The sequence below is a fragment of the Elgaria multicarinata genome, chromosome 2 (genome assembly GCF_023053635.1).
Source record: "Elgaria multicarinata webbii isolate HBS135686 ecotype San Diego chromosome 2, rElgMul1.1.pri, whole genome shotgun sequence".
Lineage (NCBI taxonomy): Eukaryota > Metazoa > Chordata > Lepidosauria > Squamata > Anguidae > Elgaria > Elgaria multicarinata.
The window spans coordinates 147916491-147988579 of NC_086172.1; the positions used below are offsets into that span (position 1 = coordinate 147916491).

The 72089-nt window shown below is 45.1% G+C and overlaps 1 protein-coding gene across 1 annotated transcript; it reads right to left on the reverse strand.

Moving 5' to 3' along the window:
- Window positions 1-25343: 25343 nt before the first annotated feature.
- IRF2BPL (interferon regulatory factor 2 binding protein like) lies at window positions 25344-28179 on the reverse strand. Its single transcript, XM_063117893.1, has one exon. The coding sequence runs from the start codon at window positions 27876-27878 to the stop codon at window positions 25689-25691; it is 2190 nt and encodes a 729-aa protein (XP_062973963.1). The 5' UTR covers window positions 27879-28179; the 3' UTR covers window positions 25344-25688.
- Between the last annotated feature and the right edge of the window lie 43910 nt (window positions 28180-72089).

Consider the following 72089-nt stretch of genomic DNA (forward strand, 5'->3'; position numbering starts at 1 on the left):
TGAAGCATTCCAGTTTTGAATTTTCAGTGTCCAAAATTCACATTCGAAAAGTGCATTCAAAGTTTGTTTTAGAAGTTCTCATTCAAAAATGGGAGTGATGAAATTGGAAACGGCGGCAATTTTGAATATTTGCCAATATTGTTTTTAGTTCCAGTTAGCTGGAAGGAAGAGGCCTGCTCCTTTGGCCCTCGCCCCAGCCGGGGACGTCAGAAGGAAGACAGGTGGTCTTTGGGTTGCTGTTTGGGGGCCATCACTTCTCATTTGACTTTGCCGCACAGTGAAACGCCCCAAAGGTCTTTGCTATTAACATGCACTCTAAATCTCCAAGATGTTGCAGCTGTGATTGGATTATTTATGGCTCCCCTCTTACATTACCATCTCGAAAACATCACACAAAGGAGGAACGTAATGTAATCTCCACCTCTCCAGCCATCTCCCTCTAATCTGAAATGGCATTTCCAGGAGCTATTTTCATCGAACCAACGAGTCTAAGAGCTCCATCAGGCGAGCATTTTATTGCATGCTCGTTACTGGGCATTCATGGATTTTTTCAGGTCCCTCTCACTACGCCGTCTGCCTCCCGTGTGCCTCCCACCCCTTCTTGCCTCCTTCGCGCAACAAAAAAACAGTAAGTCCGACTTATTTTTAAAGGCGGAAGATGCCGCTGTCTCCTGCTGTGTGCAGGAGAAGCAGCGGGATCAAAACAGCCTAATGAATGGGCCACGTGCATGTTGTTTACTTCCTCTTTCAAAGAGGATGTAATGAGGGACAAACACGAGGGCAGAGAAGCAAACGTGATTCCCCCCCCCCGTGATGATGCTTTCAGAAACAAACAAACAAAAAAAAGAAAAAAGGAAGGGAGTGGCCTTCGCAATAATCGAGTGTAAATAAGGACCTATAAGGTATGGTTCTAATTCCTAAAATACTTAGAACACAAATTATCTTGTGAGATATTTTTGTTAACTCAATGATCTATATTTAACAGATGTATATTTTTACACCAATCATTATGTCATCAAATCAAGTCAATAGTCCAAATACAATATCAACAGTGCAAAATCAAGGTTCCAATTGCAATGACAAATCAAAATTACAATATCAACAGTACAAAATCAAGCTTCCAATTGCAATAACAAATCAAGACGGTAAATCCGCAAACGTGATTTCGCCCCCACCCCGTGTGATGATGCTCTCAGAAACAAAGGCCTGCCTTTTCTTCTCACTCAGGCAGCGTTCAGCCTTGCATAGTCACAAAGTGATTCTCTCAGATACATACGCTGGCCTCCACTACATACTTCTATATGATTCATATCCCTTTATTCATTCACCCACTTTCATTCCTTCGTGCCTGATGAAGATTGTTATTCCCCTGCTGTTAATAACAGTGAAACAACTATCAATTTGCCATTACCCAGCTGATAGCAGTGAGAAAACGTGGCTGGAGCTTTACAGGCCGCACAGAGGCCACCGGTTGCCCACATGTGCTTGATAATGTGTCCACATCCTTTGCCCAAAATATTTCCTCTCAGTCGCATAGGCATAAATCTGAAATAAACCCATTCATAGTGTAATTATTCAGAAACAAAAATTAACTGTCCTATTCACATGTGCAGCCTCTCCCAAGATGGGGGCCTCCAGATGTGCTCAACTACAACTCCCATCAACTAATGGCCATGAGGGCTGGGGATGATGGGGTTTGTAGTTCAACACATCTGGAGGCCACCTGGTTAGGGAATTTCAAGGCAGTTGTTTAAGGTTGCTCCCTTCCTTCCTTTCCTTCATTATTAATCACCCAAAACTTTAATTATCCAGCCGCTTGCTTTTGACTTTTGACTTTTTTTTTTTGCTTTGTCAATGAAAAATGTTCAGCATTCATTATCAAATTCATTTCCTACTGAGATTTTCTTGGCTCCTTTTCTTCAATGGGTGTGTTTATAGTCATCTTATTCTGTCTACAAAAATAGCCTCTGCCAGATTACCGAATGCATGTTGTGTGTCTCCAAGGAAAAAGAAAAAGAAAGACTTTGTGAATGTGTGTACATGAAATTGCGAATGTGAAACCTTGTGAATGCCATAGGGGAAATGTAGGCAACCTTTTCAGGCTGTGGGCACATTTGGCTATTTGAGAAACTGTCTCAGGCACCATCACAAAATGGCTGCTATGGGAGGCATGGCAAAGGACAAGTAACCTGCCCCAAAAACTGAGTACAAAAGAGGGGGGGCTGACCCCAACACAATAAACAACTTCTTTGAAGCCACAGTTTTCAACACCAACAGAAATTTATTTCTCAGCAATATTGGCTGCTTTTAAGAAAACGTGTTAATTTTAAAAAATATGGGATGGCTTGGGCCCCTTGGCAAATGCAAAGGAAGATGTCCAGGGGCTCATTGGTGCCAATGGGCCTCACGTTGCCTCCCCCTGCCACAAGGCATTAGATTGCAAAACTTCATAGCTGGGGATCTGTTCATGTGTGTACATATAAAATTATGATACATTTAAAAAATATGAAAATGCTCCATAAGATTTATCTTGTTATTTCTTACTTTCATAGCTTGCCTTTCTTCTAAGGAGCTCCTTGCTTCTCTCCCCACCCTCTTTTATTCTCTCAACAGCTTTGGGAAATAGGTGAGATTCAGAGATCACAATTGGCCCAAAGTCAAGTGGGCTCCATAGCTGAGTGGGGATTTGAACCTGAGTCTCCCCAGCCTGACACTCTAACCACTGCAGTGCACTGCCTCTCACATTGTCACTATATCATGCTGGCATCCTGGGTAATCTAATCTCAATGATACCAGGTTTTCTCCCAGCTATGTTTAGTTTACAGATCTCTAATCTACCAAAACCTGCCCTTTATGCTCAGAGGGAGCAGCAGCAGCATTGATCAAGAGGCATTAATCACCACGCTAAGGAAGAGCCAATCCCAGTCAGATAACAGCAACTGCTGCTACATACATAATTATTGAGCACCCACCAATGTGGAAGGTATGGCCTATGCGTCCCATAATGGCCGCAATGCAAGAACATGCACAGCCTTACTCAGCAAACATTCCTTGCCACCAACAGCAGTTTTTTTTCTATTAGGGGAAATAGAGAAGTCCAAAGCAAAGAACTACATTTTTTAAAAAAAAAAGGCAGGGGAGAGAAACAATATCCCCAAAACTGGCAGCGTACTGCCAGAGGCATAGAGGTAGCATTCCTGTTATTTGCCTCTAAAAGAGCAACCTGAATATCCCACATTTGACTGCTATAGACAGAGATCATTCCATCCCTAAAGAAAGCATAAGGAACCTCCACCCCATCCGGGCACCAGCTTCTTCCCCAGACCTAGCAGCTGATTTCAAAGAAGAGTTTTTCTCTGGCAGGGAGAGGGGACAGGGCATGGGGAGGAAACTGCTGAATGATTCAGTCCTGTTTACTTGAGAGTAGAATGCTGCTCATGCTTTCTTCTGAGAAGACATGGAGACCTTTGTCCTGCTTACTTGTGAGTAGAGAAGCAGCTCATGCTTACTTCTGAGTAGGCATGCAGAGGCTTGTCCTGCTTACTTGTGAGTAGAGTAGAGGTGCTGCTCATGCTTACGTGTGAGTAGACATGCAAAGGCTTGGTATTTGGGATGCTCTTTGAAAGTGTTGCTGAGGGGTGTAGCCCTGCCCACTCTGCCTTTGGCTATGCCTACCAATAGAATGCCCCCTCCCCGAGCTTTCCTAGATTGGAATTTGCCCCTTGGACTAAATGTTATTTTCAAAAGCACAAACTGGTGTGGACATGGGTGGGAATATTTGTGCCACTCATCATGGGTGATATGGATAACCTACAACCCTTGTGAAATACATCCCAACCTTATTCCATTAGTACAACGGAAATTGAGGAGGACTGCATTTTTTTTTACATACACAATTATGAGATATCCCTACAACAAATACACTTCCTCAAGATAAAAAGTCAAGGCTCTCCTGCAACCACTGAGTACCAACTTATGCCTTTATCATACCTACTGATCAAAACAAGGTAATATGGAAGGCTTTAAAATATGTCCACACCAGAACATATATGTGTGATCTGCCACTGAAAATAGCACAAAGCGTTCATTAATGCAGACCTCACCATCTCATCATTTCATGGCTTGTTCCCAATTAGCACTCCACTTCCTGTTTCACACGCTTATGCCGCTCAGGCAAAAAAGTTAGTGCCTCATTAAAGAGTTACAAATCTTCCTGTGATTATCCTGCCTCCTTTTCATTACAAGGATTTTTAAAAAACTGAAGCCAGTTTTGGGGCAACCTCACAATTTCCAGTTCATCCCCAGCCACACCCAGTCCCCTTTGAAATCAGCTGAGTTTCCAGTGTTCGTACACCACCCCACAGCCATAAACTAGGAGGGTCAAAACATTACACGGGTGCAACCATTTTGCCATCACAAATCTCAGTAACAACAAAAGCATGAAGAAACTGGACTGCATCAAGTTTATAGTGGGAAAGCAGATTCAAGAGAAATGGACAGAAAATTAATGCCTATAGAACATGTAAACTCATTAACCCAAAATCTATTATGCTAATTTTGATGCATCCTTCTACAACTGTAAACATTTTAGCCAATTATTTTGAAGCTGGAATAAAGCATTCCAAGATTATTATTACTTTTAAAAAGTGTCCCATCGTTATGGCCTGAGCCTGCTTCCTGCATTCAATGCAGTGGGAATGGAGGCAATCAAAAAGCATAATTATTTTCTTGACAACTGGATCGCTTATCATCCGTACAAAGAACAGTCAGAGCCCCACAGTTGTCAATCATAGATGAGACCGGAGACACTCTGGGGAAAGCCGACAGAGTGTCAAGGTGGGGGTGGGGCAGCAACACATCACTAAATAATGTTCTATATATCTGAGTCAGGGAATTGAAGTCAATGAAAACACTGTCAATTGTGAATTGGCACAGGGCTTGAAGTGTTTTCCTTTCTGTTTGACACGTGTTCTCATTAGCATGTTTCTAGCATGGAATGGGGGGCATCCCTTCCTTCAAACAAAGGCTCCTTTATCCTGGAGAAAATTGCTTTAAGGGGAGACACCTTTCACCCTCTCCTGCTGGCATGGAACAAAATGTGTTACTTGCTATCAGATGGCCTTTATGGGGTGGCCTGTGCTTGGGAAACAAATGTGCTGCTTCAATCCAATTTCACAAGACCGGCGCCAAGGCAACAATAAACATAATCTTTATCCCAGTAGGTGCTAATTAATTAGCCTTACTAATGTCCTTAGCATTTGGAATAACTGCAACGCTGGGCAAGTCAGACCTGAACATTTCCACCAGCTGATTCTCCGGCAGTGAAAGAGTAACGTTTTGTGATGTTGCAATAGTCATTTGCTACCTCCTGCTCTAAGCACTTTACCCTGCATCCGCTGTGACTCATTGAGCAGGATTGTGAAAATCCCTGTTACTTCTTAGAGCATCTTTTGCAATGTGTTGAATTCAGGGGAAATACATGTGGGTAAACTGATGGTTTCCCCTTTAAAACAAACAGATAGAAAGGGTTGAGTATGACATGCTCACATGCACCAACACACACACACACACACACAAACTGCTTCCATTTCTTTCTATAAATTTAAAAGGGGAACTTTGTTTTTTTATATATACACATGTACCTTCCTCATAAGTAATGCACTATATGTACTCAGATTTCTGCACCCAAATGGAAATTTTGGTATAAAAAACACCAGAACCCCTCCCTGATGGAAGTGAGGGTTTTTGTTTTTGTTTTTCATATGGCAGTGGTGGGAAATACGTCCCCCTCACCCACCCCAGGTTTTCTTGGACACTATCTAGCCACAAAACACAAACCAGCTAAAAAAAAAAAACCACAACCAGACCTTTAAAAAAACAACACAGACACATTTTAAAATGTGGTCATAGGGGAAATCACAATGGAAGGTAACACAACAAATTATTACAAATCATTAAAAAAAAACACTAATATAAAGGTTATAATAAATAATAATTTTTAAAAATCATGGAGAATGTGAGGTTTACCAGTAATTAAAAAATAATAATTAAGGAGGCCTGTGAAAAAAATATGAGAAAATTCTGACATGTCATTTTTCAATAACTTGAAGGAAGCTCAAGCAAGCGTTCTCGGTAAATCACTGCAGCAATTCATTCTCATATCCTTCATAACAGTAAGGAATAACATTTACACTGAATGCTTTGGAAATGTCCAAAAGAACAGCTTTGTGATGCAAACATTTCTGACATTTGCCGTAACATATAGGCTAAAAATTGCCTGTCGTCAGCCGTCGGCCTTCCTGTCTGTGAACTAGCGACATAAAGCTGCCTTATAGCGAGCAGACCAATTCATTTTGCCCAGCCTCCGCCAGTTGGTTGCCCTCCAGATATAGTGGACTACAACTCCCACTACCCCCAGCCTGCTCCCTAACACATCTTGAGGGGGAGGGGCAGTTGGGACAGGCTGATCTGGCCCAGTTGTGTCTACTCTCCCTGGTGATGGCTTTTCCAGGTCTCAGACAGACATCTTGCCCAGACCATATACTTGACCTCGTTTTAACTAGAGATGCTAGGAATTGAACTTGGAACCTTCTGTGTGCAAAAAGCATTCATGGTACTACTGAGTAATAGCCACTTCCCAATGGAAGGGGATGATGTACACTGTTGAAGGGAACTGGAGATGGAACAGAGACTTGGAGGCTGAGATGTATACATGGGCCATGACAGCTAAAGTGATGTAGAGAGGGAGGGGGCTGGGTTTTATATTCATTTCACATAACATCCTGAAAACGGGGCCTTCTCTGTAGTGGTGCCTACACCCTGAAACACCCTCCTGCTGTGTGCATTGGGAGGCAGAAAGTCTGATGTGTTTTAAAGGCCTCCTGAAGAAGTACTTATTCACACAGGCATTCTCTGGCTTGATGCCCCATTTAACTGTTGTTTTAAATTGTTTCTTTTATTTATTTTGGTTTAGTTATTGGAGATTTAATAAATAAAAATAAATAATATTTAAATGAAAACCTCTTAGAGATTTTATTATATGAAGTAGTTTACAAGTATTATAAATATAATTTAAAATAAGATAATTTAAAAGCAGTAAGCAAAATAGCCCTAGGTCTAGTGATAATGATAATATGTGTCTTTCCTCCAAATAATGATATCTACCTTTAGCTATGTATTTTCATTTATTTATTTGTTTACACTATTTATATATTGCTCCCTATCCAAAGAATTCAGATTAGTGAACAAATAGAATAAAAACAGAATAAAAAGCAGCATTAAAATTACATTTTTAAAAGAATAAAAGTTCAGATAAAACCACAGCCAGCCATTCAGAGAAAGCTTCCTAGAACATTTTCAGGAAGTGCCAGAAGCACTACAACGCTGGTGCCTGCCAAAGGCAGGGAATTCCATAGGAAGGGGGCCACCACACTGAAGGCTCTTTCCCTGGAGGACTCCAATCAGGCCATAGGTCCATATGGAACAACCAGGAACATGCCTTCAGACAACTTCAGTGAGTGGGCAGGTTGGTAAGGGAGAACACATTCTCTCAGGTATCCTGGTCCCAAGTTGTTTAGGGCTTTGTACACTAGTACTAGAACCTTAAACCTGGCCCAGTAGCGAATAGGCAGCCAGTGCTGTTCTCTCAGCAAAGGAGTTGCATGCTGAAAAGGGGCAGCTCCCGACAACAGTTGAACTGTTCTGCATTAGCTCCAATTTCCAGAGCAGCTTTATGGACAGCCCCACATAGAGCACATTGCAGTAATCCAGTTTTGAGATGGTACAGATAATGCCTGTACTTCCATGGCCAAGCTATTCCTCTCCATGAGAGACCATAGCTGGCAAAGTAGGCGAAGCTGGAAAAAGGCACTCTGAGCCGCTGAAGCCACTTGGGCCTTTAGCAACATTGATGAATCTAAGAGTACCCCCAAACTACAAACCTGATCTTTCAAGGGAGTGCAACCCCATCCAGAACAGGCAATGAGCCTATCTCCTGGACTTGGGAACCACTCAACTACAGGGCTTTTGTCTTGCCAGGATTCTGTTTCAGTTTATTGGCCCTCATCCAATTATTCACAATTGGTAGTGCGCAAAAGCTTTCTCATATACATATCTCCATTCACTTGCCCCCACCTCTCACATTCTGGCTTCATTCAAGAAGAGTTCAACTACTGCTCAAACCACTTCAGAGAATTCAGGTGAGAAGCAAAAAAACTGAATAACCAGAAGTTTGCACTTCTAGACACATAAAACTTGCTCCTCACACTGCCCATTAAAAAAAAATTATCTGGCCTCTCAGTGCAAGGGAATGTGAAGCAGGGTTTTGTCACCTAATCTTAAAATTCAAGGAGTTCCAAATGGGAGTTGGCACTCCCTGAGATACCAAAGAGCCGGATCATTCAAGACCTGACAGGGCAAAGCCAGGACCTACAGTAAACAAACAAACAACGAAGGTGTTCCATTATTATTATTATTATTTATTTATTTATTTATTTATTTATATAGCACCATCAATGTACATGGTGCTGTACAGATTACACAGTAAATAGCAAGACCCTGCCGCATAGGCTTACAATCTAATAAAGTTGTAGTAAACAATAAAGAGGGAAGGAGAATGCAAACAGGCACAGGGAAGTGTAAACAGGCACCGGGTAGGGTGAGGCTAACAGTATAGAGTCAGAACAAACTCAATATTTAAAAGCTATAGGGAAAAGAAAAGTTTTTAGCTGAGTTTTAAAAGCTGTGATTGAGCAACATCAGTTATATGGCAGCATTATATACCACTAGGGCCACAGGAGAAATTTGTTCACTTTACATTTTTAATGTGAACTTACCAAATTTTGCATTTTCATACCAATGCATGAACCAAAACTCTGTTATCCTTCGAAATTTGCCCTTCTCCAAATTTTGCAACGAAGCTTGCTACTATGAAAATGTGCACAAAAGTGCATACATTAGGGGAAATCATGTTTACAAATGCAATACATTAGGAAAATTACTTGCAAAAAATGTGTATATGCATATATTGGGAGAAAAGTGCACAAAGTGCTTTTTAAAAATCTCAGCATTCAGGATGAAATTCTCGAAGTTTAAGACAAACTGAGCTGAAGATTAGAAAAAGATGAGAAACTGAAATAAAGAGAATCATCCATCCTATGTACCATTTGCAATGTCTGGGCAGACCCATACAGGGAACTTTATTTATTTATTTATTTATTTATTACATTTCTATACCGCCCAATAGCCAGGGCTCTCTGGGCGGTTCACAAAAATTAAAACCATTCAAAGTATAAAACAACAGTATAAAACCATTACAATAGTCTAGTGGAGGTTGGTGACTCTGATGTCAGTGGGGCTGTGATTCTGCTCTGGGTTTCAGTCAGAACTCTAAAGGAGCTATCCAATGTTGGATAACTTCTTTAAAGTTCTGACTGAAACCTGGAGCAGATCACCATCCCAAATAACAATGCAGCCACCAGCCTACACTGCAATAGTCTAAGCTAGAGGTCAGCAAAAGACTCATAATATCTTTTCCTTTGGCTAAAAACAGCCATGGGGGGAGGGGGAGATTTGGATGAGGGCTGCACTGCTGGGAGTTAAACCTCCCCGCATGTCATTTTCTAAATTGAGATCATACATATATATAAACACACACATACTGAAGCTGTGATTTACTCCGGGGTAATTTTAATCAAAGAAGTAGCATGAGGGGAAAGTTAAATTTCCTCTCCCCTAACAGCAGAGTTTCAATCCAAATCCCCCCTCCCTTTTTAAGGCTACTATTACCTTTTCGTTTTGTTATGCAGAATATTCTGTTCATGGATTTCCCATGCCATGTCTAGTTCAAAAAGAGAAAAGATGGGGGAAGGGCAGAAATGATAGCAGATAGCGAAACACAGCACCTCCATTCTTTAATGAATCAGCACTTCTCAAGAAACCACAGAACAACTATGCTGAGTCATGGGAAACGTATGTCTTCAGATTGTATATGTCTGTCAATGTGACATCATACCCAAACAAGGATTTCCCAACAAAATTAAGTATGTGAGAAGTGGCTGTAGGCAATTCTGTACCATCTATTATTTAGTCACATTTCAACAAGGTGCCACTTAGATCTGATTCATTCATATTTCTCGATTTTTAAAATAATAACAGGCTTACTGATGATGATCTTGGAGTCTGAAAGTCTGCATTGCAATGTGCTCACCACAGTGCGGAAACTGCCCAACTCAGAATCCAGGGAGCATAAACCAAGCCCAATGGCCGGGGGAAGGTGGGGAGCTAACTGGTCAGAGATTTGAGATGCAGAAATCAGCAGGTGAAGTGGCATGGAGATAAACGAGAGCTCTGTTCACCTGTCAACCACCCTGTCCCATCTCCACCACCAACATGCCTCCTGGCTCTTACATTGGGAATGGAACCAGAAGGTACGGGGAGGGGGGAAGTATTTGGCATTTCTGGAGAGGATTATGCACATCTGCTACTCCATACCGATCAAACTGCTTGTTAATGGGACAGCTACAGGAGCCAGTTCAAAACCGGAAAGCGTAATATGCAATTCAAATAAACCAGGGACTGATTTGTGGGCAAATTTGGCAAACTGTCCTGGGCACCACTGCAAAATGGCTGACATGGGAGGCGTGAACACTGATAGCTTGTTATCCTTTGACCCACCAACATCCTAAGCATGACCTGGAATATTTTCACAAATGGTGGCAGTTATGTGATTCAGTGCTACTCCTTAAATCCCTCTGAATTCATGATGACTTAATCCCAAATAAAGGTTTACAGATTTCAACTATGTCACACCATCCTAAGCATGTGTATATAGAAGCAAGTCCTACTGACTTCAGTGAGACTTGCTGCCTAGTAAGAATGCATAGACTCTAATGAATCTTTTGTTACTGTGACATGAAATGCAGAAAGAGACATTTCTAAAAAAAATAAAAAAAAATAAAAAGGTGTGTTCTGATTAATATGGCACTTCTATTCAAATTACAGATACAGGAAATCATTTGTGAAAACCCCCTAATCCTTTTCAACCTAATAGGGTTGCCAACTTTTGAACCAGCTCCTGTAGCTGTCCCTTTAAAGGTTGTTTGATCAGCAGCTACCAGCTGGCAATAATATTTAGCTCCATGACATAAATAACTTCATCTGCTGATTTCTGCATATCAAACTCCTGTTAAAGGCCAGAGGTTCTTCTCCTAGCCAGTTGGCAACCGTATTCCCTACTTAGGGACATCCTTCCTAAGTAGTCTGGCAATGAGTAAGATGAGCTGAGTGTCCCTGATTCTTAAAGAGGCTAGACCTCAGGAATTTCTACCACCTCCTTTGTCCTGTCTGAAGTTTTGGAGCTCAACTATTACCCAAATGCCTATGGATGCAGGTGGCTCCGATGTCAGTGGGGCGGTGAATCCACTCCGGCTTTCAGTTCTGACTGAAACCCAGAGTGGATTCACAGCCCCACTGACAACGGAGCCACCAGCATCCACTGCCAAATGCATGTCATTCTCCTCATCCCAAGGAATTTGCATTGCTTTGCATTTGACGTTATGGCTTTTTACCTGCTGTGCCATTTGCCTATTCATCTACCAATAGTCATCACCTCTGCTAACTGATCTGTGGACTTAAGTTGTGACATTACCTTGGAGCCCTTGAAATGTTTGCCTTTTTTCAAAGAAATAAATGACTCCCCTCACCCCCTCCATATCCATTCTGTAATTCAGCCCCATCTCATTCTGAAATCTTCTAAAAATTAGGGCAGGTTTCTCTGCCTGGCAAGTACGGACAGGAACGCGGACTACAACAGCAGCAGTTTGAGGCTGATTTACATTTCCAGCATCAAACACAATGACCTTTTTACAAACCGGTGAAAAGTTTGCCTTCTTTGTTATTAAAGTGCCAGACTGACATGTGCAAATGGAGCCCTCTATCAATAATACTCAGCACTCAAATTACGGGGCGGGAGAGGTATGCAAAAGAGGAACTTAAGATCATAAGAAGAGCTGTGCTAGATCAGTCCATCTAGTCCAGCATTCTGCTCACACAGTGGCCATGCAGCTGCTCCAGCCCCTTGATCATTTAGTTGCATTTCTTTCCAACTCTACAATGTCCTTTTTTAGGTGCAGTGACCAGAACTGTACACAATATTCCAAGTATGGTTGCACTATAGCATGTGTAAGGCAAATATGATATTGGCGGTTTTATTTTAGACTCCTTTCCACTTGTGCCTAACGTAGAATTTGCCTTTTTCACAGCAGCTGCATACTGGGTCAACATTTTGATCGAGTTGCCCATCACAACACTAAGATCTCTGTTTTGGACAAATCATCACTAGCTCAGAGTCCAACAGCTTACGCTTGAAGTTAAGATTTTTTTGCCCCAATGTGCATCACTTTACACTTGCTTACATTTGGCATCCACCATTTTCATGCCCATTCTCCCAGTTTGGAGAGATCCTTTCGAAGGTCCTTGCAATCCCTTTTTGTTTTAACCACCCTAAATAATGTGGTGACATCAGCAAACCTGGCCACTTCACCTTGAGGTGACTGGAATTACTCCAGAGCAAGTATATTAAAGTATACAGCTCCTGCCTTTTTATAAAATATATCCACTGAAAGTAATAATAGCACATTTCTCTTACCAACCTTAAGTATTATTCTAAAACCTTTTTTAAAAAAAAAAATTACCATGTTGTGACATGCTTACCTCTGGCCACCCATTGTCAAAGGAATAACTGATTTCATGTGCAATCCTATGCATGTTTAGACAGAAAAAAAGCCTAAAGCATGGCTGGATGGGCTACGTTAACTTTTTTCTGCCTAAACATGCATAGGATTCCGCCCTCAGGGAGTTGATGGTATTAAAACACACTACGAGTGAATCCATCTGTCTCCAATAGCATCCCCCTATGTTTGCACGTATATTTATTCATAACACCATGCAACAATATCTATATACATTTATTTTCCCAGTTTTATTATGCCTACAAAAAACATATTTTTTTGTCTTCTTCCCAATGTACTCATGCAATATATTGATTAGCAGAAATATATTGCTGCTTTCCCCTTCCCCCCTCCCCGCTTCTCAGATTCTTGCCTTTGCCTCTGGCACATGTCCACACTATTCCAGTTTGAGGATCTCCACATCTCCTTGACATGTGTCCCCAAAGAATTATATATTTTGTCTTGATCTTTCTTGACAGCAATCCTCCCTTCCAACATCCAGCTGTTTATGTATTCAAAGAACTATAGCAGCAAGATTTTACAGATTTCAAGATATACACATGTGCGTGCACACACACTATCAGAAACCAACATGTAAGTATTGATGTGCAGGTCAGAAACCAACACATTTGACTTTAGGGCTTGTTTATATGCTCACTGGTTCTCAGAGTATCCTGAGACAATGGCCTTCCTCCACATGAACTTGCAGGAAACTGCATTCCCACCTTTCCTTAAAAAGATAGTAAGTTAACATTGTTACACCCCTTATCTAGGAAGGAAAGAGCTTTTAAATTCAAGAGCCTCTTGTTTTCCTGAGGTTCTTTCCAGCTTCTAATCCACCCCTTGATTATGTAAATGAATCAGAAGGTACAGGACTGTTAACCAAGGATAACATCAGCTCTGCACCAGGTTATTGATATTATATACTCCTTCCTGCTCTGTCCCTCACATACAAAGCTGATGAAAGAAACTTCGGACAAATTGGAGGAGGATGCCTAGATGCAAATGTCTCCCCCAACCACCATCACCCTTGAGTACTGAACAAAAGTAAGAGTCAGATATGTAACTTCACCCTCTTTGGACTCTGGTTCTGCCTACTTTGGGCTCTGGCCAAATGCAAACACACACCACCCTTACAAAGAGAAAGAGAGAGGCTTATACTAAGTAACGCATACCTTGATAGGAAAAAGATTCCCCACTCATGTAAATAAACACTGGAAGAATTTTACGACCATATTCCTAACACATAAACCAGGAAGTGCCCTCTCAATCCAGTTGTTTCAGAAGCATCTTCTATTTAGGCCCCTCTCAGTCCCAAAACAGAATATGTCCCAGAGGTTTCCTTTATTTGGGTCATCCTCTTCTATTGCAGGAGGAGGCAGGCTGCCAATTCCTTATTATTTATTTATTTATTACATTTTTATATCGTCCAATAGCCGAAGCTCTCTGGGCGGTTCACAAAAATTAAAACCACAATAAAACAACCAACAGGTTAAAAGCACAACCAGGATAAAACCATACAGCAAAATTGATATAAGATTAAAATACAGAGTTAAAACAGTAAGATTTAAATTTAAGTTAAAATTAAGTGTTAAAATATTGAGAGAATAAAATATTTATTTATTTATTTATTTAACCATTTATATCCTGCACTACATCATTGGGATCTCAGGGCGGCACTTCCTGGGAAGATATCATTACTGGATAGGAGTCTGGGTAACTTGGTCATAAAGGATCCATTACTCTCACCCCCTACCCCACAAGCTAAAGAAATTAGCCATCATTGGCATAAGATCATGATGGCTTTTCTCCACACTCTGCATGTTTCTTTCTTTCTGGAAGTGACATTCAAACAAGCATAAGGGTTTTAGTGGACAATGGTGCATTACAATTCATATATCTATAGTTAAGCTTCCCAACCTCACAGTGAAATCAGAGATATACCCATTCACAACTGGAGACAAGTGAAAGGGAAGAGTTATGCAAGTTGGCCAAAGGGGATGTCACTATCAAAACTAGGACAGAAACACAGAAACTCCATTTACAAGGGGTACCATAACTGCCCTAGATTATCTGGACTTGACCGATAGCCATGTCTGACCATGATCTTGCATTTCTGTAGGGATTCTATTTGCTTAATGAATGGGATACAGGAATAAAATCTCCTGCAAGTAAGGCATGGAGAGTTTATTGGCATGCAGCACTACTAAGCATCTGACTTCCACTCCTACACCCTGGACATGTCCAGTCATAACTATGAATTACACATCTTTGCTCAAAAGATGGAAGGAGACACCAGTTGGAGACTTTCGAAATGATAAAAGCCTTCCACTATAAAGTGGCTTCAAGCCCTAGCCTGTAAGATATACATAATTTGCTATTTTTATTGGTTAAATGCAACCATAAAAACTGGTAAAGATTTGGGAAACCCGAAGTGTTGTTCCTTCAAGGCCCATGAATGGATAGAGGAAAGTAAAGGCATGAGAAGAAGAAGCCTCACCGAGGTATTTAGCCGGCATTTCAAGAAAACCTCCCTGCTCTAGTGTGGCCCATGTCTATGTAGCTGCTCTTACTAAGCTGACTGTCAGCTTGAATCCCATTATAAAATAGTACTGCCAACTAGAAGGTGTGTCAGGTTGTGCTAATGTAGTTAGCGCGAGAGCAGCTAAGTGAGTCACTGGACTCCTGCGATTCAAAGAGTTAAAATTCTTCAAGAAAGCTGCATTCTTTATGTGCACAGCAGACAGCACATTATCAGTATTGAATCAATCATGAAAATGCTGGAAACAAATGTTTGGACTTATTCCTGGCTGGAATGTTGTAAGGGATGTGTTTATTTCCATATATTTACATTACTTTGACCTTTTCCCAATGTCTTGACATATTTACCTAGACATATTTTTAATAGATGGAAATGAAAAGGAAGAGCTGGTCCTGGGGTGGAGTGGGGGGTTCGTTATTAAACAGGAGAATGTTAAATAAATTAAAAAAACAGGCTGAGCAAAAAGTCTCTTGAATCCAGCAGTTTTCATTCACTTTTTCTACCCGAAACAGCAGCACAAATCCAGCTGTGTGCAAGTCTGAACATGTTCAAATATACACACTGAATAAGAGTGACTTCTGTGTTACTCCTAGACAGAAGGCATAGTGTCTAAGAAATAATGGACAACCAGCACATGTGGTGCCTTCCATGTGGAAATTTTGTAACATGTTAAGCTATCTTAAAGCAAAATCCAGTCTCTTCACTGTGGTTAGTAACTTATCCAAAGTATATTTACTTAAAATTAAGTTCCACTAATTTCAATGAGGCACATATCTTTGGACTTAAATGCAGAGCTTTTATTCCAGGACTAATGCTTTGAAATACATCCCTTGTCCCTAGTTCCAGGAAGTCCTAACAAATGTGGCATAATACAGGCATGGGAACCAGTTGCAATAGGGACGACATGCTATATAAGCACAGGGCCTAGTGCTACAGTTCATGTTCTCAGATTATAGCTATGTACCTGTGCAAGTACTACATTCAGGTTAATTTATTCATTCCTGGTTCAGCTAAATAAAACCTTGGAGGTCCCTGTGCTGATGTGTGGTGGGTGGTACACATCTCCCTTACCTGTATGACTTAAGCCACTCTCCCTTCTGCATCTTTCATACACATAGGTCCAGAGGCAGTCATTTCTCTACCCTGTAAATCCAACAAGAGGAGACACTATAGCTCTGTGGTAGAGAGCACTTGGGCCATTTCTACACCTGCCTTTTTTCCAGGGATCATCCCGGGATCATTCCTGTGTATGCAAATGACACACAGGGGATCCCGCGAGCAGGCAGGGACAATCCTTCCATTTTCCTGGGATAATCCACAGGCGTAGAAAGGGCCTTGGTTTGCACGCAGAAGGTCCCAAGTTTAATCTCTGACATAGAATAGTAGAGTTGGAAGGGGGCCTATAAGACCAACCCCCTGCTCAATGCAGGAATCCACCTTAAAGCATACCTGACAGATGGTTGTCCAGCTGACTCTTGAATGCCTCTAGTGTGGGAGAGCCCACGACCACCCTAGGGCCGGATCTACACTACTGCTTTAAAGCACTTTATAGCACTTTAAAGCAGTTAAAGCGCTTTATAACTGTTATAAAGCGCTTTAAAGCAGTACTGTAGATCCGGCCCAGGTAATTGGATCCACTGTTGTACTGCTCTAACAGTCAGGATTTTTTTCCTGATGCCCAGCCGGAATCTGGCTTCCTATAACTTGAGCCCATTATTCCATGTCCTGCACTCTGGGATGATTGAGAAGAGATCCTGGCCCTCCTCTGTGTGACAACCTTTCAAGTATTTGAAGAGTGCTATCATATCTCCCCTCGGCCTTTTCTTAAGGCTAAACATGCCCAGTTCTTTCAGTCTCTCTTCATAGGGATATGTTTCCAGACCCTTGATCATTCTTGTTGCCCTCCTCTGAACCCCCTCCAGCTTGTCTGCATTCTTCTTGAAGTGTGGTGCCCAGAACTGGACACAATACTCAAGATGAGGTCTAACCAGAGGCAAATAGAGAGGAACCAGTACCTTGCACGATTTGGAAGCTATATTCCTATTAATGCATCCCAAAATAGAATTTGATTTTTTGCAGCCACATCACACATTCAGCTTGTGACCTACAATTCTAAGATCCTTCTCGTTTGTAGTATTGCTGAACCAAGTATCCCCCATCTTCTAATTGAGCATTTGATTTCTTTTTCCTAGGTGTAGAACTTGGCATTTATCCCTATTAAATTTCATCTCTATTAAAATTCCTGCCTGAAACTCTGGAGAGACGCTGCCCATCAGTGAGAACAATACTGGGCTACATGGTCTGACTCAGCATAAGGCAACTTCCTATGTTCCTAACAACGATCTTGCCAAGAGCTTGCTTCCCCACACCCTCCCTGCCAGAAAGAATACTCTGCTCCAGCTGCCCGCTTCTTTCCCACCTCTGAGGAACAACGTCACAGCAAGACGAAGATGAGCTTGCCCCCGTCTTTTGGCTAATGAAAGAGCAGCTGCTCCAATGTTCAATTTCTTCTTCCCTCCCCATTACTTTTTATTTTTGCATTATGTCAGGTACATAGAGAGCCTGTGGGCAGGGGCTGTCCAATCTTTTCAGCCCCATAGCCAGCCTAAAAGTTGGGGGGGCATTAAAAGGGAGTGGGGGGGCAGTTCATCTGGTTTGCAGGCCATTTAAAACCAATCTTGTAATTATTTGCTTGTAAAAAAAGGGGGTAGAGAAAATTTATGGGGGGCAGGAGCCCATAGCTCAACCCTGGTTACAGGCCTGTATCTTTTAATAGCTGTACTTCATTTATAAGATATTAGGAATAGCAACAGCAGGAACAACAACAATACCAATGGTGATTGTGATGAACCACTGTTACTGGATAACGAACTATCCACTGCAGGGAAAGCCAGTAAACTAAAGATCAGCACTGATGCTTTCCTCATTCATTGTTGTTCCCCACCTTGATCCTAGTGGAGAGGCGGGTAAGAAATAAAATTATATTATTATTATTCACTGAGAAGGATCAGATCCTTACACTACAAACAGATCTCTTCCCCCACTTCCCTCCCAATACCGGATTGGAATATTTTCTATATGATGTGCCTCCCTCTTCTGGGGCACAAACAGGGCAAAGCCTGGCGGAAAATGGAAGGTTTCAAGCGCCTGGTTGCTCACCTCACTCTCTATCTCTCTCACACACGTGTACTCAACAACTACAATTTTGAAGTACTTATTCAATCTGACCACAAGAGGTTGAACTACTAAGGGAACAATCCTATGCATGTTTGGACACAAAAAGGTCTACAAAGTTGTAGGACTTTTTCAGTCTAAACATGCATTGGGTTGTGTTCTAAGGGCGCCATCCCACTTACTCTTACATGGAGGTAAGCTTCATTGAAGACATTGGGACTTACTTCTGAGTAAGCGTGCAGAGGACTGCAGGGCAGCTCAAACGTTGCCCTCTGGTGTAAGAGACCTGGCCTACATACAAGCATATTGTGGGCGGCGGGGGCAGGCGGTTTCACTTCACGGGTGACGCCCCTCCTTCAAGTATTATACAGCCATCCGGTGAGATCGGCTTCTCTAACGTTTCTAGACAACAAATAACGTGCAGTCCGTGTGCGATACACACACGGCGGTGGAGGCGGGAAGGGAAGTATGGGAACTGATCCCAGCTCCCTTGCCTGGCGCCTCCTGTATCCGCATCACATGCACACCTTGGAAGGCAAGGGCTTGTCGCGCGGCGTGTTTAGGCATATGGGTGAAACGTTGTATCATGCGAACAGACACATAGCGTGTGGCGCTCCCTCTCCCCGCCACCCCCCACCTGTGCTTTAAGCATGAAGCCTTGGCAAGAGTCACAACAACACACCCTACTTCGACAATGGGCTGCTACAGGCCCAACTGCGGCCCACACCGCCGAGCAAGAAAGAAAGCTCCCAGACTGCACCACGGCGACTGCTTTACCCAGCCAGCCACGCACGCACATTCCTGCTCAGCCGGCCCTGACTCGAGCCATTGTAAATAGTGTGGCGGTATCCGCGAGGTCTAGTGCCCTGAGGGTGAAAGGTTTTTTGCAAGTTGAAGCCGAGGTGAAGCTCCCCGCCCTGCCTGGGAGCAGGCTACACTCCCTCCTCCTGCTGCTGCTGTTCCCCGCTTCGCCTACTTGCAAGGGCAAGCGTTTGAAGTTAAGCACACACACACACACACACCGCAAATAAGTAAATAAACAAAGAAATCCCACACATGAATCAGGATCTTCCCTGACACTCTGCAAACGTTTCGGAGTATAACTCCCATCAACTCAAGCCACCCGTTGGCTGGAGTTGATGGGGGTTGCAGTGCTACATATCTGGGGGGCGCCAGGTTGGGGGAAGGACGCTACAGAGTCTTTCAGGGGGGGGGCCCTCCCCAAATATTAATCTTATGGAGTTCCTTCTCCGTTAATAAATCCTATCGCTCTCCCCTCCCCTCCGCAAATTCTACTGACTAGAAGGAACAATAGCGAAACTGTAGCCGCCGCCGCCGCCGCCTCTCACTGACGGCAGCAGCCTGCGGGGAAGAGAACGACAGCAGGGAATTCTGCTTAGTTCCTTGAAACCGCGCAGGCGCGTTACGTGTCCTCATTCCAAGCCCTTCTGCAGAGGGGGGAGGGAGGCGGCGGCCCCGGGAGTGGGTCACGTGACTGTCTAGTCCGAGGCCCAGTCAACTGGAGTTAATTCCATCTGTATTCGCTGGCCGCAGCATTCCGGGGCCGCCTCTCCCGGGGTTTGGCTCTGCAAAGCAGCCAACGGCAGAGCTCGCTACGAAAGCTGGGACCGGGGTAGGGTTTCCAGCGTGAGCCTTCCCTCTTCCTCCCCCCCCGCCCACTTTTTCTTGCTTACTCACAGCAGAGTTGAAACAAAGCAAGGAAAACTCCCTTTTCCCTTTTGGCCTGGGAACAAACCCACCTCAGCATTTTTAGGCGTATATGGGGGAGGGGGGAATCCAAGGCTAATTATTCCCCCCTCCGGCTCTGCGGGGTGCGGGGAGAGAAAAGGACTCCGTAATTACAGAAAACCCACCCAGAGCAACTCAAAAGGACGTTTTTGTTTCCCGGCAAACGGGCTCTCCCAAAATGGAGGGCAGGAGCAGTTTGTTTCGGGAACGACCAGGCATTCGAAGTCAACGCACGCCTGAGGGGAGGGTGCGCAAAGCGCTCGTAGGGGGTTGAAAGCGAAAGATTCCTGAGGCGAGGCCAGCTTCCTCCCCAAAGGTCGCCGTGGGCATGCAAAGCAGCAGCGAGGATGCGCAGCACCCACTCAGCAGCGAAGCAGGCCAGGGACATGCGCGCTGGCACCGCCAAGAGCTGCAAAGCTCCGAATGGTGCAAGAGTCTAGCACCACCGCGCCGCCGCCGCCGCCGCCCGGAAAACGGTCTATCCTGTCTGATCATGTGCCCCCGAACAACCTAGTGGCTGTTTTCGAATCGCCCCCCACTCCCTGAGTTGCATTTTGGTTCATATTCTTCCCCTGTCGACTGGGAGAGGGAGGAGTCCAGTTAGCATATTCAGGCACTTCCGATACAATCGTGCGTGTTTGCTTCTGCTAAAGGGGCCAAACAGAAGAGGGCGTTGAGGTTGGGAGGGCGAGTTCCAGCTTGCACCGTAAGCCTCCCGCGTCACACACTTGGAGGCGAGGAGGGCAACCCATCACATCTGATAAGATTAGCCTTGAACCAGGCCGCCTCGCTACAGCACACGTAATCTTTTTTTTTTTTTTTAATGGCACACACCATGGAAACGCTTTTGGCCTGGAACTGTTTTCGTCTTAGACTACAAACAGATGTGTTTCTCCCCACGTGTTCTTGACTTCTAATCTTAGCAGTCGAATTATACAAGAGCGTTTCGCCAAGATGAGATGTTTTCAGATAGCCTCCCCACACACTAACAATCCCCGTAGTGCAGCTAGGGATAGACTTGGGGGCCAAAGTTCAAATGACCATGCAGAGAGCAGCAGGTGACGGCAGCAGAAGCAAACTCTGTTTTATTCTCGTAGTTCTGACTGTGTTATGATTTAAGGAACTTTAAAATGCAAACCGACACGCTCGGAGTATGTTTTTTTTAAAAAAATTTAAAAATCCGGGTTTTTGTTCTAACATATCAGGAATGCAGAAGCAAAGCATGGAATGGAAGCTGCAGGATCGGCAAGGAGGAATGTTGGTTATGTGCTTCACAACCGAAGTAAATGGTCTTCAGGGGTCCCCACTTGGTCCAAGGCCTAAAATTAGCTAGCTGACCATCACCATTTCTTGACTGCAGTCCTTTCCCACCCAATGCGAACTCAGTGTAGTAGGTTTTATTTGACAGGTCCCAAGGCGTAATCACTGGCCTTCTACTCTTGCAACGTAATTGATATAAGGCAATATGGAGCTTTGATAGAAGTGGCATGCTGTAAATGGAGAATAATGGCTCAATGCCAAAGGGGAAGCTGTACTGCTTTCAAGACTAACTTTGTCGGAGTCAGCATAACAGTGACACTCCAGTCTTCTAATGCAAATCAACAGGATGTGTCACTTTGGCATGGAGAGAGAGGCTCCCCGGTACACAATACAAGCAGCCCTGTTATGAATGAAGAGAGGGCAGGGGGAGGAGAGCGAGCATAGCAGCAGAAAGAAAATGGGTACCCAGACAGGAGAGGGAGCTTGCTAACCAACTACTGCACATGCAGTATAATTGTGCAGCTCGGGAAACAATGCACCTCCCATGAAAACAAAAACAAAAGAGGGACTGTTTACAGGCAAAGTGCCCTCCAGATGTTTTAGAATACCCCCCCCATCATCCCCAACCATAGTGTAATCCAAAACATCTGAAGGACACTGTTGGGAAAGTCTGTTCTGTGATATGATTACAACCAAACACTGAAGTTCAAAGAGGCTGAAATTTTGAAGCAGAGATACAGCCATTTAGGTTTATATGATTTGAGCAGCATTTGAGCCATATTTTCAGGCTTTGTTTTCCATTTTGTTTTAGCTAGAAGAATCACTAAGACCACACCTCCTGATCTACAACACACTCACATACACTAGCCCATCCCTCTTTACTGCAGGTCTGTGTGTGTTTCCGCAACTCCTCAGCTAAGGAATTTTGCCACATATTTTAATGTGTCTCTGACATGCATGTTCTACCTTGTTTCTGAAAACCAAGCTGCTTTAGGACATGGCAAGGAATAAACTACTCTTGAAAGGTTTCATTTTAAAATGGATGACATTTTTCCCCATGGCAGAGAATAATGAGGATCTTTAAAACTTCAGAGAAAATAATGGAATCCCTGTAACAGACACCCCTGTACCCTCCCCCCCCCAAAGACAGATTATGGCTTGTCAGCTGTAGATCTTTTAAAAAGCCTCTGCATTTCGATCAAAGAAAGCTGGTTCATATGCCCAGACTAGCTGCTTAATGGGTCAGAGTAAAAGGAAAGGTCACGTGGCTACAGAAAACCTCCATACAACAAATGCCCTCTAGCTATGGTTAACTTTAATTAACTACAGTATTACAATTCACTGCAAGGTATTTTCCCCCCCACATATGTCCACTTTCTCTTGACAGACTCCTTGTCAACAGAAATAAGATGGGATGGGGTGGGGAGATCAAACTAGCTTAGAAAATGGTTTAAGGGGGGATGTGCAAATTAAACAAAGGTCTCTGGGGAATATTTGGCTACAACACCCTTTAATTACATAAATCCACCAGAAGAAGAAGAAAAGGGCAAACCCTTGATATATTTCTAGTGACATAGTGATGACTATTCATAGTATTTGTATAATTATTTTTTCAATTTTTAAAATCTTTAGTGCAGTGTTAAGCATATTTTATTCAAAAGTAAGTCACGTGCATCCAGTGGGACTTATTCCCTAAGTGTTTAGGATTGCAGCCTTAAGTATTCCCTGCCTATTGGTTATTGACAGACTTTAATCCTTATAAATTTTCCATGTGTTGATGCACATTTTAAAAAGCCTTCTATTAAAAAAAACCAAAACAAAACTTAAGAGTCTTATTTTGTACATTTATTCCAATCTGGAAGGAATTCAATGGGTTATGAGATCCATAAGCATCAATATCATCCTTTGCAGAAGATGTAAATATATAAAAGATAATCATTTTAAAAGATAACATAATGGCATCCAAGGGTGAATCTCAAACAGGCACAGAAAAAAAAAGACACCACAAAGCAGCTCAGTTCTGAAAATCCAGGTACACAGTAAAGCCCTAAATTGCAGCGCTTCATTTATCACAACTGACAGGAATAGAAACCAAAACTGTAGTACTAGCAGTAACCAAATACAAACCCAAAGGCCAAGTGGGCTGTTTTAAAATGCCTCTTCACATCTGTTTTTCAGTGTGCCAAAAGTGTAAATGCTACTGGCTGCTGGTAACCTATGGCACAATGGACAGGGCTACCTCTTCATTCATGCTGCAAAAACATTGAAACGTCAACAATGTGAGGATTGTTGTCTACCTTTCCTCTAGTTTGCCTCACTAAAGGAGACAAAGTTCAGGCTAGGTTTGTTTGCATTTTCCAGCCAGTCAGAGGGGCCTGTGTGTTTACTCTGCCTGTAGATCTGGTCTCTTAAACAGGCATTCCACTCTCTTCCATCCCCCCAGATCTCATGAAAATGCAAATGTCACTCCAACAAACTTAATAAAAAGAATAATGGCCCTTGCCCACTGCCAGAAGAAATGCAGTTTAATTTACTGCAGTTAATAACTGCTCTCCATTTGGGGTGGGGGAGAAGAAACAATTTACATTCTATATTGCTTACCAATACAGATATTTCTTATACAAATAAACCTTATTTCCAAGCTGTCAAGTTATATACAGCAAAAATACATGCTGCATTAATTTGACGTCAGGTCATTCCTGCAGTGTGTATTATCAGTGTCAAGATTCAATGGATGCCTTTCCTCCCATCCCCTTGAGTAGCCTAATCCTATGTATTTTTACTCAGAATTAAGTCTGACTTAATTCTGTCTTGCTCCCAGGTTATTCTTCCCAAGACTAGAGCTTTAATTACATTATTAGACACTCTATTGCATTTATTTTTTGGTATGAAAAAGACTTGAAACCGATTTACTGTAAAATCCTACATAGGTCTACTCAGAATTCCCACTAAGTGAAATGAGGCTTACCTCCAAGTAAGCTGTGCAGCTGCAATCCTTTGCACGTTTACTTATTTCTGAATAAACAGGCACAGGATTGTACTGCTAGGATTTAATTCTCTCTGTTACATTCCTCACAAAAAATGCCTCGTGTGTAACAAAATCCTTGCAGCATGGAAACTGTAAGGGGAAATGAAAGGCAGGAACAGTGACTAGGAAAATGCTTAGTCAGCAACTGTTACTGCAGTATTAAAAGGTGAAATGTAAGCAAGCACAATGCCAATGTCTAGATCAGTTAGATAGCATCATTAATTCATTATGCATTTTCTCTGGATGTGTGTCTACAAACGGCACAGTTAAAAGATGCAGCTCTGTGGCAGAATAGTGAGGCATTCAAAAGGGGCAATATATTTTGCCCTCTCTGTTGTCCAAGCACTGGGCAAAGAAAAACTTACTCAGGAACTATTAATATCAATTGAATTTATTACAATTTACTAAGCTCCAAGGCACATTACAGTGTTCTGTTAACTACAGAAATGTATAAAGGACAAACAGAGCATGTTTTCCATGTACAGCAATTTTGCTCTAGTGTTCAAAAGCTTCCGTGCATCAATAAAGCAAAAACAAAAAACACATGAAGATTAAAAAATGCTCAGATCAATAGAAACAAACTGAAACATTTTTTTTACAAAGTTGCAACAAAAAAGCATCCCTATATCACCCCCACCATTTTGCAAAGGAACAAAAAGAAATAAAAAACAAACAAGAGAAAGAAAAGAAATGAAGGACAAACACTCTGGGCTTGTAAATCGTAAGCTGTCACCATTTTTGTAGCATTTTATATATATATATATATATATATTTTATTTAGGCATCAACACTGGCCTTGGCAAAAAGAAAAGGGGTTTGTTTATTGGTGTTTTTTTTTTTAGTTATTTTTTTCTTTTAGAGAAGTGCATACATTTACAAAAATACACACCAGCAGCAGGTAATCGCTAAGGGCTATTTAACTGTGTACCTAGCCAACACACTGCCAAAGAAATGAGAAACAGGTATTATGTGGTAACCAAACAATATTATATTCTGTTTTAACAAAAACAAAAAACAAAACGAAAAGAACAGCTCTATCCTTCAAATGAAGAAGGGTACATACCTTTGTTTCAAAATATAGAAACATACGACGAAAATAAGGTCTATACATAAGACTAAACTTTTTGCAGTAGTGTCCCGTGTGTTTTGCTTCCAATATTCACAATTCTACATCTTCAGGCGCCTGAAGGGATTCGCGGTGTCGTTTTTAAGGGTCTCTCTCCTTTTTCACTTTCACATCCCCAGCTAAAATGGTCGCAATCTCGCCCTGCATAAATGCCCAAGGCACGTTGGAACCGACAAGGGGGCATTTCTCGCCACTGGGGCAATAGACTTCGCCCGTGGCCCCCTGAGCCTTGATGCTCTCCCGGGAACAAGGGAAGCAGAACTTGTGGCTGGGCACCGAGGGGCATTGCACAAAGTGGGTGTCCTCCAAGCGTTCGTGGCAAATGGTGCAGCAAAGGGGTCCGCTATTGGCCATGGGCGAGTCTGGAATGTTTTGGGGGTGCACTTGGTCCATGCCGGGGTGGGCGTTGGGGGGCGGAGGGGCCACCTGCAGGTTCATGTCCCCGTTGCGGGAGGCCAGGCGGCGCTGGCCGGGCACCGAGGCGGGCGACACGGGGCTGCTGCTGTTCCTCCGCGTCGACGTGGTCGAGTGGACCGAGCTGCCGTCCTTGGGCGAGTGAGCGTTGCCCAGCGTGTCGGCCACCGACATGAGCGCCGCCATGGGCGACTGGCCGTTCTGCGGGGCCGACTCCGGCGGGGTGGTCCGGTTGGAGTGAGGCCCCAGCGGCGGCGGCGGCGGCGGCGGCGGCACTCCGCCAAAGCCGCCCGCCGACATGGTGAGCTTGAGCGCCTCGCTCTGGCTGGCCATCCACTGCTGCCGCTGCTGCTCGTCGCTCAGCTTGAGGCTGCCTTCCGACGCCGAGTCCGACGGCTCGGGCGAGGCCTTCCTCTTGCGCAGGCCGCCGCCGCCGCCGCCTCCCCCGCCTCCGCCGGGCCCGCGGCTGGAGGCCGGCCCGCCCGCGCCCCCGCCGGCGGAGGAGGTGGGCACTCTGGGCAGGCTGACCAGGGTGGTGGGCAGCATGGGGCAGGAGGCGTCGAGGTAGGGCTGCGGCAGCATGTCCGCGCCCACCATCTCCTTGAAGAAGCGCACCGACTCGGGCAGCAGGTCGCCCAGCAGGCGCCAGTCGCCCGAGCCGTGCTTCTTCTCGTACTCGAGGTACTTGAAGCCCGACGACAGGCCGCGGCCGAAGTCCTTCATGCAGTCCTGGTACATCTGCTTGGCCACGCCGGAGGCGCTCGAGAAGACGGTGCCCGAGCCGCTGGGGTACTCGATGAAGAGCTTCAGCTCGTAGTCCAGCCCGGGCTTGGAGACGGCGTCGAAGGCGAAGACGCGGCCCAGCAGCGCGTGGTCCTTCTTGAAGCGCACCTCGTAGGGCGTGCAGCCGGCCAGCGTCAGCAGCGTCTCGCGCACCAGCTTGGGCTTGCTGGCCCAGTCGTCGGCGCGGTTGCGGAGGCTCTCGCTCAGCTCCGCCAGCGCCTCGGCGTTGCGCTGCTTCTCCTTCAGCTCGCGCTCCTGGTCGCCGCTGCTCGACACCGAGCCGGGCCGCTTCCCGCACGGGTCGCCCGAGGACGACGTCGAGGAGGAGGAGGACGACGACGACGAGGAGGAGGAGGCCGGCGGGCCCCGCGGGGGAGGCAGCGCCACCCCGGAGGCGGCGGGCCCGTTGAGCAGCGTCTGCGGCAGCAGGTTGGGCGGCACGTTGAGCTGGGCCCCGCCGCCGGGAGGGAGGCCGCTCACCAGCCCGCCGTGCGCGCCTCGCCGGGAGGACGACGACGACGACGACGACGACGACGAATTGGGGCTCTGGCGGTTCAGCTCGGGCGGCCCGTCGTCGGGGGCTTTGGGGAAGCCATTGGGGCCGCCCAGGCCGTTGGGCAGGCGGCCCGCGTGGCTCCCGCTCAGGCTGCCCGGAGGCGGAGGGTACTCGAAGCGGCTGCGCTGCTCGCTCAGCCCGTAGCGCTCCAGGCCCGACGGCGCTTTCGAGGAGGCGGCGTCCACATGGTTGAGCTGCTGCTGCTGCTGCTGCTGCTGCACGGCCGCCGCCGCCGCTGCCGCCGCCGCGGCCGCCGCTTCCTTGGCCGAGAGCCCCACGGCTTTGACGCCCACGGGCGGCGGCGGCCCGGGCGAGCGGCCGTCCTGGAAACAGCCGTGCGCCCGCTTGAGCTGCCGGGCGGTCTCGATGACGAACTCGATGCGGTCGGCGCCCTCGTAGTTGACGCAGCCCCGGCACACGGGCTCGCTGAAGTCCCAGATCATGGCCCACGGCATGCGCGGCAGGTCGCACAGGTAGCACGACTGCCGCCGCGAGGACGACACCTGCGCCGCCGACATGGCTGCCGCCGCCGCTGCTGGTAAAGCAGGAGGAGGAGGAGGCGGCGGAAGGGGGCTGCTGCTGCTGCTGCTGGTGCTGCTGCTGCGGCTGCTGTGTTCCTCTCCCTCTCGAGCGCGCTCTGCCTCAGCCGCTACCTGCTCCGGCCACCCTTCGCGGGGTGGGGGCTGGGGGGGTGGCGGCAGCCGTCGTCGCCGTCGCCTGCTTTCCCGCTCTTTGCTTCTGCTACAGGAGGAGGACGAGGAAGGTGGGGGAGAGAACGGGCTTCTTGCTCGCCTGCCTGCTTTTCCTTCCTTCCTTCCTTCCTTCTACCTGGCCGGGCGGGAAGCGCTTCCAAGTCTCCTCAAGTGAGGGGCGGAGGGGGGGAGGTTGGGTCCCCCCTCCAGCCGCTGCATCTGCCGCTTCCCGGCGCTTCTTCGGTGTCTCTAAGCAGCGGCTGTTCCTGCTCCTCCTCCTCCTCCTCTTTCGTGAGCTTGGAGGCGGGAGGGGGGGGAGAGAAGTCGCTAAGGAGAAGGCGCGGAGGGGCAGGGGGCGGGAGGGAAGGGGAGGTCCGCTACCTGCTGCTCCGCCGCTGACCCAAGCGTGGCCGCTTCCCCCAGCAGCGTCGCGAGGGCAGTGGAAGGGGGTTACGTGTGGGGGTGGGGGGGAGAGGGCGCCCACACCGCGGCTTTGGCGGTCTGGCGGCTTTGGTGGGGCCGGCCCGCCTCAGGTTGGCGGCGGAGGCGGCATTCTAGCCAGCAGCGGCAGCCGCCAGCTACTCGACTCACATCCTCGAGCGCTCCTCGGAATTCGAATTGGGGGAAGCCGGAGTGTCACTCTGGACTGTTGCTGCAGCTGCGGAGTGCGGCTCTCTGCCCCTCCTCCGCCTCCTCCTCCTCCTCCTCGCGCCGCGCTCCATTCGCCGCTCGCGCCCCGGCTCGGATGCCACCTGGGTGGAGCGCTCACGTCACCGCCGCGCTCTCCCTCCCTCCCTCCCTCCCTCCCCGTCTCTCTCCCCCCACCCCCCACCACACACACAGCCTTTGCAGTTCCCCTCTCGAGCACTAACTGAGGGACTGACCAGCTTCTTCTCCCCTCCCCCCACTTCCTCTGTGGCTAAGGACAGGGAGGCCACTTGTTGCGCGGAAATTGCGCATGCTCGGCACCCTGCCCATCTCCTCGCTCTCCTCTCCCCTCCCCTTTGTGTGTACAACTACTGAAGGGAGGCGAGTTGCCGCTTGGAAACCGAGGAGTCTCTCTCTCTCTCTCTCTCTCTCTCTCTCTCTCTCTCTCACACACACACACACACACACACCGACCGAGAGCTATGTTTGGAAAATTAAACACTAGAACTCTCTTTTCCCCCTCCCCCACCCCTCCTCCTCATGGTAGTTTCCCCAAAGCGAGGACGCAGCCAGAAAACCATATGCAGAGTACGATTGGGCCTCCCTGGCTGAGCTTTCTGTCTACGAACGTCTCCGGTTCGGAAGAGGGTTGCTTTGGGTGGGGTGTGTGCGCGTGCGTGTCAGGGGAGACTGATGGCTCCGGTTTCGGCTGGGCTGTGAATCCAGTCTGGGTTTCAGCCAGAACCCTCCAGAACGCTAACGGAGCTGTCCAAGGTGCTGAATCCCAGCCCCAAACAGGGTTCAGCACCTTGGATAGCTCCTTTAGCGGTCCGGCTGGTTCTAACTGAAACCCAGAATGGATTCACAGCTCCACCGAAATCGGAGCCACCAGCCTCCGCTGGCGTGTGTGTGTGTTTCCTTTTCGGGCGTTCTTTTAACCTCTGGCGATGGCACAGCTTCCTGCTGCCGAAATGGATGGCAAAAATGTGTGAGGGAGGGCGAGAAGGGGGTGTCCTTTGGTAGCCTGAGTGACAAGGTAGCCCTTGTAACTCGCACATGATATGCCCACTTGCTTGGATTAGTAGTCAGTTTCGCCAAGGCTTGGCTCGGGTCATCTCGCCCTCTTGTCTTGAGAGCAACCCCCCAAAGCCCCTCGTCTTTGGACAAGGCTGCCATTCACGTCGCGATCCGGTGTAGGTTGATACGGTAGCGTCCGAGCATCCGCGGGATTGGGATGTAAAATGGGGGTGGGGAGGTAGTCAGTGTGGGGGATTTGCAGTCTGGGGTTGCCATGAATCTGGGAGGCTTCCCAAAGGCGGCCAAGCCAGGTCAGCGCCTCGCTGCTGCTGCTGCTGCTGCGCCCTTTTGCTTTGAAGTAGCCGCATCGGCCGCCCGGCCTTCTCAAGTCCCCCCGAGAAACGCAGCGACGCCTCGGCCGGTCCAGCCCCCGGCAGGATCGCGCGATCGAGGCGGCCCTGCGCAGGCCCCCCGGCCTGGATGGATCAAGGCTCGAGCTGTCCCTCCCAGCTGGCACAAGCCTGTTTCTCATTCTCGCTGCAGCCGCGGCTTCCTGGGCCTGCCAAGCCTGGCTGCCCTCCCTGGCCCTGCCCTCTTCAAAGAATAATACTCTTAAACTTTCTCTGCCGGGACTCGGGTTGCGAAGGGACTCGCCTGTCAGGCGTCCCCGGCGGGCAGGCAGGCTGCGATCGGGGGTTGCGTCACCGACTCGCCCTCCAGCCCTTGCGGAGTAACGATCTGCCCGGGGTGAGTCAACATTCCCCAGGGAGAAGAAATGGTGCTACCCGCGGAGAAATTGTAGCCTATTACAGCTGGGCTGGGCTGGATAACCCAGTGCCTTGTAACAATATTTACTCAGCTCTTTCTTTTACTGACGTGGAAAAAGAAAGCGAGAGAGAGAGAGACGTTGAAAGAGCTCTTGTTTTTGATTCAGAGTGCAGAGATAGCCCGTCTGCTCAAGTGTTAATTCGGAATAATTACCTCACCCTGGTTCTGTACTCACAACTATCTCTAGAAAGGTGGGGCGAGTTTCAGTACATCCACGCTTACCCCGGGTTTCTCTAAAAGTAGGAAATTTGAAAACTGCCACAAATCTTCCCTGGAAGGATGCGCCACTTCCGGACAGAAATCTTCAGCGCAGCGCCCTTTCCCATTGAAACCAGTGCCACTTCCACCCACAGTGTGTTCAGGGCCAGGATTTAGGCTGCATTCCAATGGGGAGGAAGCCCTATGGAACCCAGTGGGCCCTGCTGCTCAGCAAACGCACCGTTAATGGCAATCCTTCCTTGTGTCGAATGAAGCTATTTCCCGGGGAAGTTGAACTCTTATGTACACATACCCAGGACAAGAGTCAAGCAAGATCTATACTGCTGCTTTATAGCAGTATTGAACTGCACTCATAACTGTTGGGGCACAACCATCCACATTCCATATACTGCTTTCATAGTATTATTTCCTGCTTTTTATTCCACATTCGTAATGATTTGATACACGGTGTAGGTCCAGCCTCAGTCCCTTTGAACTTAAAAGGACTGACTTCTGAGTAGAGAGATGGACAGGATCGCGTTGTTGTTGGAGGGTAGACAATCAGGGCTGGTTGCCTGCACTGCCTCTGCAGGCAATATAAACCTAAACTTGCTCGTCTCCTTGAATGTCCTGTCGGAGAGTCCTGTCGGACGCTGCATTTTCCTGGCAAGAGCCACCAGCCCTCCAGCGCTTCTCCATCCAGTTGCCCTCTTCGAAGAAAATACTTTCTCTTTCATTCCCCCGTTTAAGCCCATTTCATCCCTTCCTGGGTTGACCTCTTTCTCTTGATATATGTTTAGAGGCCTGCAACAATGCAATCAATGCAAATACAAAAACTAGGCCTGGCCGGAGAATTCTTGTTTTGTTCCTTGTTTGTTTCTTTGTTTGTTTTAATGGTGTGGTCCTTGTCATGGCAAAATGCTTACAGGCAGGGGGTGATCTGAGCATTTGCAGGCTGCAGGCTCCTCTGTGGGCTCATCTACACCAAGCAGGATATTCCACTATGAAAGCAGTATGAAACTGGCATATACAAGGCAGGAGCCACACTACTGCTTTACAGTGGTATTGAAGTGCACTGATAGCTGTTGGAGCCCCATTGACACATACCATATACCGCTTTCATAACACTTTCATAGTATTATATCCTGCTTGGTGTAGATGTGTCATCGGCCCCAACAGTTGTCAGTGCACTTCAGTACCACTATAAAGCAGTAGTGCAGCTCCTGCAGTGCACTTCAATACTGCTATAAAGTAGTAACATGGCCAGTGTGGTGTAGTGGTTAGAGTGTTGGACTGGAAGTCGGGAGATCCAGGTTCTAGTCCCCACTCAGCCATGGAAGCCCACTGGGTGACTTTGGAGCAGTCACAGACTCTCAGCCTAACCTACCTCAGAGGGTTGTTGTTGTGAGGATAAAATGGAGAGGAGGAGGATTGGGTTCCTTGGAGGAAAAAGGGTGAGATATAAATGTAATAAATAAATAAAAATACTGCTTTCATAGTGTAATATCCTGCTTAGTGTAGATGAGCCCTGTGTTTCAAGGGTCAATGTTTTTAACACAGAAGTCCCACTGGGTTCAATGGGGTCATGATCTTCCTGGGGACAGGCTGAATAGAGCTGTGTTTTAATAAGTTGAGGATGATGTGCCTGATTTGGCTCTGCTAGGAGGCTTTCTCTTCCTGCTCAGATGTTTTTGGAAAGATGCATTGAGCAGGAGGTTGGACTTGATGGCCTTATAGGCCCTTGCCAACTCTACTATTCTATGATTCTATGATGCAATCCTATGCAGGTTAAGACAGAAAAAAGGCCTACAGCTCCAAGCATTCCTCAATCAGCCACGCTGGGATTTGTAGGGCTTCTTCCCCTGTCTAAACATGCATAGAATTGCACCCTTAAGGCCTTTTGCCTGCCTCTCGGAACTTCATTGCTAGCCACCTTCACCTACCCCCAAACCCACTTGCATCACCCAGGCCAAACCACCCTCTGGTTTAAAACGTCTCCTCTTTGCTCCAGCTCTTAACTCCAGTGATGTAGTGAAGCCAAGCATCAATGTGCAGGGACCTTTAGATTAGAAGGGACAATGATGTAATCTGCCACCCTGTTAGGCCTCCCTGTTCTCACTGAGTTTAGCTACAATCCTCATAGTAACAAGGGTGAAATGGATTTTCCCAGCAGGATAGATAGATAGATTGATAGATATGGATCTCCTTGGCAGCTGTGGTCATAGTGAATGTCATTATGAGTGCCTGCACTTCACCACTGCTCAGCTTCAATGGAGGACCCTTCGGAGCAATCCCCAGCTCCAGCACCTTGGTTCACCTGTACAGAGCAGTTTCGATTAATGCCTTTTCCACTCAGCAACTAGAAACAGAAATCAGGATCCATATTTCAGTCTAACCGGGTCAAGTTACCTTGCCTTGTACTAGAAGACACTCATTTGTTTTTCCTTAATGACTCATCAACCTTGATTTTCATCTTTGGGGGGCACACGGCCAGCACGGTCTAGAGGCCCTACTTTTAGCAGGAAGGACATTTCAGTCCTAGCACTCTTCTTTTTCATGCTCCAGAAGTAATAAAAAAAGAAAAACATGCCCTTGAACATGTACAAAGAGCTTTCCCCAACCACTGATTTACCAAGCGTCAAGTCCACTCTCAATGCAGGTTGGGATTATAAGGGCCAGAGCTTCCAGGTCAGAGGGCGTGAGCCTTGTAGAACGGCTGCAGCTCCAGCACCTCTCTGCTCCAAAACAAAATTAAAGTCCCCTGGCAAGCAGAGTGAACAGCCAGCCCTCAGTAAGGACGAGGTGCTGGAACCAACCATCTGTCTGGTGGGGCCAGCAAAGTAAAATTTTAAAATAGGAAGGGGGGATGAAGGCACACCTCTCCCAGCACTTTCACCGGGGGAACCCGGTTTGTCAACAACAATTTGGGTTCCCAAAGATAGAATGACTGACTGGGGACAGGAGATCACGTATAGTTTGCATATTTCCTAAAAGTTACCAGCGTATCTTTCTCCTTCCTCTTGCCTAAGAGCATCCTGCTGTTGCCACCGCCTGGGTGACCAGCAGTACTCAGCCTCTGGGATTGACACTTTTTAAAGAAAAGGGGAAAGGGGAAAGGGGAAAGGGGGGGGGATACCATCCTGAGGTTGATCTAGCACTCCTGTAGTCTGGGAATTACAAAACTAAGTTTGGAGGGAATCTTTGTAAACTGCCCAGAGAGCTTCGGGTATGGGGCGGTATATAAATGTAAATAATAAGAATAATAAGAATAAAAATTCCGAAGAACCTATTCATGGGGCTGAATAGACTTACAACACACAACATCAGAGGGAAAGGAGGAGGAGGGAGGGGAGGAGGAGCGAGGTGGGAGCAGCAGCAGCAGCAGACAATTGATACCTAACGCAGCGTTCCTTGCCTCGTCAGTTTCTCTTAAGCCGGCTTTGTAGGCTCAGCCAGGCTGATGACTACTTATTTATTTACAGTGGCTAGTGCTTGGATCGCCCCAAGGTTATGCCTGGCCACGGAAAAGGTCTAGCTTCGCAGACATCTCTAGGAAGCCAGAGAGAGAAATGTCTTCCTGCTCTTTCCTGCGAAGGAAGGGGAAACCGGGCCAGTAAGCTGAACCTCTCACACCAAACCTCTGTTTTTGGTCCCCGTTCTTCCCTGCCTTGGTTAGCAGATATGAAAGCGAAGATGACGATCTCGGATGATATACTGAACTGGGAGGGGAACCGGTGTGTGTGGGGGACGAGGGTGGGGGTGGGTTGAGTAAGTCTGCATCAGCCAAACCAGCTGCCACCTTTCCAAAGCAATTAGTGGAAATAAGAAGCAGAAAGTACAATGCCTCATTAAGGGGTCATAAAGCAAATGCAATAAGTATTAAACACGTTTAGAATAATAAAGGGGTGTGGGTGGGTGGGTGTTTGTGTGTGGGTGGGTGTGAGAGAGAAGGCAGGATAGCTGTCCTTTCTCAGCTCATTGGCAGCCAGATTCTCCGCATTATCGTAAATTCAGAGGGGAAAGTTTTTTAGTTGTAAGCGATCGCCAGCCTGGTGTCACTTATGAACACACACACACACGTTTCAAATCTCCTACGGATCGGAATGGTTGCAAAGATCATACTGTAGACCAGAGACTCTCCGTTGGCTCTTTGCCATTAGGGGTCTTTTCATCTAAGCTGGTCCAGTACAGGGGTCTTTTATAAGAAAGAAATCCCCTCCTTTGGGGAAGAGGGTCGGAATCTGCCAGCTGAGAATAACAATAATAACAACAACAACAACAACAACAACAACAACAATAATAATACAGTCCTTCACGCATCTGACTCGAGCCCACGAAAGCTTATTCCATAATAAACTTTAATAGTCTTCAAGGTGCCAGAGGAGTCTTGGTTGTTTTTGCTGCAACAGACGTAACGCGGCGGGCCCCCCACCCTCTGTAAATGTTCCCCTCCCCACACAAAAAAGCAAGCGGCCCCGCCTTTCGGTGATCGCCCGAAGATCCATCCAGTGGTCCCATGAACGATATGAGGGAGGGGGTGAGAAGGATCTTTCCAGTGGAGACAAAGAGCACGGGCGGGCTGTGTGTGTGTGTGTGTGTGTTGCGCGGGGGGGGGGGTGCGATTTCCATACAACTCTCTGCCAAAGCAGCTGGTTTTGTTTTTCAAGGCGGGCGGGTGTAAGGGGGGGGGGGGGGGGAGAGAGAGAGCTGCGAACAGCGTGCTGGGGACAGCCAAGCAAATGTGTTCCCGAATTCCACAAATGCTTAGGAACCCGTTCCAGACTTGTGTCAGACGAAAAGTTCTCTGAACCGCCAGAAGATGCCTGTCAAAACACCGATGTTATTCAGAGAGCAATTCCTTACGCCCTTCTGTATTTTAATTTAGTTTTTCGTTGGAGGTGTTTTCTTTCCCGGACAGCCTCTGTTTGGTTTCGGAGGATGAGGATGAGGATGATATCATCTCAGGTACTGGGCCCCGTTGAGATGTAAAACTTCATTTTTTTAAAAAAAAAGTGTCTGCATTTCCCTCCCCCCTCTCTATTTCAGTGGTTCCAAAGATTGTCTGTCTTTATTCTCTAACATGTTCTTCCCCTCTGCTCTATCGGCAAGGTTTTTAAGCCTATTTCTTCCCCTCTCCTCTCTTCCCCTCCCCTCCCCTCCCCTCCCTCCACCCACATTTCCCCTTTAAACGTTATTACTGCTTATAATAACAGAACAGAAAAGGTTAAGCAGTTAGTTTACTTCTGGAGCACTGTATATGCTGATGCCAGATACTGCTGCTCATCTGATAAGAGCAAATAAATTACACACCGAGACAAATACACACAACATGAACAGATTGGTCACTCCTGCTGCCCACCCTTTAGTATGTGCCCATATGCTCCTTGATCAGTACAGCAGAAACTCTTAGAACAGCCTTCCCCAGCTTCCCCATATCCCATGGTCCCCAGCCACGTTGTGGCTGTGGATGATGAGAGTGGTAGTCCTACATGTCTGGAAGGTGCCAGCTTGGGGGAGGTTATCTTTAGAACCCCATGCACTTCTAGTGGACTTCACCTTTAAAACAACAACAACAGCCAGTGAGTTTTTTATAGTTGTGGTTAGTTCAAATCATGTTACATTCAACCCTGTCCAGTGGCACCACCAGAAATATTCATATATAAGGTGGCACAGAAGAGGCAAGCATAACAGGGGTATTTCACATCAAGGCTGTAATCTTATTAGACACACATATTTGAGAGTAAGACCCATTGAACTCCATATGACTTACTTCAGAGATGGCATACCTAGGAAGGCACACTAAAGGATCTATCTCATCCTAGGCTGCAGGTGAAACAAATTTACAACAAACACATGCATGCTTACTCAAAAGTAAATCCCACTTTGCTAAAGGGAGCATATGCTCTGTAAATGTGTTTAGAATTGCAGCATTACTAGAGAGGAAGGCAAAATGTTTGTTTTAACCTCTAGGATGCAATCCTATGCATTTTTAGACAGAAAGAAAGGCCTACAACTCCCAGCATGCCACAGCCAGCCATGCTGGCTTGGGATCTGCTGGGAGTTGTAGGCCTTTTTTCTGTCTAAGCATGCATAGGATTGCACCTTTGGAGCCCTAAACCTCTTGGGACCAGGTTACTTGATGTTGACCCATATAAGCATGTCCATCCCTGAGATTGCCTTGGAATGCCCTGCTGTCAGACCTTCCAATAGGTACAATCAAGTAAGGTGGATGCCAGACATGGCCTTTTCCATGGTGGCTCCCCGTTTCTGGAATTCCCTCTTAAGAAATATCAGTTTGGCCTCTTTTGTTTTCTTTTAGATGGACTCCACAGACATTTTTGTTTCAGTCCACTTAAGGTTTGGAGCGGTTTAATTATTACTCTTGCTTAATTTTGGAACCTTTAAATTGACCATTGAAGTGATGTTTTGCTGATATGCTGCTCTTTTAGCTGATTAGAGCTCTGGATAATGTTTAATTGGTTTACAGTTTTGATATTGGGTATTTTCTCGTACCATTGCTTTATGGTAATGGCCTCTCTTTTATTGTAGGCCACTTTGAAAGGATGTGATCCTAAAAGGGAGGCAGAAGACTCTTTAAAATAAATAAATAAAATGAGACATAACAACCCTTCTTTCCTAATAAACAGGTACAGGATTGAACTACTATCAGATGTGCCCTGAAAACAGTCTAATTGATTTTGATGGCATGAGCATTCAAGGAACTGCAGTTATGAATCCAATATCATTTGTATGCAACAAGAGCCTTTCCTTCCACTAACCATCAGGCCTGTAGCCAAGGGGGAGCTGTGAGGGGCTGTCCCCTTAAATTTCCTCTGCCCTGTTCTTTTTCTTTCTTTTTTTACAAACAAATAATTAGAAACAGTTTACAATTTTGCCTGCAAACCAGATTCCACCCCCACCCCCACCCCCAAATTTTAGGCTGGCTACGGGCCCGCTAAACATAGAGATCCAGCCTGCAACTGAGGCGAGGACAACGCGATAGTTGAACTATGTGTGTTGGTCGCTCTTAGCCCAGCTCTAGCGCCGCCTCCATCACTGGTATTCCCTTGTAAATGGCCCCTTGCAACAAAACAGATTGTGGAATTCTGCTAGCGCCTTCTCTATGGCCCAGCCTAACCCATCCAACTCCCTCCAGATGTGCTGACCGACAACTCCCATCATCCCCAAACAGCATGCCAGCTGGAGGGCGTCCGATTTTTGGCAGGGGGGGAGCGTGCGGCCTGGGCTTCCTTTCCGCCCTCCTCGGTTTGCTCCTCTCCCCCGCCCAGCCTTTCATAGACTGCGCTCAGCTCTCTCTCCTCCTGGGAACATAAACAATCAACACGACTAAATCAACACAATTGGCAATTTTTCTTCCCCAAGGCTATTCCCACCGAGGGACCTTCGCAACTCTCGTGATGGTGCAGAATATTATTAGCTTGGTTACCAGCAGCAAGCCAGCTGACCCGTCCCCCCCCCCCCCACACACACACACCCGGCGTTTCTCTCTCCGCCCCTCCCTTAGATGGCTTGTCAAAACGACGAATTGCCAAAGGAGGGAGGGGAGGGCATCGCAACCTTTTTCTTTGCTTCTTTTCTCTCCCCCTCGCCCCCGTAGCCTATCCTCATGATTAATAAAAATCTGTGTTTTTATTTTATTTTACTTTATATAAACCCAACAGCAATAGGAATGACACCATCAAAAAGGGGCGATTTTAAAGAGAAACGGGCTGGAGGAGGGGGAACGAATACGTTTGGCGATTTCACCAAATCACAATTACACAAACACACGCTGGCGCACGCGCGTTATTTAGGCTCTTAGGAGAGATTCGATTCACCCCACCCCCTCCCGTCTTATGACTAAATGGTATCTTCCTCATTAGAAATGCTCATTTGACGCAGTGCTTGAGAAGGAAGAGCGAAAAGCTGGAGGGGGGGGGCGAGGAGCCTTGGGAAAGCGAAGGTGGTTTGGATTTTTATCTGATTTCTAGAGGAAGCAGGGATGAGGCGAAATCCAGACACCTGGCTGGGGTGGCCCAAGGAAATTAATCAAGGAAAAGTAGTGCATCTCCCACTCCACTGTTAAATGGAAGGGCGTGGATTTAATTCTGTTAGATTAAATGGGACCCTTTTTTTCAGGAAACGTGCCGAGAGTTTGGTTAAATCCAAGTTATTCCTGCATTATTGCACAGTGGAGTATGAGTGGACCTTGTTGAAGATGTTTCAGGCCAGAGTTTAACAGCTGTAGATCAGGGCCCACAACCTTTTCGGACCCGTGAGCATATTTGGGAATTTCAGAAACAAACTGCTATGGATGCCACCACAAAATTCTTCCCACTGCTAGGGTGACCATATGGACAGGGCTCCTGTATCTTTAACAGTTGTATAGAACAGGGAATTTCAGCTGGTGTGCTTTAGATGTTTGCAGCTCTTGATGAAATTCCCTCTTCATCATGACAGTTCAAGCTGCAGGAGCCCAGCCCTCTTTTGTATCTGGTCACTCTACAAAAGAGGGCAGGGCTCCTGCACCTTTAAGAAGGAATTTTACTAGGTGCTGCATGCATACAAATGACACCTGCTGAAATCCCCTTTTCTATACAACTGTTAAAGATACAGGAGCCTGGTCCTCTTTTCCATATGGTCACCCTACCCGATGCAGATGTGGCTAGTCACAGAATGGCTGCTGTGGGGGTCTGGCTAGTCAAAAGTGAGCAAAAGAGGTGGTGAGGAGAGAAATGGTGAGGCTAAAGCTGGGGCGTGTGTGGAGAAACGGCAAGGCAAGAGGTGGAGGGGGGAGAAAGAGCAAGGCCAGAAGCTGTGAAGGGGCAGAAACAGCCAGATCAAGATGTGAAGAGAGAAGCAATGAAGCTAGAGGCTGGGAGGGAAGGGGGCAAAGGGTAGAGAAGGAGTAAGGCTGGGAGGGGGAGAAACAGTGGACTAAAGAGGTGGGGTGGGGTGGGGTGGAGTAGGGAGGCTAGAGGCGGAGGGGGGGAGGAAGAGGAAAATAGCAAGGCGAAAGGGTAGAAGGGAGAGAAAGGCCAGAGGCTAGAAAGAGAGAGAAAGAAAACTGCCCTAGCATTTCCCAAGGTTTTTCTTAAAACATTTTTTAAGGGGCAAGGAAGGGAGAGTTTTGTGGGCGCCATGGGAGGTCCCCATGGCTGCCTTGTTCCTCCCCCATAGACCTTAAAAGCTTCCTTGTAATTACCAGGATGGTTATCTGATGATTGGACCAGAGCAAATACCTCCCATTGGTGTTACTGGGAGTGTTAAACAGGTGCTCCAATCCCTGCTCTTCATTGGAGCTCATTCGGTGGCCTTGAGCAAGTCACTCACACACACCTCCATCTAACCTAGCTTATTTATTTATTTATTACATTTATATACCGTCCCATAGCTGAAGCTAGGTTTGTTGGGATGATGAGATGAGATTCCATGCAGGCCCTCCTGAGTGCCTTGGAAGAAGTAGACCAGCCATCTCCAACCTGGTGCCCTCTGGATGTGTTGGACTACAGTCCCCATCATCCTCAGCAGAAGCAGCCAATGGTCAGGCTCACTAGGGATGATAGGAGTTGTAGTTCAACACATGGCTATAGAAGCTCATACCATAATAGAGATGTGGAACATGCAGCCCTCCAGTTGTTGCAGGATTGTGATGGATGATAAGACTTGCAGTCCAACAACATCTGCAGATCACTGCTACAATAAATTTGTAATCGCCTTTAAGATGCCAGAACACCCTGTGTTGTTTGAGGATGAAGTCTGGGCCTGACTCAGTATATTAAAAGAACAAAACAAAAACAACTACCATCCCTCCTTACACCCTGTTATGGATTGGGCCCATGAAATAGATGAAATGGCATTTTATACTGGGCCAGCAGGTTCATACCCATTCTAGGCCCCTTCCAACTCTGCTATTCTATGATTCTAAAGAAAAAATAACTCTAAAGGTCTAATAGTATTTATTTATTTATTACATTTCTATACCACCCAATAATTTTGGGCAGTTCACAAAACTTAAAAACCATAAAATACATCAAGATAACAAAATATCATATAAAAACATCTAAAAGTGTAAAACAGAATAAAACCAATGCAAAACAACAAACAAACAAACAAAAAACAGGGTGAAAGACAACAGTGGTGTAAAGATCTAAAAACATAATGACAGATTATTTTAAAATCGAATGACTAAAAAGTGGAAGGTATCACTTTGTTCTGCCTTTTTAAAGAAAAAATGCAGTCCAGATATGCCTACTCAGAAGGAATCCTATTGAGCTCAATGGGGCTTTCCCTCAGGTATAGCTGGTTGGGGCATGCTGGGAGCTGTAGGGGGTGTTTTCTGTCTAAACATGCATATGATCACACCCTAAATTTATTTTTGCTGTGGGCCTCTGAACCCCATCTAACCCCTATTGTGCATCCCCAGCATCGGTTATTCCAGTGTATATTAGCCTCTGAACGTTTCTTTAAGTTAACATGGATAAGGGCCCTGGATACAATTTCTCCATGGATTTCCGTGATTCTTCTTCCTCTTCTTCCCTTTTTCATCTCAGCTCTATGTTTGCAGAAGAAGCCTCCGGAGATTTTAAACCGGGCAAGACTTTCGGATCAACTGGCTGTTTCAACGCCACCGCTTAATTTCCACAGTCTCTTGCTGTTTTGACTTCGAAACATGCCGAAATGCATTTAGACCGGGGGTGTTGTTGTTTTTGAATGGGATTTCCGGATTGGTGTGGCTCTAAGAAAAGTAGCTGAGAGATGTGTAAACACAGTTCCTGGGGAGTAAATTTCATCGAAGACAGTAGGATTTATTTAACGATAATAAACGTGGGTGAGATCGCTCTATGAAGAAAGGAAAAATCAGCTTTAAAATATGAACATTGGGAAATGACAAATGTGTACGTTTGCATCGTGTTTGACGTATTCGTTGTATGTGCGTGCGTGAAAAGAGAGATTGCAGAGGGAGACAGATGCCTCTGTGTATGAATGGTTTTGTGCTGGGAATACATTCTTTAGGAAAGGGTAATGAAACCGGCTCTTGAACGGTGGGCTGGAGAGAAGTAGAAACAGTCCGATGACATTAATGGAGCTGGGACTGAACCAAACCTCCACTCTGGAATGAATGCCAGGAGTCGCTTTTCTGAACTCCTTCCAAGCGCCTGAGCGTCGATTTTCATTCTGCTTGTGCTAAACGCTGATGACTAGAGCTGGAAAATGGAGCCCTTCCCTTGATCCCAGAGAAAGATTAAAAAATATTAACCCCCTCCAAAAAAAGTCCAGAGAATTCATGCCAATTTGTTTCCATTGCCAATGGGAGCCCTTGTGCTTTGAGCAATGCAAAACATATCGAGTTCCCATGAAAACTCTTCATTGAGAAGAAACCCACTCAAGAGCTCATTCCCCCCTCCTCCCCCCTCGCCCCCACTGCGGCATTCATCATCGGCGTGTTCCAGAGATTCTCACAATGTCAGCAAAATGCAGGAGAACGAGGTCGGGGGGGGGGGCGGGCGGTGGATCTAGTTATAATCAGCCACGCTGCCCTACAACCACTCTGTTAATCCGTTGGCAAACGCTGGCTGCTTGGTCTAAAAGATGACCCGGTTTAGTTTTCTTTCCAGTCGCTGGTCTTCCTTGTCCTGCTTGACAAGCAGATGTTGGCCAGTCTGCTTCGTCACAGGTTGATCCTATTTTTGGCAGGTGAATTCTACATTTCACATTCAGGGATAGCCAGAACGTTTTGACTTTGTATTGTAATGAAGTCCCTTCTGTCTCTCCCCCCCCCCCTTCGCACACAGGACATTCTCTATGACACCCGCTTGATAAAATCCAGGAAATATCAGACTCCATTTTTAAAGGGCACGTTTCTAGTTCTCATGGGTGCAGATAGATAGGTGGGGGTGGGGTGGGGGTGGGTGTTATTATATTTATGTGTGTGTATGAGTACGAGAATGACATCTTTACAATCTGTACTAGCTGTGGATTTTGCTCCTAACCGGTGAGCCATCAAATTTAAACACAAAGCTAAAAGATTTCGCCCAATCCCGTTGCTTTGCCCAGTTCTCACAACTTCTCCATCGATCACAAAGCGTGCGATCTCCTCATTTATTGTTTTATTTAAAAGATCTAAATACCCAGCCTTGGGAAACCCTCCCAAGGCGGCATACAACAAATGAAACAGCCTTGTACTATATACTTAGCGTTTATATAGTATTATATCAGACAGATATCCCCCCTCGCAGTAGGGGCTCTGCATAATACTCAGCCTTCGTATACTGTCTTTTATGTTCGAAGTGTATGAGAGGGTTTTCTTCCGAAAGAATCTGCCCCTTTCCCTCAAGATCGAGGTCCCTTTTCCAAGTGCCTTCCGCTCCCTCACCCCCATCCCCGCCTTCAGATGTTAGGTGGAGGATTAACCGGGGACACCAGTGGCTGGGTCCCCAGCTGTAAATTATGTTCCCTGGAAACCTTCGCTTAAATGCCACTCCTGTATCCTTTAAAGCGCAATCCCATGTACGTTTTCTCGAAATGCAGACCCCAGATAAATGTGTATCCCGTTTTAGGCGCCCAGCCAAATCTATTGAGCCTTCCTTGAGCCTTTAATGGTATTAGTTTGGATTTTAGTTTGTTGATTTTGTTGTTGTTGTTATTGTTGTTATCCATTTTAGTTGCTGTCCAATTTTTGCTACTAAGTTTGCCCCCCCCCCCGTTTTAATGCATCCGCTTTTTTTAAAAAAAAGGTCTTTAGATTGGAATGTAATTCTTACAACTACCCTGTTCAACGATCAGGACTACTATTTCCCATCTTGGAGAAGAGCGGGGTGGAGGAGTGCCTGCCTGAGGCTATAATAATAGCAGCGTGCCTCGGGCAGTCTAGTGAGAGTTCGCGGCTGAGGTGACATTTGAAACAAGGAATGCTTCCCAGGCTAGCTCACACTCACACCAACGCTGCTCCAATCTGCCAAAATGTGGCAGACCACAGGTATAACACGCCCTCAAGTAAAGCGAGGAAATACCCGTCTCTTTACCCACCCCCAACACACGTTTCTGTTCCTGGTGAACACGTTGGAACTGGCCTAGCCCCAAAAGTGCCTGAAAGCATGTACACACAGTGCCTTCGGAGGCCAATGAACAGCCAGTCTGTAGTTCCCATGCATCCCTTCCAGACATATTTAGTATGCACCACAATAACTACAGGAAGACAAGAAGCTGCCTTATACCGAGTCAGACCCTTATAGTCCATCTAGTTCAGTATTGTCCACAGAGCTTCTCCAGGGATTCAGATGGGAAGCTTTCCTGCTCTACTTTGGTTCCTGGCCTCTCTGCCAGGAACCAAACCTGGGACCTTCTACATGCAACGCATGCGCTCTGCTACTGAGCTACGGCCTACTGTCTACATCAGCCTTCCCCAACCTGATGCTCTCCGGAGGTGTTAGTCTAGAGGTCCCAGAATGCCCCAACCAAATATGCTGGATGGGGGTTTCTGGAACTCTCACACATCTGGAGGGCACCAGGTTGGGAGATGTAGTCATGAGGTCAGTCCAGATGGGTTGCCGCCATGTAGGGCAATTGTGTTGCAGGTTGAGAGTCCGAAGTGGGTCTCCGATCTGAACCAGCTGAAGACCACTCTTAACACATATGGGGGGCACCAGGATGGGGAAGGCTGGTCCGTCCACACACACACATTACACCATTTAGCCAACAACTAATAGGAAAGGGCTTTCCCATTATTGCTAAATCACCCCGCCCCACCTCAAGAACCGCGGCGGTGGAGGAGGCGGCGGCGGCGGCGGCGCGCCTGTTCCCTTTCGCGGCCTGCCTTTGTGACACGGGGCCTGTGGAAACCCTGGGAGCGCTGCGCAGTGAATGGCGGGAAGGAAGGGCCGCTGTGTGTTTTCGCCGCTGGCTTCCGCTCAAGACTTGGCCTACTGCCCGCCGCGGCAGCGAAGGATTCTGGGAGAGCGGAGCGGCTCTTCTCCCCTCTCCCCCCCGCGCCAAGCCCAAAGCGCCGGCATTAAGTAGGCCTGACAGGTCCGCTCCTTCCCCACTTGGCAGCGGTTCAAAGCGCTCTTTCATTTGGAAGGCTGGAAGGCTGCCATGTGCGATGCAGATTTGCTGTGCCTGCTCTCATAAGGAACTGATAAATGCCGTTGCCGTTGCCATGGCGACGGGAGGCTATCAGAATGGCCCTGTGATCTGCAGCCTCTCCGCTCCGCAGGGTTTTTCCCTCCCTCCCTCTCCCCACTCCTTTCCTTTCTTCCTCAGATGGTAAAATAAAAAATGTTCTTTAAAAATAAAATATTAAAAAAGTTAACCCTTGAATTGCCAGAAGAAAGTCGCTTCGGAAAGAGCCCGCGGTGCAGCTCTCTCCCATATGGCGCGAGCTTGCCAAGCCAGCCCAACGCTGCCTGAAGGGGCTTGGCGGGGCTTGGGGCGGGGCTGGCAAGGAGGAAGGAGGGAAGCCCCGCTCCCTGAGCCCGCTGCCCCTCCCCACGCCCCCGCGTCCGATTTCGTGCTTCAGTGGGGCTGGAATTCTCCCCCCTTCCACCGCAGCCCCCACTGGAGGCACGCATCGCATGCAAGCGCGGTTTAAAGTGACTGTCCCCGATGCCTTTTAAGGCCTGGCCGTAAATCGGTTTCAATCCCAGTACTCGCCTTGATCGTCGTCACGGCATTTGTACAAGTGTGTTCCATTAAGATAAGAATAATAAAAAGAATCAAGGAGTAAGTTTCTAGGTCTCATGGTTAGAATTTGGGGCACATTTCGTGGGAAAGGGGGCTACATGTTAAGATGACGATGATGATTTTTAAAACAAATAAAATGTGGCTATCATTGAGGAGGGGATCAGCTGCAGGTTTGGTGTTACATGTAACCCAGCGCTCCCATCCTCTCTCGCCACAACCCCTTCGCAGAATAGGCAACTTCTATAGGATGCGTCCGCCTTCTATCATATCCTTGGTTACACTCTGCTAGAACGAAAATGCTTTGCCTTCACTGTTCCTCAAAAATTCTATAGAGAATCACGCGTCGTCGGCCCCCGCCCCAGCCAACCCCCGTGTGTGTTTGTTTAACTACTGCTTTCGGATATTATAGGAATGAACTCTGGGCTCTGTTCTGCATAATGCTAAATCAATGGCCGGTTTCGTTGGGCGGGGCCCGGATACCTACCCACTTTTGAATGTAGATTCCAGGATTCCGGAGAGCTTCGGCTATGGGGCGGTATATAAATGTAATAAATCAAATCAAATCATGATCAATGATGTGGGAGAAAAAGGGAAGCACTTCCCAGATGTGCAAATTGTATGTGTGTTTTAATGTGAGCGTTCTTTCTGTCTGTGTGTGTTTTCTTCAGTATGCCATTTAAGAAAAGCACTCTGCTGATTGCAATGCATGGGGAAGCTACAATAAATGAATCCGATTGTCTTATGTCACCTGAAAGACCCAGGTGGTATGTTATAGTGGCGCAAGCAGAACAGTTGAAATTAACAATAGCATCGATCCAGCAAGTTATTTAGAAGTATGGCAGAGTTTTCCAAGGCCTTGGTAACAAATCATAAGGGGGAATTGAGTACGTTTAGCTTTGATAAATAGAAAAATGCTGACACCAAATCCAAAGCATGTTTACTCAGGAGTAAGTTGCACAGAATTCAGTGGGCATTTTGCGTAAGGAAATGTGCAAAGGATCAGGTCTGTACGTCTCAGTCCAATTCTGAGAACTGTTGTACAAAGCAAAACCCAGACATGTCGGATACAATGATCCTACCCTTGCACCAGTACAGTTGCAAGCTACAGTGTTGCAGCAGCACAGCATGACCAGCACAACTGAATTCTGCAAGACTTGGCACAAGTCAATTGTGGGCAAAGATAGGGTGTGGCAGGAGAAGGATGGAGGAAATGCAACATTAAGACACATCCTATCCATAACAGCAATTCTGTGGCACACCCTTGCAGCACTGCACAAAAAATATATATAAAAGAATACTGACAAGTACACTCATCAGTGCCAAATATGCCACATCCCAAACAGACAGTGGAAACAGGCCATAAATAGGATGCAAAATAGATTACTCACAATAGTGCAGGTGTGGGTGCTGCATGAGCCATTTCTAAGTGTAGATAGGTTTCAAGTCAGGCCATGTTTACTTGTTAAAAAAAGCCCTATTCTGGCTCTAGTACATTCAAAGTGTTCATGAAACTATAGAGCTCTAAACTGCTTAGGCCTTGGGAGGATGTCTCTTATCGAATGTCACATCAGTATTCTCTAGTCCAGGGGCAGGCAGAAGGTCCATTGGGATCTACTGGTAGATCCCCAGGTGGTTTTCAGTAGCTCAGCCAGAAGAGCCCCCCAATCCTAAATTAGGCTGCTCAAATCAAGAAAGCTTGCAGGAAAATAGGAATAGATTTGTATGTCAAAAGATCTGTTCCAGTCCTGGTACTGGAGAGGGGGTTGGGGGGGGGCAGGGAGAAGAATCCTGAGTTGAGCTTGTTCTCAGAGTCACTTTGCTCCTCAATCCCGCTTCCATTTTCCTGAGCCACTATTCTACATCCTAGCGAATAACAAAAATAGATCCCACAAGCCTAATGTCTGCCCACCCTGCTCAAGTCAACCAAAATCTACAGTATGATAATACATTTAGTTGTGAGTCAACCCCATCTAATTCAATGGGACTTAATTCTCTGTGTTTGTGTGTGTGTGTGTGTGTGTGTGTGTGTGTGTGTGTGTGTAGGATTGTGCTGTTAGTGGCATTTGGGTTGGCCCTAATAAAGGTGTTACCATATTATAGTCTTTGGATTTCCCACTCACCGACCCCCATAGATAGATCAACATGGCTGTCTACAATTTCGGCTCAATCAAGACCAGGTTTTGGGTGGCGGTCTCTGTGCAGTGAAGGTATGCAGAAAGATCTGTTCCATACCTGCTCCCCTCCCAGATGTCTTTCAGATGTTGAGACTTAGAGGCCATTTCAACGACTGGTGATCTTGTGTGTAAATGATACATGTTTCCTGAAAAATACATACGACCTATAAGCATTCAATATCTATTTGATGCCTAAACATCAGTTTACTAGTTATGTGTTCAGATGACTACTACCTTCCTTCTCAAGTCCCTTCAGGCTTTTCATTTTCATTGTATGAATCACTGAAGAACTGCTTCAAGAACTGGGTTTTGTGAATGAATCAAAAAGGAGATTGGAGAACTGAAGCACAATTGTTTAAAATATCTAAAATTGTATGGAAATGCATATGCAGGGAGAGAGAGACTACACAGAGACATACATGCCACAGAGTATATTATTTGGAATCAATTTTAGTTAAGGGCAAAATAACAATGCCCAAGGGAATAAAGTAGCTGCAGTTTTTATTGGAGACTCACATTTGATATATGAAGATTAAACCTAGCTGCAATAATTTAGACAGCCATTTCAATACCACAAATGGGAGCTTCACTTTCAAAGCTTCTTCTTCATGCCATTGCACTGAGTCTAAAGAGATATTTCTTCTCAACAACTGCATAGGGTTTTTTTTTTAAATAGAAATAAAATTTTAAAAAATCATCCCAGATTTTGTGAAGCTGCTTGTATTCAACTGTAATTTTGTTACCTGACTCTCTGGGTTCCTGCCTATGGTTGTCATGGCAATTCTGGCCTGCTCTATACAATCTGTCTCACTGGAATTTCCTGATTATTAAAAAAACCCCAAAAAAACCACCTCTTCCCAAAAATGGAGGGGGGGGCACACGCACCCTCCAGTTTGTCCATGGTTTTTATTACAAAACAGTTAATGTGAACCTCTTTTGCTCCACTCACCTGGAAAAACAGTGAGATAAATGCAGCTTTTGAAAGATTCACTTAAATATTCTCTCGTAGCTCACAAGAGAACAAAAAGGGAATAGGAAAAGAAGGCAAACATAGCAACTGCATGAATACAATTACAGTGTTCTGTTCGTGGTGATGGAGACCTTTCCCAGGTGACCGTTCGTCATGTAGCTTTACAAATATTTTGCTTTCTTCTAATATGTCATATACACCTGTGTATGAGAGAGAGCTAGAATACGTTCTGTCCAAAATGCAGGAAAAGCAGAATAAAAGTCCATTACTGTGTCAGGGGTTCCTAGTAAGATTTTTAAGCTAAGAGAACAATGGTACATCCTCTACATTATGTTGTTAAATATTATGTATAACAAACACCTGTGAACCACTGGCAAAAAAACAAAGAGTCCAGTATTTGCTGTGTGCATTTGCAGCTTGTAATATAAGTTATGCTCCTGGTATGAAGTACAGACACACAGAATATATATATATATATATATATATATATATATATATATATATATATATACACACACACACACATATATATACATACATACACACACACACACACACACACACACAGAGTGGGGATTGCTCCACTCTGATCCTCTGTGTGGTGACTTTCTGCATGTATCTGCATCCTACATATTCCTTTGTCTCTTCTGTTTCACTGCCTTTCTCTCTGTTGTATTTGTTGTTCGGTTAGTACAGTAAGTCTGGAGCTCTTGCAAGGCCATTTTGATTCAGTGCCATAGAAGGGAAAACTGTTTAAGCATTCATAGAACGATTCAACCTTGACATTCTCTTTCCAGCAACATATTGCTGCATTCTGTGGGATTATCTGACAGTTTGTGACATCACCTTGTAAACAGCAAGGCCAGAAAATGGAAATATTTTCAGCATTTCTGCTATTAAAATTTCTTCTTAAAATAATTATTTTGTGCAGCAGGAACTGGTTTAAACAGGCTGACCAATATTTCCCAGCGGCTACCCTGTTTTCCAGGCTGATGGCTTTCAAATGTTCTACCTTCTGAGAACCCTTTCAGTACTGACTTGCCTGTTAAGGAATCCCTGGAGAACTGCCATAGAAGCTCAACTTATTGTAGATGATTCTGGACCATTGTAAAATGCATATACCCAGAAGCAATATCCTTTGGAGCTTTATCACACCAGCGTTATACTATGCAATCACTGTGAATTGCGTGCAAAGAACTCTGAAGTTTTCCACCTTATAATCTGCTTTTATTGTGAAGTACTCCCATGCATCCTGCTTTAATTGTGCTTCAAAGGCAAAAGCCTCACCATATTTTGCTACTAGTTTTCGAGCATATCATTTGTGGTTTTCCGAGCAGCCACTGGGGTGCAGGAGCAGGATTTGAAGAAAAATTAAACAAATGCTTACATCTGTGTAACCTTTAAAGATAAAGACATCAAAATTAGCACAGTAATAGATATTAAGGAGAGCTTTAAGCATACCAAATTTGAATCAGATTGGGTCATCCATTGATTTTTTATGATTTTTTTATATTTCCCCCCCCCTTAAACTCTTTTCCTAGTATGCAAAGGATCTAGCCACCCAGTAGCAACAGCAATAACAACAACAACGGCAACAGATTAGTGCTGTAGGGGATAATTTGAGGGAAATAGGTATGTGGGATGAAGCCCTTACTTTCACCTTATGCATTCTTGGGCAAGGCCCTGACACTGAGAACTAGTTCCAGGAATAAAACCCCAGTCTGCCTTGTCCTGAACTCTTAAGGAAGCTGTTCTGTTCCTTTACTACTTAAGGGTGCAAAATGAGACTGATTCACTACATTACTCCTGTCATGGTCATCTGGAGAGGTGTGTTTCGGGGAGTTTTGGCCCTGATTACAGCTATTTTCCATCAGTGAACAGGTTGTACTAGAACTCTATCAGAAGTCTGTATAATTTATTTATTCATTCATCCATCTATTTAGTTTAAAAAACTTTCATGCTGGCCTTCAGTTTAAATACTCCCAGGGCAGTTTGCATGATTATAAAGCAACAACAATGAAAATAACGCTTAATATTAAACTAAACAGAAACCATCAGAAGGACAGCCGAGTGAGAATAAAAACCAGCTGAACAATGGGTGGGCATATTCTGCCATATGCACAGAGGGTTGTGGTGGCATGTCTGGCACAAATTGAGCCTGCAATACATCCAGTTAATCTGGGCCCACTAGACCCTGGTCATGGCGAATTGCTCTTATGCTCAGTGCATCATGTACACCAGTTTCCAGATGTTTGGGTGAGGATTATTGACCAAAATGTAGATCTTGTAGTTTAGCAACTGTGGGTGAAGTCTCAAGTTCAAATCTCCCCTCAGCCATGAATTATCTGAGTGAACTTAGGTAAGACTCTCTCACCCTCATCAGCAATTACTATTGGGATACTCATGCTGACCTATCTTATGGAGTTGTTTTAAGGAATACTGAGGAGCAGTATTTGAAACACTGGGCTCATCTACACCAAGCAGTATATTCCACTATGAAAGTGGTATGAAAGCGGTATATAAAAGGCAGAAGCCACACAACTGATTTATAGTGGTATTGAAGTGCACTGACAACTGTTGGGGCCCATTGACACATATACCATATACCGCTTTCATGCCACTTTCATAGTGTTATATCCTGCTCAGTGTAGATGTGTCGTGGGCCCCAACAGTTGTCAGTGCACTTCAGTACCTCTATAAAGCAGTAGTGTAGATCCTACAGTGCACTTCAATGGTGCTATAAAGCAATAGTGTGGCTCCTGCCTTTTATATAACGCTATCACAGTGGAATATCCTGCTTGGTAAAGATGAGCCCCAAGTGACACTCAATGGGTGTGATCCTGCAAATGCGGAGATTTTGTTGTTGCATTTTTTATAATAGTTGTGAATAGTTCAAAGTTTGCATGTGTGATGGCATGCACCTTCTGCGTTGTTTCTTGTTTATTATTGTTTGTTTGTTTTTAAAGGATGTTGACTCTTTTTTTGCCCAGTTATTCTTATTTTCCAGTCTCAACCGTTTTCCTTAAACTATTTCAGAACATCCAAGTTGTTGTTGTTGTTTTGGAGAGTCTTGAATTTGAAGAGTCAAGTCAGCCTTTAAAAAATCAGAATTGAGGCTATTTTAGCAGTCAAAGGCTCTGTGAATGGTGCAATTTAGGAGCACTGTCTGCTTATGATTTCAGTACTGTAGTTACTATGACAATACAAGGTTATGTACAGAAGAATAAGTGGATCCCTAGATCTCAAGCTGAAAGAGAAAAGTGGGGAAAGAGATACGGGCTGAGAACAGTTGTTTTACTATAAACAGTAACAGGACTTGATTTCACTGGCAAACATTCCGAATTTGGGGCTACACCCTGCCCACACCCCACCCTGAAGGAAACAGACCTAGAGGTTTGCAGTTTAAACAAAATCACTAAAACCTACAGTCATGTGTTTTCTAAATATTATCAGCATTTTGGCACAGTAAGGTGATGCAACAATGAAAGAAGGTGTTGCCATACAATAATATGTTTGAACATATATAAAGCCGAAGGTTTTCCTCCTAGCAGTTTCTGCTAAAGAAGCTGAAATATTTATCTCTCCAATGTCCTTGTTGCACGGAATATTGTTTTTAAAAGAAGGAGCCCGTCATTGCTATCTGTATAAAACCTGCTGTGCACCAGCAATGCATTTGCAATGCAGTTACTCAGTGACTTGATGAAACGGAGGAGGTACAGATGATGAGAGATACATGTGGCAGAGAGCAAAAGGCATAGAAAAACAGCGAATGGCAGACAACAGCTTTCTGGTGTGCCTGTGACAAGAAGAATGGTGTGAATAGCTTTCTGCTGCTTTGCCTTCTGCAACCAGTTATCTGCTCCTGTCTGGAAGTGCCTTTATCACTTCAGCAACAGCGTGAACTGCTCGCTGCCCACATTTAACAAGCCATCGAGGGTGTGTCTGCTTTTAGATAGGATTTGAGATGAGGGACAGGGAAAGGGGCTCTGATGCACAGGTTCAAGTGCATCTAAATGAATTCAGCACATGCCAAGAAGATCCACCCAGAGAGGAGATGCCTGTTGCATCTCTGGATGGTATACTGTTTGGGCCTTGCCTCCTAACCATTCTGTAATTTTTCCTCTGCTCCCCTCCGCACAAGAGGATCATTCAGGGCTTCTCCACATTCAGCAAAAAAACCTGCGGCCTTTTTACCGGTTCCTTTCCATAAGTTTCCACTCTACCGCCAGCAGATGGCGCTGTTTTCTAGTACATTTTCCATTTATTATTGCATTTTCAGGGTTTTATAAAATGACAGATTCCCACTTGAAAACAGTGTGAGAGGCATTGGAGGTTGACAATGTAATGAAAAGGACCCACAAACTTCCTTGAGTGACTCACTCATGTAGAGAAGCTATCAGTTACTCCCAGTATAGAGTTGAAGCAGAATTATGTGCCATAAAAGTGGATGGATGGATGGATGGATGGATGGATGAGAGACTTGCTGGGAATGCCTTTTAAGCTGCTTTGAGGTTCTCAAAGACACACAGAATAATTTTTGATAGGTCTGGAACACATAGACAGAGTCACTAAGATGCCTAGATGTCTAGGTTAATTCTCAAAATGCAACCTTCGACTAACTGGGACTAGGAGATGTGCCAGCTGCGTTGGTTTGATATAGTCTTATCAGGATACACTTCTTTTTTTATATAAAGTGAAATGAAATTAATCTCTGTACTTCCAGAAGGAAAGAAGTGGAAGCTGGCACAAAAGGTTCTAAGAAGTGTTTATACAGGTGTGTGTGTGTGTGTGTGTGTGTGTGTGTGTGAGAGAGAGAGAGAGAGAGAGAGAGAGAGAGAGAGAGAGAGAGAGAGAGAGAGAGAGAGAGAACTCCCATTCATGGATATGAGATATATAGGGTTGTACCCAAAATCTCCAGAGCATTTCTAAGGAGGAGTTCACAAGATCACACTCTTCTATTGAAGGTCAATATATTCAGGACAATCCCCCCTTCTGTCTTCACATTTACTGTTGTACATTAGGATCAGCTTCTTTGCTATAGTTTCACCATCATTTTATGCAGATTAATTACCTCTGGGGAAAAAGATTTTCCCCCTCTCCATTCATCATTCTTGCATTGCTGAAATGAATATAGAGATTCACCAGATGTATAAAAAGGATTGTATTCAAAGTATGCAAATTATCTAACAAAGGCTTTAAAGCCCATACCTGTGCCAAAGTATGCAGATACCATAGAGAGACATCCTCCCTAGAAGGATAATTCCATTCCCAAGCACAGGTTTCCTTTGAGGATAGATTTTCTTCAGTCTTCATTCCGTATTTGTTATCCATTTCCACTCTTTTCATAATTTTACTATTTGAGTTACTTAAATTTCTATGGTTTACACTTTCATGGGACTAGAACACTTTATTTATTTATTTTATTTATTTATTTACCTAAAAGAGCTATATCGGCTCTACATCCAATAAAATTTCTGAACAGTGAATAATAAAATGGAAGGTGGGAAGAAACGCAACACAGAATGAAAAACTTTTAAATAAAATGATGCAATTAAAAACATGGATGATCAGTTAGGAAGGCCATATTTAAATTAAAACGTCTTTAGTAGGCACTGAGAATGAAACAGCATTGGTGGCTGCCTGACATCAAGAAGCAGGGAGTTCCACTTATAGGAAGGCAATACATTTAAGGATCTATTCCGAGTGGACCCCAAGCAGACTTCAAATCCATGCAGAACCACCAGGAGTGCTTCATCTGATGACCTCAGTGACTGGGCAGGCTGGTAAGGTAAAAGATCATTCTCTCCAATATCCTGATCCCATGTTGTTTAGGGATTTATACACCACCAACAAAAAATTAAACCTGGCCAGTGCAGTGCCCTCAGGAGATGAGTTACATGATGAAAAGGGGCAGCTCGCCCAAAAGAGCCAAGTTACTGCATTCTGCATGAGCTGTAGCTTCTGGACCAACCTTAAGGGCAGCCCCACATAGAGTATGTTGCAGTAATCCAGTCCTGGGGTTATTAGCACCTGTACCACTGTGGCCAAGCTATCCCATCCAGGTGAGGCCTCTAGTGACAAAGATGGAACCAGGAATACCCCCAAACTGCAAACCTGTTCTTTCCGAGGGACTGCAATGGCAACCCCATCCAGAACAGGGGATTTTAGGGACAATGGGAGATGTAGTCATGTTAATCTGCCCTCCTTATAGGGACCAGATTCCTGAAACTCTTGTTAACACATGGATATAGGAATGCCCTTGCAGAAACAGTTCTTTTTCTTCTGAGCGATACCAGCAATTATGTGACACATAAAGTGGCTTTGTTTGCACTGGCAGCAAAAATGATTAGGAAGAGAGAACTAGACAAAACTGCCATGGAGATTCAGACTGCTGAGTGAAAGCTGAGTTTTAGTTATGGTAAATTTCAAGTTATCTGTATAATTCTGAGGTATTTGTATTACTGTATGGATGCTTTCTTTTGATGTATTTGTCATAGCCTTTGGCTAGTACAATAAACTTTGGATTGAATATAACCTATGTAGCACTGATTCAGAGCCACCCCGGGGCTTCCAGAGCATATATAGACAGCCTGGAGGTTGATATGAACCAGTTACCCTAGAGTGAGTGAGCATTCCTGCACTGATGTGGGTTTTTAAGGGCACTGCAAATGCACTGATATTGAGACATTTGGCAGTCACTCCCAACCAAATAATTGGCTCTGGTCACTAGAACCCCTCCCCCCACCTCTCTCCTCGATTTATATGGAAAAGATTTTTTGGGGGGGACACATACTCATAGCCCTTTTCTTGTTGCCTTTCTGTGCAGTCAGAGAAAATGACTCCCCACCCCCACCCCCGGCCTCTATTTTATCTTTTGCCTGAAGCTCCTTCAATCGGGTAAGAGGGATACAATGTTCCAGCTACATGGAACAGATGAAGGGAGTGTATTGGACAGAGGGACAGTGTTGCTTCTTCACACGCACACAAACACACATACTTCTTTCTTTTAAAAACTAGCTTTAGATGTATTCTCGCACAAATCGATGGCAAGCAAACAACCTCTAAACATGTGCAAAAATAAAACAAAAGATTCATTAACTGGCAAAAACGGAACTTGGGGTAGCTTTACCTTTCTTTGATACGTCAGCAGTTATGGAAGATACAGAACATTAAAATTAAAGTAAAAACATAGGAAATAGTCAATAACGATGCAAAACACCCATACAACCATCCTTCACATAGCAAGCATAATACCTAGACAAGGAAAGTATAATTTCCTAGGCACAAACCACAGAATGCTTGGGAAATTACATTGTAACCCACTCTGAAACATTTTTTTAGATAAAGTCCTGTGGTCTATAAATTGATTAAATACATAAATAAATAAATAATGTAATACCTGCACAAGAGAAGCACAACCTGTAGAGAGCGTGGAACCAATGTGGAGTAATAAGAACCGTACATTTGTTGCATAAAGAACTGATCTAGCAGAAAGGCTGTAAATGTAATGATTTGATAGCCTGGGGGCAAAAAATGCCCTGTGACAATTCAGGTCATATGCATGGTATTGCAAAACAGCCGCATGGTTGTAATAGAGGAAATAGATGTACATTTATGGTGCTATATAAATAAATAATAATAATAAAATAGATGGGCTGATTTCGAGCATCTTCCCTTGTAGACAGATGGGGTTAGAGTGCATAATAAACCCATGCTGTTCCCTGGCAGTTTGCATGGTTAACAAATATCCTTCTGAGATCACCTTGGCCTGTGTTATTTACATATTTGGGTTTCCACTTTGAGCAAAGGAGCACCCAGCAGGGAAAACAAGCTACTTTTTCCAGGGTCACTTTCCAGACTGCCAGCAGGATGCTACAGTCTTCAACCAGAAACTGGTGGGGCACGCTCTTAGACACTAGACTATTGGCAATGCCTCTCCTTACAAAGATGGGTTTTGGAAATCTTAACATAGGCCTTAGCTAGACCTAAGGTTTATCTCGGGATCATCCCGGGATCATCCCTGTTCATGTAAATGACACACAGGGGATCCCAGGAGCAGGCAGGGGCGACCCAGGGACGATCCCAGGATAAACCTTAGGTCTAGCTAAGGCCAGAGTTTCTTCTTAAAAGCAGAGTTTTGCCCACTATCAGAACTCTAGTTGGCATCAACGTTTTATACTCACTTTTGCATGATGGCAGCTGCTCCTTGTGAAGCTAAAAATAAAACCTCAGAAAACCCAGCTCTTCTGGGATAAATTGAGATTTGTTGGGTTTTCCTGCCTTTTGCAGGCAAAGCCAAATCTCGAACCTTGCACAGCCCTACTTTGTGCTACGGCCACTGCTAATACTGAGCCCAAGCTCAGTGAGAAACTGTTGGAGAATTGCTCTTCCCCCGGGAGAAATTTGGTGAAGTAGTCCCCCTAATTTGTTTGCCCACATATAGGGTGGAGAATTTCAAGAGACTGTTTAGGCACAGTTATCTTACAAACATGAGCCCTGAGCTACGGCACTTGCCCCTCTCCTCCTCCAGTGTGGCCAGAAAAAGAAGATGGGAAGCATCCACTTCCATTTTCAACTAATTGTAGTTTGTTGTTATGTCTGAACTGGGAACTGTGGCTCAATAAACTATAGTTTATTAAAACAAACCAGGATCATAAACCATAGTTTGAAATTGGTTTGTTTCAATGAACCATAGTCAAGACTAGTCTGAGTTTTTCTGTGTTTGAACATAATGAATTTGAAAACAGAACCAAATACTTCCAGTGTCCCCCTCATGGCCTAATCAGAGAAGGCGAGGGGCAGGAGGCACCCTATGAGACTTGTGCCCATAAAGCAAAACTATGGCTTAGCATTGCCACATGCAAACATTCCATCATAGTCCATTGGCACCAAATCAGAACTAAAATGTCTCATTTAAGGAACTGGTTTGTATGTATTTTCCCCTGGTAATATTGTGTCACTTTCATTAGTTAGGTGTACGTTACAACTGCTGCAAGAAATCCAAAGGGTATTCATGTGGCATGGAGTCCACATTGCAGCAGGGGAGTCCACGACCACCAGCACCACCACCAAAGCAGAATGATGTTAGCAGAATGATGTTCCACCTCACCCCCACCCCACCCAATGGCCTGGTTCAGACAACATGCTAAACCGTGCTGCTTAACCACAAAATGGTTAATGGAATGCATTCTGTTAACCATTTTGTGGTTAAGCAGCATGGTTTAGCGTGTTGTCTGAACCAGGCCAACAAGGCATGAAATCCTTGGCCCAGCTTTTGCTGTATTGAAACATCAACCACAGAAGGAAGTGCAGGAAAGCCCCATAAAAATCATTCTAGAACCGAGTTGCATGCTCACTGCTGGTGTTTTATTTGAAACATATTTCTAGACTTCCTTTGCAGTTATTACACAGGATGAACGCTGGGAAAACACGCCAAGGAGGTGTGTCACATGCTGGCTCAGTTAAAAACACTGGGTGGGAGAAATGTAGAAGTGTGGGGGGGGATCACTATCTGACTAATGAAAATAGATAAAATTAGGAGTGTAACCAATTCTATTTCCCAATCTCTGTTACAAGCATAAAACCATTAAGCAGCTGACAGTTCCTCTCTACCAAATGAGCATGTTAACATGTCACGGCAGCCTTCCTTTGATTAGCTCTGACCTGTTTGGAAGCAATTTATTATTTGGGTCAAGGCAAATGTACTTGTGCAGCTGAAGTGCACAAACCTTAGTACCTTAGGAATCCCACAAAAGCCCCTATCTAACCTATTTAGCAGTGTGGCAAAAGCAAAGGCACACGCCAAGCCTGGGAAGATGGTTTGGCAGCAGCAGAGGGCCAACGTATCCTTGCATTCAACCCTGCAGCCCACGTCTTCATCCAATTCACGTTTGCGTTAGAATTCCTGGCCAAGAGGAGCTTCAATTCTCTCCCATGGGAAAATTAGCTGGCAGGAGTTAGGGGAGGGGGAATTGTTAGAAATGAAAATAGGATCAAACAGCACAAGGTGAAGGGAGGGAGAATGTGATGTTTGGGGCATCCCCCCCCCCAGCATTAATTACAAACTCACATTTGATTTATCACTACACACATGTGTGTGGTGGCACAAAATTTGAGCTCTATAGCCCCAAACACCACAAAACTTTTGGCAGACAGTTGGAGGGGACATCAGATTTGTAATTAACAGCCCTTGAAGTATAAGGGGAAATGGGAGGCTAGCAGGAAGGGAGCCTCATGAAATCCAGAAGTCCCACAACTGACTTCCCTTAATTTTAACCATATTCTGTTCCCTCATAGCCTTTTAATAGCAAAAGCAGCTTTCCCCAGCCCGGTGGCCTCGACGCAGGCCGGAATATAATAATAATAATAATAATAATAATAATAATAATAATAATAATAACAACAACAACAACAACAACAACAATAATAATTCTTACCCGCCTCTCCCTCTCCATCAAGGAAGGGAACAACATTAGATACAAATACCATAAAACTGATTAAATCATATAAAACTAATACAATATTAAAATAACAGTCAAATATGTTAAAATTTGACTGGGTACCCTTGCTGGAAGAGATCAGTCTTTATAGCCTTCTTGAATTCAGAAAGTCTGTTAAGTTGATGAATCTCTCCTGGCAGGCCATTCCACAGTCTGGGAGTGGCAGAAGAGAAAGTCCTCTGGGTAACTTCTATTATTCCCCAGTTGGGAATTGCATTTCTACCTGTTTGGAGGACACCAGGGGTGGAGTGGTTGAGCAGGCTCGGGTCCAGGGGGGGATCTACACTACTGCTTTAAAGCGCTTTATAACAGTTTTGACAACTGTTGGGGCCCAGGACACACTGCATATACAGGTTTCAAAACGTTTTCAAAGCGCTTTAAAAGCAGTAGTGTAGATCCCCCCCCCCCAGGTTATCTGAAAGACTGTATTCTCTCTTACGAGCCTGCCTGTACTCTGAGATCTTCAGGAGAGGCCCTTCTCTCGGTCCCTCCACCATCACAGGATAGCCTGGTGGGAACGCAGGAGAGGGCCTTCTCGGTGGCTGCCCCAGGGATCTGGAACTCCCTTCCCAGGGAAGCTAGACTGGCTCCCTCCCTGGTGTGTTTCCGGAAGCAGGCTAAAACATTTCTGTTCCAGCTGGCCTTTGAGCGGCAGTCTGGACCTCTGTTTATTCATTTTTATATATATTGGATTTTTTAAAATTATTCATATTTTAAATGTTTTTAAATGTTTTAATATTGTAGCATGTGGTATTTTTTTTTAAAAAAATGTATATCTCTATCTGTTTAAACTGCCTATGCGGCAGGGTCTTGCTATTTACTGTTTTACTCTGTACAGCACCATGTACATTGATGGTGCTATATAAATAAATAAATAATAATAATAATAATAATAATAATAATAATAATACATGTTTTAATTTGTAAAGCCGCCTTGAGTCCCAGTATTGGGGAAAAGGCGGGATATAAATAAATAAAATAAATAAAGGCTACAGCACAAAGGGAAATTGTGCATAAGAACATAAGAGCCATGCTGGATCAGACCCAGGGTCCATCTAGTCCAGTATTCTGCCCACACAGTGGCCAAACAGCTGTCGACCAGGAATCCACAAGCAGGACATGAATGCAAGAGCACCCTCCCGCCCATGTTCCCCAGCAATTGGTGTACTTAAGCTTGCTGCCTTCTGCTACTGGAGGTAGCACACAACTATCAGGACTAGTAGCCATCGCTGGCCTCCTCCAGGCAACTGGCCAGTCAGTCAAACCTTACTCCTCAGCTGTTGCAGTAAAAGCATCAAGAGGAAGCAAAGAATGCTTGCAGGGGGGGTGGGGGGAGAGAGAGAGAGAAACCAGACTGAGAAACACTAGACAAAGCAGATATGAGAGGAGATACTGCTATAGTAGTAGTAGAAGAAAAAACAGGTGATGAATTGATATTAGGAGCAAGAGTCTTCATGCTTAATGTTAGGGAAGATATCAGTTGCTCAGCATAATGAGAGTGTTCCACATCTATATCCTCCAGTGGCTCTAAGGAGCTCATGACCCATTTTCTTGATGACTTATGGCCAACACAGGTACAAAATATACCTTCCTGCAAATTCCATTCATTTCCCACACCCACACCCACCCCCACACACAGAGGAAATAATGAAATTTGCATCATTCCAGGAAACATTTAGAGCCTGTCTATAGCACTGGAAAATATAGGCCCATTGGACAAGCGATGTTCTTCATGCAGCTGGGTGGCCTATGTGCCCTCCTTGGCAGAGGACAGTTTTCTAGTTGAAGGTCTGTCCAGTCTAAGCCCAGATTAGAAATTACAAACCATAAGAAAGGGAGCAGGGCTCTCAACATTGTCCACCAACAGTCAACACTTGAAGAGCATTCACCCACCCTTCTATTACCCAACGTACCATCTTCCATCGATGGGCAGGGAGTCTGATTCCCCTGCTGCCTGCCACAAAGAGCTCTCAGCTGCAACTGCCAGTGAGTTGGGCCTGTCAAGCAGCAGAGGGGAAAAGGAAGAACACTTTGGCCCCATTCATCCAGCAGAGAACTAAAGGTTGCTGAGGTATGTGTGTCTGTATGAGGTTCTTTGTGTGTGGAAGGATTCGCCTTCAGAATCATCAGACTGCAAGGTGGGGAATAGATCTTCTAAATCAATTATTCAACCATTGGCCCAAGCAGTGGTGAGAATACAGTGGTGGTACTAATGTGGGTCAACAGGACACAGATCTGAGACCCTGCAGCCCAGCAGGCTCCCAGACCACCACCAGAGAGGTGCCAATGGCAGCAAGATGCAGCACACTGGTAGCCAGCCAAGGTAGCTGCCTGCTATCACTTTAATTTACTGAACTTACCCCAAATTGACTACAGCCAATCTGAACCTACCTTTGGGCTTATTTATTTTGTATTTATTCATTCTATTTTTAATCTGCCCAATAACCAAAAATTCTCTGAGTGGATAAGAATAAAATGCAATGCAATACAAAACCTATTGTGGCAACAATCTGTTCTTATTTTTCACCCCTAATGAGTTGACAAAAAGTTATAACATTCAGTTTCTATGGCAATCTATTTACAAGAGCTCATCATAAATCACTTTGAAGTTGAGCACAGTTATATGAATGCTTAATAACATTTGATCAGTCAATCAGAAAAATAAAGATAACTGGGAGTCTGATCTGTATGGCTACTAGTCCTCATGGCTATGTGCTGTCTCCAGGATCAAAGGCAGTAAACCCATGTACACCAGTTTCTTCAAAACGTGGGCAGGAGGATGCTGTTGCACTCATGTCCTGCTTGTGGGTTTCCTGTGGGAATCTGGTTGGCCACTGTGTGAACAGAAAATGCTGGAATAGGTGGACATTTAGGCCATTTCTATACCTGCCTTTTCCCTGGGATCATCCCAGGTTCATCCCTGTGCATGCAAATGACACACAGGGGATCCCAGGAGAATCATAGAATCATAGAATAGCAGAGTTGGAAGGGGCCTACAAGGCCATCGAGTCCAACCCCCTGCTCAATGCAGGAATCCACCCTAAAGCATCCCTGACAGATGCTTGTCCAGCTGCCTCTTGAAGGCCTCTAGTGTGGGAGAGGCCACAACCTCCCTAGGTAAATGATTCCACCGTCGCACTGCTCTAACAGTCAGGAAGTTTTTCCTGAAGTCCAGCCGGAATCTGGCTTCCTTTAACTTGAGCCCGTTATTCCGTGTCCTGCACTCTGGGAGGATCGAGAAGAGATCCTGGCCCTCCTCTGTGTGACAACCTTTTAAGTATTTGAAGAGTGCTATCATGTCTCCCCTCAATCTTCTCTTCTCCAGGCTAAACATGCCCAGTTCTTTCAGTCTCTCTTCATAGGGCTTTGTTTCTAAACCCCTGATCATCCTGGTTGCCCTCTTCTGAACACGCTCCAGCTTGTCTGCATCCTTATTGAATAGTGGAGCCCAGAACTGGACACAATACTCTAGATGAGGCCTAACCAGGGCCGAATAGAGAGGAACCAGTACCTCACGTGATTTGGAAGCTATACTTCTATTAATGCAGCCCAAAATAGCATTTGCCTTTCTTGCAGCCATATCGCACTGTTGGCTCATATTCAGCTTGCGATCTACAACAATTCCAAGATCTTTCTCGTTTGTAGTATTGCTGAGCCAAGTGTCCCCCATCTTGTAACTGTGCATTTGGTTTCTATTCCCTAAATGTAGAACTTGGCATTTATCCCTATTAAATTTCATTCTGTTGTTTTCAGCCCAGCACTCCAGCCTATCAAGATCACGTTGAAGTTTGTTTCTGTCTTCCAGGGTATTAGCTATCCCACCCAATTTTGTGTCATCTGCAAATTTGATAAGTGTTCCCTGCACCTCCTCATCCAAATCATTAATAAAAATGTTGAAGAGCACTGGGCCCAGGACTGAGCCCTGTGGCACCCCACTCGTTGCCTCTCCCCAGTTTGAGAAGGTTCCATTGATAAGTACTCTTTGAGTCTGATTCTGTAGCCAACTGTGAATCCACCTAATAGTTGTTCCATCTAGCCCACTTTTAGCTAGTTTGTTAATCAGAATGTCATGTGGTACTTTGTCAAAAGCTTTGCTGAAGTCAAGATATATGACGTCCACAGCATTCCCCCAGTCCACAAGGGAGGTTATCCTATCAAAAAATGAGATCAAATTAGTCTGACAGGATTTGTTCCTGACAAATCCATGTTGGCTTCTAGTAATCACTGTATTGATTTCAAGGTGTTTACAGATTGACTTCTTTATAATCTGCTCCAGAATTTTCCCAGGGATGAATGTCAGACTGACTGGTCTGTAGTTCCCAGGTTCCTCCTTTTTGCCCTTTTTGAAGATAGGGACAACGTTAGCCCTCCTCCAGTCATCCGGCACCTCACCCGTCTTCCATGATTTTGCAAAGATAATAGACAAAGGTTCTGAGAGTTCTTCTGCTAGCTCCTTCATTACTCTAGGATGCAGTTCATCGGGCCCTGGAGATTTAAACTCACTCAAGGAAATTAGGTGTTCTTTGACTATTTGTTTATCAATCTCAAACTGCAATCCTGCCCCCTCAACTTCTGCTTCACTTTTTCCAGGGGGGTCATAGACCCGCTTTTGGGAGAAGACCGAGGCAAAGTAGGAATTGAGCACTTCATCCTTTTCTTTGTCATCTGTTATCAATTTGCCATCCTCATTAAGCAGCTGAACCACCATTTCTTTCCTCTGTCTTTTACTACTCCCGTATCTGAAGAAAGCCTTTTTATTGCTTTTAGCATCCCTCGCTAATCTCAGCTCATTCACAGCTTTAGCCTTCCTGACGCCATTTCAGCACTTCTGCGCCACTTGTCTGTACTCTTCTTTTGTAGCCTGGCCTTCCTTCCACTTCCTATATGTATCCCTTTTTGTTTTCAGGTCATCTCTAAGCTTTTTGTGGAGCCACATTGGTTTCCAGGCAGAGACAATCCCTCCATTTTCCTGGGATAATCCTTAGGTGTAGAAAGGGCCTTTGATCCAGCGTGGCTCTTCTCCAACTCACATTAAAATCTTATGATGCATCACATGGCAGTTGTCAGACAAAGCTGGTGTTTAAGGCACATTTCACTGAACAGGGCATTTGGGGCCTAAGTTAAGCGAACAATGACAAGGTCTCCTTAAACTATTATGAAAATAGTATAGTTCGCATTCATATAATGCAGCTGTACAGTATCTGCCACATTCTATCAGTGTCACTATGCTAAGTGCATCAGTGTTGACTGCATTCAGTCAAGATTGCCACTAAAAGTAGCGTTTGGAGGAGACGTGGCATTCCTGTAGTTCAGAAATGAATCTGGGAATGGCTACAGGAGGATCTGGTTACAAGAGTAGCGCCACTGGACCATTTCATGCTGGGCTGCTGCTTTGGACTGTATGCAGGGGAGCCAGGGTTGGTTCCAGGTTTGCGAGAGCCCTTAGGCAAGACATCCTCAGTGAATCTACCTTCTCACCACCATTGACACCCACTCCTCATCCTCTCCATTATCATGAATACTATTTGCTTGCTTCGCAAGCAGAGAGCCAATGAGCAAGTAGGCAGTGGAATCTCCTCCTCCTTCTCCTTATCACCACCACCGTAATCCAGGCCACAGCAAGAGGCAGGTGAACAAGCAGGTTGCAATGCTTAAGACGAGGAGCAAGTCCAGGGAGTTCTTGTCAGTGGGGCCCTGCTGGGGTGGGGGCCCTCGGCAGGTGCCCAACCCTGCCTACCCTTGACATTAGCCCTGGGGGAGATCCAATGTTTGTAAGCTCCCCCAGAAAAGAACAAAACCTCACTGGACATACAAATCTAACTTTTCCAATGTTGGTTGTTTTTTTGTGGGTGGTTGGGTTGATTTATTTGCAGTCCCAAGGAGGCAGAAGAAAAAGGTCCATCAACCTCCAAACACACCATCATATCAGGGAGTGTGGCTGATTTTGGTTTGGTGGCTCATCAATGAGGTGTTCAGGAATGTTTCATAGTGTAAGACAGCTGCCGTCCAGATGTGTTGAATACAACTGTCATCATCTGATGGTGCTTATAGCGCAACACCTCTGGAGAGCTGCAGGCTGGGGAACGTTGGTGCAAGATGTGGGTCTTGGGTGGGTTGGGATCCACAAGAGGGTGATCATATAGAAAGGAGGACAGGGCTCCTGTATCTTTAACAGTTGTAGAGAAAAGGGGATTTCAGCAGTTGTCATTTGTATGTATGCAGCATCCTGGTGCCTTCTGCTCCTTCTGCTTGTTTTTCCATCAAAAAATCTGATTCTTTCAGCTGTAACAAAACCTGCCGCTATTTCCTGCTGTGTGCAGGAGAAGCAGCATTATAAAAACGCCCACTGAATCGGCCACATGGTCGTTGTTTGCTTCCTTTTTCTTCCCCATGAGAAGAAAGAGGAAGCTGTTTGTTCCTATTGTGGGACAGAGGCAGGAGGTGAAGCAATGATAGGGAAACATGATTCCCCCCCCCCCCCCGTCTGATGACACTCTCAGTGTAAGCTTCTCAAGTTCCTATGTACTTTCAAAACATATGCACAATTGATGTGTAAATTTAGGGTTTTTTGTTTTGTTTTATAAACTGACTTATTACATAAAATAAAATTTTAAAATAAATCTACTATAATACTTTTGGGAAGACAACATTAGGGGTAAAAGTGAAGCCATTTTTATGCCATCTTTGGTGTTCGGTGGCAATAACTTGAACTTTGATGTCAGAGAGGTGATGAACTCTCGAGAAAGCAACCTATAACTGACTGTTTCCTTTGAGACAAACACATGATGTCAGATCAGGTGCTGTTTGGCATGGAGCAAATAAACATACTGTTTTGCTATTAAAGCTTGAGCATTGAACTTTTTTGAAGTTTCAAAATTTTCTGCACATTACACTGCAAAATCGGTCTGTTAGAGTTAGATCTCTAGTAAGAAGTGTTATACTAATGTATTCTTATATAAATATTATTACCTTACCAATGATAATATATTTCCATTATATCACTTCCCATCTTGTTGTTGTTTAACTATTTGGGCAAGGACCTACCCCAGTTCAGAGTAATTGCAGGGACTTGTTGCTTCATTCACATAATAGATCTGGCATGAAACAATACCAACCAATAAGTGGGGGAAATTTATAGAGACTGACAAGCAGCACATTGGAGTAATCAGTTCCCATCCTTATCACTACCTTATATGGACAAAAGCCCCCTTCTCTGTCCACACCTGTCATACGTAAGGCACAGACGCTCCATCTCTTGTCAGTTTGTGTCTTGTTGTGGAGCCTTGACTGGGCTGCCTGAAGGAGAAACTTCCTCTCTGGGGACTCAGCTTAAGCCAGTGTCTGTGCACAGCAGCCGGTTGAGGGGAGTTTTTCTGATCACTCATTTCCCCGGTTTCCATCAATGCCATCCCTATGCTTAGGAAACAAGCACATTATGCACCAAAATGAAAATTGCATAGACAACAACAGCTCCTCGTCTTCTTGCTTATCTCATATACTGGGAGTGGGCAGAAGGCCTAGGTGGATCTCTAGGTGATTTGCAAGGGATCAGCAAGCATCTTCAATGCCCAATTGTTTAACAAGAACAATTTTAAGTCTAAATTAGGCTGTTAGAATCTCTGATCTGTAGTAACTCAGAGGATTGTATTTGTAGGTCTTCCTGGCATACCATTCATGAGAAACCCCCACCCCTGAGCCACTATTTTGCATCTGTTTTCAACTGGTGAACATCTGGTGGGAAGGGCCATGGCTCAATGGTACAGCACCTGCTTTGCACAGAGAAGCTTCCAGGTTCACTTGCCTGCATCTCCAGGTACGGCTGGAAAAACTCCTTCCTGAAACCCTGGAGAACCACTTAGGGTGACCATATGAAAAGGAGAACAGGGCTCCTGTATCTTTAATAGTTGCATAGAAAAGGGAACTTCAGCAGGTATCATTTGTATATATGGAGAACCTGGTGAAATTCCCTCTTCATCACAGCAGTTAAAGCTGCAGGAGCTATATGAGTGACTAGATTTAAAAGAGGGCAGGGCACTGTTGTGATGAAGAGGAAATTTCACCAGGTTCCCCATATATACAAATGACACCTGCTGAAAATCACTTTTCAATACAACTGTTAAAGATACAGGAGCCTTGTCTTCCTTTTCATATGGTCACCCTAGAACCACTGCCAGTCAGTGTTGACAAAACTAGGCTAGATTATTATTATTATTATTATTATTATTATTATTATTATTATTATTATTATTATTATTTATTTATATAGCACCATCAATGTACATGGTGCTGTACAGAGTAAACAGTAAATAGCAAGACCCTGCCGCATAGGCTTACAATCTAATAAAATCATAGTAAAACAATAAGGAGGGGAAGAGAATGCAAACAGGCACAGGGTAGGGAAAAACTAACAGTAGAAAGTAACAGTAGAAGTCTGCACAACATCAAGTTTTAAAGGCTTTAGGAAAAAGAAAAGTTTTTAGTTGAGCTTTAAAAGCTGTGGTTGAACTTGTAGTTCTCAAATGTTCTGGAAGAGTGTTCCAGGCGTAAGGGCAGCAGACGAAAATGGACGAAGCCGAGCAAGGGAAGTAGAGGCCCTTGGGCAGGCGAGAAACATGGCATCAGAGGAGCGAAGAGCACGAGCGGGGCAATAGTGTGAGATGAGAGAGGAGAGATAGGAAGGAGCTAGACCGTGAAAAGCTTTGAAGGTTAACAGGAGAAGTTTATATTGGATTCTGAAGTGAATTGGAAGCCAATGAAGAGATTTCAGAAGCGGAGTAACATGGTCGGAGCGGTGAGCTAAGAAGATGATCTTTGCGGCAGAGTGGTGAACAGAAACCAATGGACCTATGGTTGGCAGCTTCCTATGTTCCTCAGATTCTAGTAAAAAAACAAAGTAGGTTCCGCAGGCCTGTTGCCTGCCCCTCCCTGCCATATATTCCAATACTTCCCCAGTTCCCTTCCTGGATTGACTTGTTACATCCTGCTGTGTGTATAACACCTTATCCCACCCACCCCTTCCCAACAGCTGGCTAATATTAGAGGGAGATGACCAAGGGTTGGATCCAGACTTAGTCATACTTGGAGCAAACCTGTAGAAATCAATGGGATTTACTCAGTTTAAAATCCCATTTATTTCAATGGGTCCACTCAAAGTATGACTTTCTACACCATACGGGTGTAGGGGGAGGGGGAGGGGGAGGATCTTGTGATATTCTGATCGTGAGATCCTCCCCTTAGTCCAAACATGCACGTGACATCCCAGGAGGAAGAAGGGATGTCGCGCCTGCCATTTTGTTTGTTTGTTTGTTTTAACTGAAGATGAACGCACATGCACTCCAAGTACAGGTAAGATTTTTTTAAAAAAACACCCACTCCCCACTCCCCCCTCAATGGGCATGGAGCGCCTGAAGAGCTCCATGCCCCCAGTGCCCATTTCCCACCTCCTTGTGTTTACTCGTGAGGAAGTGGAATTAAACTGAGATGGGTGCCCAGTCATCTCCCGCAGTCTCAGGACGATCCCGAGACTGCAGGAAGAATCAGGTTTTCCCAGGGATTATTTATCCCTCGGAAAACCTGTGCTCATCACGGTTTGCCCCCCGGGAGTCGCTGTACATCATTTGGACGCACAGGGACTTGGCCGTGACCAGCCCAGATTCTCGGGCTGGTGTAGGAACGGCCTGAGTCTGGATCCAACCCCACATCTACTGAAATTGACATGAAAGAAAGAAAGAAAGAAAGAAAGAAAGAAAGAAAGAAAGAAAGAAAGAAAGAACCCAGACCATGAGTTAGCCATTTCAACATTTTGTAACCATTAACACTGACATTTCTGTCAACTGGAAAAATCTCAGCGCACGGATTTCAACATAGGTCTTTGATCAGCTCTTGCATATAACTTTATCAGGCAGTCTTTGGAGGGCTATTTCAGCAGAATGCCAGAGGGGGAAGGAAAAGAAACGGGGAAAGCAGGTTGGAGTCGTTTTCTATGAAGCAAACATCTTATTGTAAATTGGGGATAAAGCTGCAAGAAGAGGTGACCTGAGAAAATCCCTAAAAATAGTTAGTAATAAGCATATATGAATAAATGCACAGATTGTGTAAATGTTTTATGTATATTTCAAAATATGGGCTTGTTTCATCCCCAGTCAAATTCCATAGACCATTATGTTAACACAGCAATCCATCAGGAAACAAAACTAACACAGTCACAATTATTTTTCATGAATCTGGGAACGTAGCAATAAAACCGATTTCTTCTCCCAGTAAATCTCTCTGAGTCGTTGTTCCCCCCCCTCCCCCAACCACTGGAAGAATCAGTGTTGACAAATCTAAAATTTAGGAAAAGGCAAAATTACAAACATCTGCCTTATAAATAATCAACAATTTAATCCTAGCAAATCCCAGCTCCGATTTCGAAGGCTCTACATTTGTGGTAGTTTATGGTGTCACCAGAATCCCTTGATAGAATTACTGCCTTGCATTACATGGCTGATTATCAACTGCCTGTGTGTGTATATAAGAGTCTTTACAAATAATTAAGGATTGTAATTCTGGATTATCATTGATTAATGGACAGGCAAGCCCAGTACCTCCTGCTCCTTGGAAGGCTGCTCTGCTATTATGTCACATCTGATCTTTAATTGGTCCATTTCATGACTACTTCCATCCTTGGCTCAGGAATGTCTTCACATCTCTCTGTATAAATTAAACCCAGCTGCTAAATGGTATTTTCAAGAAGATGAATTGAAGCTCACAAGTGGAAAAAAAATCTGGGTGCAGAAATGTCTTGAATCCTATATATAAATTGAAATATAAACATTGAAATCCCTTGGTTTAAAAAGTCTTGGAACCTTTTGCGACTTGTGATCATCAAACATCCTGACTCCAGTTCTGCGTTTGACATTTATTCTAAAAATCCCAGTTACGTGAATGAGAGTTCTGTATCTGAGTACATGAATGGCCCAGCCATGGAATTTTATATTTGAAGAGCTGTGATATGTATCCCAATATGTAAACCCAATCTAGTTCTGTTGTTTCTATGCTAATGCTTCACGGGGGCCTTTTGTTTTGTTTTTCAAGATCTGGGGGCGGGGGGAGGGGGTTCCTAAAACTATTGTACAGAGTTGCAGAGCATTTTAATTACTGACTATGTTTCCTATCTTTCAATGATCATATCATATTTCCATGATGAATCAAAACCCATCTCTGTAAAAAGGAATTGAGAATGATAGTGAGAAAGCACACACAGACACACCTGTATTTTTTCCTGTCATTCAATATAAAGGGCTATAGCAAAATGCAACATACGTTTTCTTTTTTCAGTTTGGCCATTTGCAAAACCCAGAGAAACAATGGCTCATATTCTTCCCTTCTCGCCAAACTAGGACATACAATACATTGAGACTTCTCTGACCTTGCCAAGAAGCCTTTTCGCTCAGAGACAAAAGCAAAGGAACAATGCAAGGTTGTTCTTTCATGCTGCGTTTTGCCAAAATCCTTTGAGATAAAGGTCAGAAGCTGGGTTGTTGTTGCTATTGTTGTTAGTTAGTTCTAATAAATCCATCAGGTAATTAGTACAGTGAGTTTTATTATTTTTCTTATGGAGGTCTTTACTGATCATTGCCTCTTTTGTTCTTTAAGGAGATACTGACTGCAATGAATGGTCATATAAAGCTCAACCTTAGATCTTGGATAAATATTTTGAGAGCTACCTTGCTTTTTAATAAATAAATAAATAAATGTAAAGGCATCTTTTTATTTCTCACTCTTCCCTGAGCCATATAAACAAGAGGAGTGGATGGAGAGCTGTCGCATAGAGACAGCACCCGCACAGTACCTGCGCTGCATACTAATGAAATACGCTTTCACCCTGCAGATGGAGGCACGGAGGGGCTTTTTTAAAAAGCCAAGAAGTTAAAGCAGCAAATCTCAATCAGCAGAACAGGAGTGCGTAAATGTGGCTGGGAACGTGCACTTCCCTAAATTCCAAAGAAAGGAATGCAGCCCTGCTCTTGTTTGTGGGGCGGGGGAGAGGGAGGGGAGATGCAGATTGGGACTCATCCTTGATGGATAAGAGTATCAACTGAGGCCTTGGCGTGTTGAAGTCTGAGAGAAGCCAGTTTACATGAAACCAGATGCAGCCACTTAGCTAGGCATAGCTCCAATGAGGGCTAATGCTCAGTGGGGAAACAGGAGTTTATTATCAAGCTGGAAAGAGACAGGTATGGGAAGCCTCAGTGCAGCTCCACACATTCTAATGGCAAAGCCCGGGGTTGCGCCAGTGTTTCTTGCAGCACATTTGTAACGTGTGGATGTCCCAGGCGAGTGTTGCGCTGACTGGGCCAGGTGCGTCATTTGAACGCATAGGGACTCGGCCCTGACCAGCCCACATTTTTGGGCTGGTGTAGAAATGGCGTGTGTGTCTCCCTGTGTGTGTGCTGCCATTTCCCCTTCCCCACAATGCCCCCAAATGATATAGGGCAGCCTTCCTCAACCTGGGGCGCTCCAGATGTGTTGGACTACAACTCCCAGAATGCCCCAGCCTGGGAGTTGTAGTCCAACACATCTGGAGCGCCCCAGGTTGAGGAAGGCTGATATAGGGTATCCTATAGGGTCTGGGGTATAGTTTGTGTATGGGGGGGGGATGCAAAATGTCAGCCAGGTGATTGCTGCTGCCTGCAATGGCTACCGAGAGGGGGGGGGAGAAAGCCCTTCCTGTACCACTGCCTTCTCCCTCCATTGTTTTTGTAAACAAGTATGAATCCCATGGCCAGCCCAAGACCTTTTACTGGTTGAAGCAAATGGCAAGATGCCACCTCCACCCCCACCCTACCCATTCCAGGTTACAGAAGCCATCCAGCCCGGCAGCTGGATCTTATTTCAGCCCCAGTGATGGGGGAGCACCCTCCACTACACCTGAGGGCAGCAGGCTAGCCAAGAGTCACAGGGCAGGTTCTCTGGCGCACACAGCTCTGGCCTCCAGCACTCCCTGTCATCTGCCCCTGAGGTGGCTGCCTTGCTCTGC

Bases quoted from the DNA above. Each gene is read 5' to 3' on its own strand.
- IRF2BPL (XM_063117893.1), bottom strand. From the start codon at position 27,878: ATGTCGGCGGCGCAGGTGTCGTCCTCGCGGCGGCAGTCGTGCTACCTG.